The sequence below is a fragment of the Macaca fascicularis genome, chromosome 15, assembly GCF_037993035.2.
Source record: "Macaca fascicularis isolate 582-1 chromosome 15, T2T-MFA8v1.1".
Lineage (NCBI taxonomy): Eukaryota > Metazoa > Chordata > Mammalia > Primates > Cercopithecidae > Macaca > Macaca fascicularis.
This window is the reverse complement of record NC_088389.1, coordinates 122,457,113-122,529,201: the sequence shown is the minus strand read 5'-3', so window position 1 is coordinate 122,529,201 and position 72,089 is coordinate 122,457,113. Positions and strand designations below refer to the sequence as shown.

The following is a 72,089-nucleotide window of genomic DNA, read 5'->3' as shown; positions in this document are numbered from 1 at the left end:
ATTATTGATTCTAAAGCCTTTAACTTAGGGTTATAAAGAAAATTATCATTTTAAAAATTCCTCCAAGGGAAAGATTACATCACAAAAGCTTTGGAGGAAAGAATGACAATATGATTTGGAACTGTGAATGCTCCCTTCTGTATCTCACTACGGGGAAGTCTCCTAATAGACTCATTTGAAGGGAATTAATGTGTGATGATTTGTTTTACCGTAACAACAATAAGAAAAGCAAACACTTAATTCTCACAGCAACTCTATTAGTTGTATTATTTTTCCCATTACACAGATGAGAAAACTTAGGCTTAGGGAAGTTGACAGATGTCCCAAGATGAGAGGCCTGGTTCCCGATCCGGCCCTCAGTAACCTAAAGGAGGACACCGAACCGACGTGATTATGAGCAGAGGGGACAGAGGCGGGACCATGGGCCATGGCTATCTGGGAGACTCTTACAGGAGCAGAGCCGGGGCGAGGCTGGGAAAGGGAGCAGGCTCCTGTTACATAGTTCATGCAGTTAATCCGCAGTTGCCCTCAACCAGCTGTGTGGCTTTGAAGAAATTGATTCTGCTCCTGGGACCTCCTTCCCTACAAGGAGAAGAATGCAGCTTGCCTTGCCCGGCATGCTGGTGCCCATGAGAAGTCGCCATGTTCACCCTCCAGTTAGCACTGGCTGTGCCTCAAGATAACCCCAGTCTTCTGGAATTTCCTGAAATGCTCTTAATGCCCCGGTCATAACTTAACAACTCCATACTTCCAGTGCACATGCCTGCTGTGGGAGCTTCTTAACCCTTCTTTGTGCCCCCATCCCTTTCAGAGTTTACTGAAGCCTGTGAGCGCCTTCTCAGAGTAATGCTTATAAATCCATAAAATACGTACATAGGATTACAAAGAAAAGCAATTATATTGAAATGCGTATATCAATATATTAGAAATTATAATAGGCATCCTTAGTTATTAGTACATTAAATAACAAAACACAGGGATGTTTCATAACTACTATTATTTTGAAGTAAATGAGGAACAGAAATAATATTTTGAGGTTGTCAGCCTGTCAGCCTAAATAACAGAGTCTCTCTAAAAGATATTTATTTGGGGATAGAACATTGCAGTGGGAATACATGTGCCATAGTAAACTATGTGTGTAGTCAGGGTGGTAAAAGAAGACAAAAGATTTTAAAGAAAAAAATAAGGAGGATTACATAATTGTTTCAAATAATTACCACTGGCTACAAAGATTAGTAACAAGGGCGATGCCAGTCCAAGGTTAGGCAGTTGCTGGGCAGATGTCCTTGCAGAAGTGTTTGTGTGTGTGCATAGGTTGTGATGGCCTTTGTGAAAGGTTGTGGTTTCTGTAAAGTCTTTTTCATCATTAGGCACACAAACATGAGAATCCTCTGTTCATGGCCTTCCCTGCTCTGTCTGTCACGGTGTTCTTTACATTAATGACTCCACTGTGATCTGATGACTTTCATATTTCCTCTTTGATCAAGATATTTCTCTGAAAGCGTCATTATCAATCATCCTGTGGTTTGATTTTGATGCTCCTTGATGCCAGGACAGACTCATTTCGGTTGCTGATCTTGCGCCACAGTAGGGGGCATGATTGATGAGCAGGAGTCAATGTCAAACCCTTGAAGAGAGTGGCTCTTCGGCTAAGTCTACTTGGAGTTCATTATTAAGCTCAATTTTGTCTGCTCTGTAGTCTTTTGTGGTCATCTTAAAGTTCTGGGCCAGCGTTATTTTGTAGGAGCTGTACTTCCATGAAAATTTAACAAATAACATATAAAGTTTCAGAAGGGAAAATACAAAGTAAACTTAATGGGAATATGACAGTTCTAGTTTACTAATGGTTTTGAGCCATGAACCTACACTTAGAGATAACCAATTAAGTAAATCATTTGCTACAGGTAATTAGGTGAGACCCGTCGTAACCATGTGGCTTGTTTGCTTATTTTGTGTATGTGACTTCAACTTTCCCAGAGGAATTATCCAGGTACAGCATGTAGTATTAGCAGTAGCACAGACACTTTTATTTAACCAATGGAAACTAAAGGATCTTTTTAGGTTAGGTTCTGTGAAGTAACCAACAGGAAGTGATTGATTGTGAAATTTTAATTACACCATTATCCTACTAAGTGAAAAAGGCAGCAATAAAGGGGGTAAGTCTCATTAAGGAGTTTTGTTCTGACATCTTGGGAAAAGCTGTCTACAGTGTGGAAACATTAATTTCTCCTGGTTTGTAGCCATGACATTGGGTGGTTTGGTGAACTTTTTTATGTGGTCTATACACCAGGCATGAAGCTCATTGCTTAAAATGTATGTGGTTTCAGCTTATAGGGCTTTAGAAATAGTGTAGCCTTTGAGTTGGAGAGTTACAGGCAAATATTGGAGGAAGTTAGGAAAATTTAGGATCTAGTGTAGTCAACAGGAAGATAATAAGAACTTGAAAACCACACACAGGCTTACAATCAATGACAGGTGTATTAAAATTTTCTTTAGAAACATAACTTTTTCTCTCTGTATTGGTCATGGAAGAATCACAGATTTAATGTGATTGATGCTAGGAAGCCAAACCAAGGTACATTTTAGATTTTACATACAGTTTTAAGGTTCTTGGGCCTGCCAAGAAGTGACAACTTTTATTCACTCATCGTAAGACTGGGAACTCTTGAGGCCAGACATTCTGCTCACTTTCTTAAATATGACATCCCAGTCAAAAACTTGGTAATGTAACCAGTATTTCCAGTTGCACCCTGCTTATAAAGGCAAAGGAGACTGTTATTGAACTTACATAAACAAAAGTAAGACTTTTCAAAAATAGTTTTAGAACTTGGGAGGAATCAGTAGGAAGAAAAAGCACAGGCTTCCGTCTTCACAAAAGTATACTTTATCACATTGTGGGGAACTACAGATAGTTAACAAGAAAGAATTTTCTTAAATATGGAAAACAAAACATTTAAGTAAAAATCCGACAATGTTTTAAATAAAAGTCATAAAAATTTTATCTTCATCATGTAATTTCTTGCAACTAATGTTTTTGTTTTGCTTGGTCTGGATTAGCAGTTTTATGAACCTGGTAGTTTCTTTAGTAGAGTTCTAGAAAGTTTTATTTAGTTCATTAATCTTTAAGTTATCATGAGTCTGTGTTTTAGAGTGTTTGCTAGTCATTTCCATAAAAAGCAATTTTGGAACTAGACCTGATTGCAAATGTTTTTAGAAAAGTATTCAAAACAGTATCTGTGGATGACAAAAACAGAATAACCGTGGTTAAAATCTGATGAAAGTTCCCAATCAACAAGAAAATTCTATTACATGCATCATTTTAACATAGCAAAAATTATGACTGACAACATCACATGATGACCATCAGACTTTTATACATTTTACATAATCTTTAGGATGTTGACATTAATAATATATCCATACAGATATTACTTGAGAAAATATTTAACATAGCAATCAAAATGGTGACTGATCACATAGATTTTTATGAATTTGTATAATGTGTGGAACATTTATATCAATAACATACCCATAACAAGGATCACGCCAGTCTGAGGTTGAACAGGCAGTTGCTGGGCAGATGTCCTAGCAGAAGTGTTTTTTGTGTAAGGTTGCGATAACCTTTGGGCAAAGTTGTGGTTTTGTAGTCTTTTTCATTATCAGAAATACAAGGTGAGAACCCTTTGTTCATGGCCTTCCCAGCTGTCGGAGATTTCTTTACATTAGTGACTCTGCTTTGGCTCTGACACACTGAACACTAGTTCACAAGCCACGGCAGTGATTGCTTTGAAAATGTCCGTGACTTATATTGGTGCACAGTGCACAGGCACTGCCGACGCGTGTGTGGTTTGTCTACAGTCATAATTGAAGAAAGGGAGAAGTTAGTGAAAATAAAGATGTAGTTTTTAAATTTTTGTTTACAGACTTCCTAAATGATATTTGTACCCCATGTTAAGGACTTCTGAGCTACCTATGTAGGGCACTTCTTCGCGTTCTATAGAAAAAATCCTTGTAGGCTTTTCCTTGGGCCTTCAGTGAATCTTTAGATCAAATTAGGGAATACTGATACCTTCAAAATATTGAGCCTTCCTATTTGTGATTCTTGTAGGCTGCATTTATGTAGTTTCTTTTTTATTATTATTATTTTTTTTAGTAGAGACAAGGTCTAGCTATATTGCCCAGGCTGGTTTCAAACTCCTGAGCTCAAGCAATCCTTCCACCTCAGCCTCCCAAAATGCTGGGATTACAGGCATAAGCCACTGCACCCAGCCAGTTTCTTCTTTGTGTCTTTTAGGACAATTTTAATAATCTTCATAAATGTCTGGCAGAGTTTTATAAGATTCATTCTTAGATACTTCATATGTTCTGTTACTGTTGGCTATTGTATTTAATTTACTTTTAAGTATGGATAGAGTTTAGGAGTACAGTGATTTTGTACGTTGAACTGATAGTTAGTCAGTTATTTTTGGATTTTCTACCTACACAATCACATCACATGGAAATGATGACTGTTGCTCTTTTGTTTTCATTCAATTATTGTACTTTTATTTTTAAATGTTCTCCTATGTACGGATAGGACTTTGAATGCAGTGTTCAGTGAAGCAATGATGCCTATTAAAGTCCTCTTCCTGATCTTAAAGGAAAAATATCACTAATATTTCTCCATTGTGTAGTGATGTGCTGCAATTTTTAGCTGCAATTTTTAGCAGCAATTTTTAGTAACTAGCCAGAGCCAATTATTAGCCTTTCATAAATTTTGCAAGCCAGTTGTTAAAACACAGCCATTGTTAAAAGCTAAAGTACAAACTTACAGTTAAGTAAGTCATATTAAAAACAAAGGGAATGAACTCTCAAAACCCATCACCTACTACTTACTTTATGACATCTTCCATCTGTACTCTTTCCGTCGTTTACATATCTTGTATTTGCATGGAAGAATTACTGTATAATGGGATGGTGTGGTGTATCTTTTTCCAAGTTTACGTTCAGTGACTTCAAATTGATAGCTTTAATTGGCCATGATGGGAGTATTTACACCACAGAAAATGACAAATGTTGCAAATCAAGAGTTTTATTTTCCTTAGGAGCCTGTTGTTAAACATTTACTAGCACATCTCTGATCAAGACTGATTTTACAACAAGTTCTAGCATTTTCCTAGCTTGTTAACTAATTAAGAGAGAGAAATAAAGAGGAGAAGAAAGAGATGCTTTAATCAGTGTGTGAACCTGAATGTGATGTTCTTCTCTGCAGGTCACTGTGAAGTTCCAGTGACCTCTGCCTTGCCTCACTCCTCTTTCTGCATCCTCTCGAAGCTGTCCAGCAGCCATGGACCTGGGTTTGCCTTTTTTTTTTTTTTTGACGGAGTCTCGCTCTATTGCCCAGGCTGGAGTACAGTGGCATGATCTCGGCTCACTGCAATCTCCACTTCCCAGGTTCAAGTGATTCTTCTGCTTCAGCCTCCCAAGTGGCGGGGACTGCAGGTGCACACCACCACACCCAGCTAATTTTTGTATTTTTAGTAGAAATGAGGTTTTACCATATTGGATGGGCTGGTCTCGTCTCGAACCCCTGACCTCATGATCCACTCACCTCAGCCTCCCATGCCTGGGATTACAGGCATGAGCCACCGTGCCTGGCCTCCAGTCTTAATTGAAGACACGGCAAGTCTTCTATTGTCTTCTGGTTAATCTATCATGATTTTCTCTCAGAGAGAATTATTTTCATTCTTAATCTTCATTCCTATAGCTCAAAATTAATTATATAGCATTTTAATGGAACTGAAGAAAGCGGGTTCATCATATTATTGTTTGCTAGCTTTCTTCTTTTTTACTATAAATCATTTTTTAATATCTTCCTTTTCTATTGATTGCAAGTAAATGCTCATAATGGAGATCTAAGTCAGAAGGGAGTTATTATTGGAGGCTATAGATGATTTTCAATTATACCATCCCTTTTCCATTTTAGAACAGGCTGTGGAAGGGTGGCTAGTCATGTGAGCTGATGATGAATTGCTAAAACAACCATTAGATGAGCCAGTGTCATCGCCACTTGGGAGAACTAAAGAAGCCACCATGTAGCATCTACGGATGTGAAGATGCCATGGCAGACCCTGGGAAAATGACACCTGTCCCAAGACTTTACCTGGAGAACAGGAGAAGGCTACTGCTGAAAATAAGGATGTCCATCCTTCACTGAGTGAGAAGGAAGATGATGGCTTACTTTTTGGAGACGTATTAACCATTTCATGCTGCTCAAGTGTCATTGAGTAAATTACTTTTTCTACTGCATAAATAATAGTTCAGTGGATTAAATAAGTTAATACACTTAAAAATCACTACTTAAAGGGGTAGATTCATTTTTCTGTTAAAGATTGACCAATTCAGGAAATATCATTTAAAATTAACTGTGCCCCGAGGCTCTGCCTCAAAAGGAAAAAAATTTTAAAAAGTCAGACATGGTGGCATGTGCTTGTAATCCTAGCTACTCAGGAGGTTGAGACACAAGAATTGTTTGAACCCAGGAGGCAGAGGTTGCAGTGAGCTGAGATCCCGCCATTGTACTCCAGCCTGGGCAACACAATGAGACTCTGTCTCAAAAAATAAAATAAAAATAAATAAATTAATTAATTAAATTAACTGTGCCCCATGTGAATACATTGTTGTAAATAACAGAGATATCACGGTGGAATTGTTTTTCTTTCTTTATATACTATTTCAAAGATAAGAGTTTCAGCATAGCTTGAATTTTACTGTGTTACTTAAAAATCAAATGCACATACCGAGTCAATGATGAAATAGATTAGTAGGGAAGAGACAGATTGAGTTAGGATGGAGATCATGCCCATATTGTCCACTGACAAGGTCTTTTATCATAAAGAAGCAATCTGTGGCCTGAGATTTCTGCTCAAGGCATTGCTCAAATCATTTCTAATATCCCAGTAAAAATATAGTGTCATTGAAGTCATATTTCCACTATAGTTACATTATCAAATTAACTATTTTGGTCTGGTAGTTACTCTAATATCAGCTTCACATCCACATTTTCCAGTGGTTGTTAAAAGATTGTGAAAATTAAGTAAGCACTGCACTTCATTAGTTTAAACAAGCCCGAGGGACTTGCCTGTTCCTGATTTGCAGGGAGAGGATCCCCTTGTGATTCAGGCTCTACTGCAGTCAGCACTGTGGCACTGCGAAGTTTACACATATTAAGAACAAAACATATCCCAAAGTATAAGATCATCTGATTCTCATTATATTTAATTTTAAAAATTAATAACTCTGAATATGATAAGAAGTAATTATAAAAGGTAGTTCAAAGTTTTTCTTCTGTATCAGGCTGCACAGACCAATAAATTTTTAACCTATAAATACTCTTTTCATATTTAAATTTAAATTAGCTTTTGTAAGAGAATGGCAGTCAGTTGATGACATTTATTTTTTATATGTGTTGCTGCTCTGATGAAATATAATGTGCATTTCATTAAATATTCCTTGATATTACTATCAGACTCCATACCCATTTCTAAAAAATGATTTAGATGGCATACTTTATCAGTATCTTTTCTGAAGGATTATCTGTGTGTGTTTCCTATTAGAAACCATTGGCATTTCTTTTGGCTTTGTAATCAAAGGTTAACATTAATTTTCTTCAGTTTAGATTATTATAGAGTAAAATATGGAGGGTATAAAATGTGGATGATTATAATAATGATGATGACTCCTCAGATATAGTAGTTTCAGCCTTTTTGAAAATTCTGAGCGTGATATAGTGCTGAAAATAATATTAGAATGCATGATTATATGGTTAAAATGTTTTGGTCTACGCTATAGTATTTGTAGGTTGTTTTAAGAAGGTGATCTCTCTTATCACCTTAATTTCTTATTTATTCAGAAAGTCTTTGAGGTTCTAGAATTTTTATTAAGAATTAGAATTGTTCTGGATATCACAACTTTTGCTAAGAATTTTAGCTGATCACACATTATACTTGTCACAGAAAACTGACAAAAGTCTGTATATGATTTTAGATTACATACATATAGAAATTTAGCCACTTTATAACCCCCTCAAACTCAAAATAACTTAATATTTAAGGTATTTTATGGTTTTAAAGTATGTCGCTGATTTAACACACATCAAATATTAATCAAGTAGAATGTGTTCCACATTTTATGTTTTCTATTTTATATTTTTACCTATGCACTTTATTTATGTATTTACATTTTTATGTTTTTTTCTATGATTTATGAAGCATAATAAAATATTTATTAGAAAAACAATAGCAGACTGGGCGCAGTGGCTCACGCCTGTAATCCCAGCACTCTGGGAGGCCGAGTCAGGTGGATCACAAGGTCAGGAGATTGAGACCATCCTGGCTAACATGGTGAAACCCCGTCTCTACTAAAAAATACAAAAAATTAGCTGGGCGCAGTGGTGGGCGCAGTGGTGGGCGCCTGTAGTCCCAGCTACTCGGGAGGCTGAGGCAGGAGAATGGGGTGAACTCTGGAGGTGGAGCTTGCAGTGAGCCGAGATCACACAACTGCACTCCAGCCTGGGCAACAGAGCGAGACTCCATCTCAAAAAAAAAAAAAAAAAAAAAAAAGAAAGAAAGAAAGAAAGAAAGAAAAAGAAAAAGAAAAAGAAAAACAATAGCAATACACTAGGCATCCCTTTACTATGGAGGTAAGTTCCAAGACCCACAGTAGATGCCTGAAACATGGAATAGTACCAAGTCCTGTATACACTATGTTTTCTCATATACATACATACCTATGATAAAGTTTAATTTATAAATTAGGCACAGTAGCAGACTAACAATAATAACTAATAATAAAACAGAGCAACTGTAATAGTACTCTGTAAGGTGAATGTGGTCTCTCTCTAAATATCTCATACTGTACTTAGGTAAGGGAAACCACAGAAAACTGCAGATAGTGGGAACTACTGTAAATAGAAGAAAGAAACAGGTGGAGGGCAGCGATAGGGATGAAGTCTGGGCAGGTTCAGGCATTTCCAGGGACCAAGAGCAGAGAGGCAGGGCCGGAGGGGCTCTGGACACTACGACTCCTGGTCTCCTCACTGTTCTTTATGAGCTTCCTAATGACAGAGCTGGTGATTGTAGAGATAATAATGGGTTGCCTTCATCACTCAACATAGGGTTAAATGAACACAGAGTTTATTTTTGAAATCTCTATCTATGATTCCTCCAGAGTCCCCCCTTGAAGTCTGAAGTTAGGTTCCAGATAACATGTGTAAGAAAACATCCACCCTGGTGTAATATGTCTTACGTTTTTATACAAAGGAACATAAATTGCTCAAAATATAGCATCTGAAAATGCCTGAACATATATTTTAACAAGTAAAACATATAAGCTACTTGAAAAAATCGATGCCATTAGATATAAATATAAAGTTCTTGAAAATTGGGTTTCATTGTTATGCAGGGTGTTTTCATCAGTATTTTAAATTATCCTCAGTATTTCCTCAGATTAAAGATACTTAATATTTATCTTACAAAAGTAAGATTATTGAAATCCATGCATTCTAAATAAGGACATGCTATATAATATTGATCTTCATTTTTTTCTTATCAAATATCTCCTTAAGAAACTTTGTATGCCAAGTACAATTAAAAAGATCTTTAAAACAAAAAGATCTTTTAAAAAGTAAAGTAAAAACACAGACATAAAAATAAAAAAGTAAAACCACAACAAACTATTTTGGAGTAAGCCATGCTGAGCTTTTATTCTACATTTTGCTTGTGAAGATAGTCTTTTGTTTTTACAACTATTTTTACTCTTGGTAATCCTTGATCCTGCTTGCTCAGCAGCATTTCAGATGATGCTGTTTTCCAGCTCTCAGTACCACATTCTCTTTAGTCACATGATCTGTAAGTGCAGGCTTCGTGGTGAGATGCTTGGTCTTACCAGAAGCTGCTAGAAATTGACTAGGAAAAAGCATATAGAATTTTTTTTTCCCCAAAAATGCTTGCAGAAGCACTCATTTCCAGACACAGGGGCTACTCTGTTCATAAGTCAGATGCCGAAAATCATGGGTTCTAATGCCCAAAAATGCCAAAAATGCCCAAATGGATGGAAGACTCCATTGGAGACAGTGGAAATAAGATTGCTTTTAATTTAATTTTATCAAATGTTACATTTTAGAATACTATATCATTTATTGCACAACAGAAGGTGGATGCAGACAAATGGAACTGATTGGATTTTTTCTATTCACCTTGTAATTCTCAGCCTTTCTAATATTGAGCCATTGAGCATGTTTCCCCAAAATATGGACTGTGTTCATCTGTTATCAACAAATATGAGCAAAGAGCAAATAATAATTTAAAATATCTGGAAGCATATATACTCCTGATATAAGTCAGAATGTCACAAAAACATTTGATGCAAATCTTGTGATAATAGTAAACTTTTTCTTCATTTTTTAAAAAACAAAATCATAGTTCTTGTGTATTCCTAACTTTCATTCACAGGCCAGGAGCCTGATGGAGTTGGCCTGTGTTCCCAAGTAATAGACCATGAAATTCAAATCACAATGAAGTGGCTTCAAAACCACATTTTTATAAAGGTGCATGAAGTCCAGGGAAATGTTTGCATCTGCACATCAGATCCTGAATTGTTTACTTGTACTCCCTAAAAGGCTCTAGATCTTTTAGGGCCAATAGATGTTCTATTTTTAAGCCACCATTGTTTTCTGATTGTTTTAATTCAAATGACCCTGCAGATGCACTGTGAGTGTTCAGTGCTATGGGACATACCAATCATAATAGTATCTATGCAAAATATGCCCATGTAATAATGCACAAAACACTGTCTTGGTGGCCATGTAACTTTTTAAAATCAAAGTTTGTCTGAAATACAGGATGGTTGCATGTGAGAGGAGAAGCTCTGAAACCAGATTTGTGCAGATGCTGCCATAGAGTCATCATGTAGAATCAAAGCACTCCTCTGCTCTGACTCCCTCATGGTCCTCTCCAGCTTCAGAAGTCTCCAGGCCCCTGTATAGATCCCAAGTTACTAGGTGAAACAAACTAGAATCAACCAGATGTGTTTTCAGTGTTATCAACAGCCTTCAGGGAGGTGGAGTCATCAGTGAGTTTAATCTACCAAGTACACCAAATTATAGAATCACCCCCAGACAAGGTAGTTCCTTTTCTCTGTCAGATTTGGTAGCCCCCATTGGATGGGCAAGCACCTTCTAGGAGTGCTCAGATTTCTTTGTGTTTTTCCTGCTTCTTTCCAAGATGGATCTGGATTTACATAAGCGGCTCCTGCCCTTGAGGACCTCGATGATGAGAGGAGACCTCCTGCTGTATGCTGTATGCTGTATGCTGGCCCCTCGTGCGGGTCCTCAGCTTGCTGCTGTCTGCTGACGGGTGCTTTATCTAGCCTTAGCCCTGAAGGTGAGTTGGCTCCTGCTCCTGAAGCCTGTGGTGGACGTGTCTCACTGGTGTTTTCTTGGTCAGGCAGTGTTCCCAGGGAATGGGTCATCATCTCTTGCAGACTGTGTCCCATGTCACTTCTTGCTAATGTTATACCCTTCCTGAAGTCTGACTGATAGTGAGTGAGTTATCACTAGAACTGATGGTTTTTAAATTGTGACACTTCCCCGCTTCCACTCTTTCTCTCTCCTGCCACCTGTGAAGAAGCTGCTTGCTTGCCCTTCGCCTTCTGCCACAATTGTTAAGTTTCTTGAGGTCTCCTTAGCCATGCAGAACTGTGAGTCAGTTATACCTTTTTTCTTCATAAATTATCCAGTCTTGGATATGTCTTTATAGCAGTGTGAGAACGGACTAATACGGGGAATTAGTACCAGGATAATGGGGTACTGCTACAGAGATAACCTGAAAATGTGGAAACAATTAGCAGGCAGAGGGTAACAGGCAGAGGTTGGAACAGTTTGGATGGCACAGAAGAAAACAGGAGGATGTGGGAAAGTAAAGAATATAAGTGGGCAAGTATAGATTTCAGTGTGAAAAATCATAAATTTATCCTTTATAGCTGTGAATTTTATAATATAATGCACCTGAAGGCATTAGTTAATAAAAGGGGATTTAGAGAGGAAATGTTATTGATTTATGGAGTTGGATACTTCATGAAATACAGTTTTATAATAAAGCCATAGAAAATTATAAGACTTCTGAAAGAACCTTTACTATGTGTATGCAGGCCCCTTTTGGGGTTTGGTTTATTCATCCAAAGAATCACAGAGTCAGACAAACTATTTCTAAATTCCTTCCTAGAGACACCATCTGGAGACGTTTTCCACACTTAATATTCCTAGTCACTATGATTTTAAAATTAAGATGCATTTCTTTTTCTTTCTTTTATCCTTTTAAAATATTGATGATGATTTTTAAACTTAATACTTTTTTATTAAGAAACAATTGACAAATTCCCCTAATGCTCTCACTATATTTTTCATAATGCATCAATTCTACTGCCATAATTAGTCCTAAAAAGTTGGTTTCCATTTTGGAGTTGTACTGGAATTTCGATTTCTTTATAAACCCAATTCATTTTCCTCTCCCATGATACATATATTGATAATCATCTCAATATTATGTTAGCTGTGATGGATCTAGGCAACTGGTGTTTGATGTTTACTTTCCACTTCTGTTCACCTTCCGAAGAGGGCAGGAGCTGTGGGTTCCGTAAGTTCTGTTGGATGCTCGATGGAAGGGTTTACATTTTGTCATTATTGCTGCCATGCTTGTCATTTCTTCAACCTCTTCTAAAGAATGATATTGACACAGGAGCTAAAAAGAAATTATTTGGGCAGTTAGTGAGGGAAAAGGAGTCCTCGGCAAGGTTTCCCTTTTAATAAAAAGTAGCCCCAAAGTCATTTCTTCTCTAACAAAGAGATTTTACAGGCTTCTCTGCAGCCTGTAAAATCCAGCTGCAGACATAGATAAGCAAGCTGGATGCTTACACAAGTGAATACCGGCAGCTGTGCCAATAGGAAAGGGCTACCTGGGGGCTAGGTATGTTCTACATGGCAGCTCCCTTTTCCCTTGTCTTTGCAACCACGTGTGCAGTAAAGAAGCAGGTAACATGGTGCCAGCCAGGTAGAGAACCATTTGCATAATAAAAGATAGGGTTGGGCAGCCAGCTTCTTCGTGTACTATTTAAATGGCACACCTGGTTCAACAAATCTCTAGTGCCCTATGTAAATCAGACACTGCCTCTTCTAGCTAGTCTATAAAACCCTGTGAATTTCACCACAAAAAACTGGAAGAACCATTTCACCACAAAATCAGAAGACCTACTAGGGGGTCCCTCCCTCTTTGCAGGAGAGAGAGCTATTCTCCCGTCTCTTCCTTTCACCTATTAAACTTCCACTCTTAAACTCATTTCTTGGGTGTCTGTGCCCTTGATTTTCCACAGCGTGAGACAACGAGCCTTGAGTATTTACCCCAGACAATGATACCACTTCAATGTCTGGAGGAACTTTTACATAATTCCAATTTTGAATTTTGCTTATCATCCCAGAATGTTTACTTTTAAGGAAAGGAGAGATGAATAAATGTCTATTCCTTGCCATCTTCTTCTTTTTCCACTTTTCTCCTTTCATCCCAACATAAAAACATTGCTGTGGAATTGAATTGGAGACACAGAACAACTTCTTATCCTTTTGTGAATGCAAAATTGAATCTTAATAGTGTTTGACTCTGGTTTAAAAACAAAGTCAAAACAAACAAACAAAAAGATTTACTAATGACAATGCTCAGAATACCAGTAGAGCTGAACAAAAAATTATAAGCTTCAAATGTGTGAGTGTGCATTCATAATGAGTCATATTAGTGATATTATCACAAGAAAATATATAATAGCTCAACTCAAATGTACTACACAACTATTTCCATAGTAGCCAACTACGTAGCCTACTACTATATGTGAGTTACCATTAGTTTTTTCTAATGTTCTGTAGACATCTGGAGGCTTGCTTGACTGCACTTCCCTTCAGATGGTAATACAGAAACAGCCAAAATTACATATTGGTAGTATATTAATTTGCAATCTTAAGTTGTTGTTTTGAAATCACAATGAGATTACACCTGACCTTTTGAGATTATAATAACTGACATCACAAAATGATAAAGGGGTCAATTCTCTAAGAAGACATAACAATCTAATGTACCTCACAAAAGATCTTTAAAACGTACCAGGTAAAAACTAATCAATCTGGAAGCGAATTAGACAAATACAGTTATAAGAGACTAAATACTTCTCATTTGATAAATGATCGGACAAGTAGGCAGAAAAGCAATAAGAAATATATAAGAAACATATAAGATTTCTTATATGTTTCTTATATTATATATAAGATTTCTTATATATTTCTCAAATATATACTCAAATAAGATTATTTGAGTAACAAGATAGAAAAAAGATACCTAAAAAAATGCCCAGAACACTCTACAGAACAGCAGAACACATGATAGTCAATAAACATGAAATATCCAGCAAAAGGACAAACCACATTTTAGGGCATTATGTAAACAATAATAAATTTTAAAAATAGGAACCATGATATTCTTGGAGCATAATAAACTAGAGATCAATAACAAATATTTCTGGGAAATTCTCAAATTCTGGAAATACAGTGACATACTTGTAAATAACCGACAGGACAATGAGGAAGTCTCAAAGGAAATTAAAAAGTATTCTGAACATAAGGAAAATTAAAATAATTCCTATGAAAATTTGTGAGTTGCTGTATAAAAGTGCCTAGATGGAAATGCAGAGTATTAAATGTGGATATTAGAAAAGAATAAAAATCTCACCGCAGTAGCCTAAGATTCTTCTTTAGGAACATAGAGAAAGAAGAACAACTTAAATCTAAGAAACTAAAGAAAGGAGCTAATAACAATTTGGGCAGAAATAAGTGAAATTGAAAACCAAAGAGAGAGAAAGGGAAAGGGAAGAGAGAGAGTACAGATTACTAACAGCAGAACTGAAAGACAAGCTATCAATACACACTATGCCATAAATAAATAATGCTACAAACAATTTTACACACACAAATCTAACAGATGAGATTAAAAAAAAATTCCTCTAGAGACACAACACATACTACCAAACCTCACTGAAGAAGAAACAGGTAACAATAGTCCTGTATTAATTAAGAAATTGCATTTGTAAATAAAATCTACCAAAAAATCTAGTCACATGTTGTTTCACTGCTGATTTCTATCAAATATTTGAAGAATAAAAAATTTTGACTGTACACAATCTTTTAGAGAAAATAAATGAGATGAGAGGACTCCTAATTCATTTTATAAGGCCAGCATTACACTAACACCAAAACAAAAAAATGATATTGAGAGAAAAGAAAACTATAGACAAATATCAGTCATGGACATATATGAAAAAATATCAACAAAATATTGTGACATCAAATTGAACATCTACCCATGTAGGATGATTCATTATGTCCAATAAAAATAAGACTGATTCACTATTAAAATCCAATCCAAGTAATCTGCTATAGAAAGACTATTTTTACAATGTCCATCTCGAGAGATGCAGAAAGAGCACTCAATAAAATCCAACATCTATTTCTGACCAAAACTTTCATAAAATTAGGAATAAAAGAACTTAGGATATATGTTTAAATCTGTATACTAAATGGTGATGACTGAATGACTGTTTCCTTAAGACTTGGGACAAGTCCTATTCGGTATTGTATTAGAGGATTTGCAAAGTGCAGTAAGACAGGAATAAGAAACAAATAACATACATATTGCAAAGGAAGAAGTAAAACTGCCTCTATTTGCTGATAAAACAAATGTTAATATACACAATCCTACAGTATTTACAAAAAGCTTCTATAACAAATACATGAAATTGACAATGTTTCATTTTCAAAGGTGAATAAAGAATGTCAATAATTTTCCGATGTGTCGGGAATTAACAGTTGAAAAAATTAAATTACTATTTCAAATAGAAGCAAAAATTAAGTACTTCGAAGTGCAGGATCTGTATGCCGAAAACTACAAAATATAAATGTAATAAATAAGAGAAAATTTAAGTAAAAAGAGGGGAATGAAATATTTATGAATTCAGAGTCTCCATATAGTTAAGATGCCAGTCTTTTCCATTTCTATCTGTAGAGTTCCTGTATTAACAATGAAAATTCCTGTACTTTTTTTTTCTTTTCTTTTTTTGTAGCTATCACCAAGTAGATTCTAAAATTTACATGGAAAACAAAATAACTAGAATAGTCAAAGCACTTCTGAAAAAAGCAAAGTTAGAGACATAAACTACTGATTACAAGGCTTACTATTGTGCTACAGTTCTCAAAATATTGTGGTTTTGTTAAAATATTGTTAAAACACTGGACACATAGACCAACAGAATGAATGGAGACCCCAGAAATAGACTCACACAAATATATTCAACTGCATTTTGAAAAAGGTGCAGAGGAAAAGGAGAAAGTATAACCTATTCTATAAATAGGGATGTAATAATGGGATCTCTCCATGTTTAAGAAAAAAGGAACCTTTAATGCATATTTTACACCTTTTACAAAAGTGGACTGAAATAGACCATATAAAAGTGTAAAGTATACAGTAATAAAATACTATCATTAAACAGGGGAAATTAGGTATGACTTTGGGGTCATTGATGAGTTTTTAGATAAAACACCATACACAAGATCCATAAAAGAAAAAATAAAAAGTAGACTTTATCATATTTAAAAATGCTCATTCCATGAAAGAACCATTACAAGAGCAAAAAACTAAAACAAACAGGGAAGAATATTATTAAGTCACTGTATTAGTCTGTTCTCACCCTACTATAAAGAGCTACATGAGACTGGGTAATTTATAAAGGAAAGAGGTTTAATTGACTCACAGTTCCACATGGCTTGGGGGGGCCTCAGGAAATTTACAATCATGACAGAAGGTGAGCAAACACGTTGTTCTTCACATGGTGGCAGGAGAGAGAAGTGCTGAGCAAAGGAAGAAAAGCCCTATATAAAACCATCAGATTTTATGAGAACTCACTCACTATCATGAGAACAGTAGCATGGGGGTAACCTGCCTCCATGATTCTATTACCTTCTGCCAGGTCCCTCCCACAACACATAGGGATCATAGGAACTACATTTCAAAATGAGATTTGAGTGGAGACACAGCCAAACCATATCAGTCACGTATCTTACACAAGCTTTTATCCAGAATGTATAAAGAACTCTTAAAACTCAACAATACAAAACAAACAATCCAATTTAAAATGAGCAAAAATCTTGAGCACATACATCTCAAGACAGACATATGGCAAATAAACATATGAAAACATGTTTATTGTTATAAATTAATAGGGAAATGCAAATCATAACTATAATGGGATACTACTACTTGCCTTTAGAACGGAAATAAAAAATTAAAATATCAAGTATTCCTGAAGATGTGCAGCAACAAAAATTCTCTTTCATTATTGTTGGGAATGTAAAATGACACGGTCACTTTAGGAAATAATTTGGCAGCTTTTTATAAAGAAAAACAGATGTCTAGTGTGAGGTTCAGCCATTCCATTCCTATACATGTATTAATGTATAATGAAAACAAGTTCACATAAGAGCCTATAGGCTAGGCAAATGTTTTAGCTGCTCTAATTATAATCTCTAAATCCTGGAAACAATGGAAACATCTTTCTTTTTTTTTTCTTTTTTGAGATGGAGTCTCACACTGTCACCCGGGCTGGAGTGCAATGTCAGGATCTTGGCTTACTGCAACCTCGGCCTCCTGGGTTCAAGCAATTATCCTGCCTCGGCCTCCCAAGTAGCTGGTATTATAGGCGCCCACCACCACGCCTGGCTAATTTTTTGTATTTTTAGTAGAGATGGGGTTTTACTATGTTGGCCAGGCTGGTCTCGATCTCCTGACCTCGTGATCCACCTGCCTTGGCCTTCCAAAGTGCTGGGATTACAGGCCTGAGCCACTGCGCCTGGCCTAACCAAGACATTTTCAACAGGTGAACAGATAGACTATTGTGTCAATACCGTCAACTGCTATTCAGTAATAAAAAGGAACAGACTATTCACTTACACAGCAGTACAGATGAATTTACATGTATTTTGCTATGTGAAAGAAGTCAGCCCCAAATGTCTACATATTGTATGACTTCATTTGTATACCATTCCGGAGAAGGCAAAATTATAGGTCGAGAAAACAGATCAGAGGTTGCCCACAATTAGGAGAAAGGGAAGAGTGGATCACAAACGCATCACACAGAGAATTTTAGGGTGATGCAGCTGTTGTGTGTAGCGCTGGATGGTGGACACCTGTCTCTATGGGTTTCTCAAAACCTACCAAATGCTACACCACAAAACCTCACCTTATTTTTTGCAAATTTAAAAAAAAAAAAAAAATCCACCAGGAAGTCAGAGGGTTCCAGGAGGAAAAAGAAACTGATCAAAGACACTTTGGAAAATGGTATTTTGATTGGATTCTCTAAGGTTAAGACCAAACAAGCTGCATAGAAACACTCCACTTTGGTTGGTAATTTTATCACAGGGACAAATGATAATTCTGACACTAGGTGAGAACAAATGAGTAAGTCAGTTGTAGATTATGTGAGCTGGAGTTGTCACTGCTGTGGAATGAGTTTTTCTTGCAGTGTTGTGAAATGTTTCTTTCCCAGTGGTGTGTTAATTCTCCCCAGAATTCTCACCAACCTATTCAAGTATTTTAAAAAATACTTGCTCTTATGATTTTAAGACAAAAACACATCTGTTTTCAGCCCAGCTGGAGAAGCCTCATTACTATCACATCCTTTGTGTTCTAACTGAAACCCTGCACAGAAAACAACAAATGAGCACGGGAAATGTTGGAAAAGTATACTAAGCAAGACAGACTCCCTGGGGAATGACACAGTGGTACATTCCTTGGGTTTCCTATTCTTCTCATCTGCCCTGGGGAGAATGCTGCAGAAGCCTCCAACAAGAAACCACACACAACAAAACCAAACCTAACAAAAACCCAGTTGTCTCAGCCAAAGAACCTGGAAAATAATGGCCTAGCAAGGAATACCCACCTGACTGTAGCCAAACATCTATGGAAACCCCCCAAACACCAGAGTTCAGTGGAGTCCAGTGTGGGGCTGATGATCCACTTCACTTCCACGGAGTGGAAGGCGGCAGCAGTGCTCTGATTCCCTTGCCTGATGGTGTCCGGGGGGCCAAGCAGGGAGGTAAATCTTCTCTCTCCCACATTGCAAAAGAAGGTGGCATTCCGGTATTTCTATCAAGGTGGTGTCAACAGACCAAGAAAGAAGCTGTTCTTCCATTTCCTGTCTGGCAAAAGCAGACAGTTCTACAATTCCCTTGCCAAGGTGGTGTCTGGAGGTGCCAGAGGTAAGCTTAGCCTCAAACTCATGCAGCAACAATGAGACTGAGGCAGGGTGAGGCAGGCTAGTGTCGCCTTCCTAACCGGGTGTCACTGAAGTCCATCAGGAAGCTGAGCCTCTGCTGCCACCCAAATCAACCACACTGACAAGGTGGCATCATCTCTAATTCCTGCCCCCTCACTTCTGGTGTCAGTAGAACCGGGGGTGAACCAAACCTCCACACTGACACAGCTGCAATGAGACTGAGTGAGGTGGTACCAGCAGGCAATTAGGAATTCTTTTGAAACACATGTAAATCTTGAAAATCTCCACCAAAAAAAAAAAATGGAAGTTATAAGAATTAACCAAATGGAAATTAAAGAATTAAAAAATAAGACAACTGAAATAAAACTTCACTGGGTAAGCTTAATAGTAAAGGGGAGAAGACAGAAGATAGAATCAGTACACTTGAGGACAAATCAGTAGGATTTACTGATTCTATTCTGAACAAAAGAGAAAAAATAGATACGAAACGAAACAACAGAGAACACCATTGGAGACCTGTCAGGCAGCATCACAATATTGAGTCTATGTATCATCAGAGACCAAGAAAGAGAGTAGAAAGAAATAGCGGGACTGGAAAAATAGTAAACTGATATCTGAAAACATCTTAATTTTGACAAAGACAGAAACCTATAGAATCAAGTAGCTGAGTAAATACTAAATAAGATAAACCTAAAGGAATGCATATTAAAATGTGTTATATAAAAACTTCTGAAAACAGAAGACAAAGAAAAATTCTTGAAAGCCTACCTGCCAAAAAACAATACGGACTTATAAAAATACAAATTCAAATGGCAATAGAGTTCTCATCTGAAACAGTGTAGGATACAAGGAAGTGTCCCAACATTTATGTCCTGAAAGAAAAGAACTGTCAAATGCAAATTCTATGTCCAGCAAAAATAACATTCAAAAAGGAAGGAGAAATAAAGGCATCCTTATGTGAAGGAAAACTGACACAATTTGTGTTTTACCAAAACTTTTCGTAAAAAGGTGAAAAGTAAGTCCTCTAAACAGAAGCTAAATGATATCAGAAGAATGATTGGAACTTCAGAAAGAAAACAATAAGAGAATGGGAAAAATATAAAAGGATGTCATAGGTTATGCATCATCTCAGAAGTTTTAAAAATCATATTTGATGTTTGCACAAAAATTATAACACCGCCTGTTGCAGCATCCAGTGTATTAGATGTGTTACTCAGTGCAATTCTATTTTTAAAAACAAGGCAGGTAAAAGGACCTAAATGGAAATAAGGTTTCTACACTTCATTTACAGTGGTAAAACATCAATACCAGTTCACTGTGGTCAGTTACACATGAATAATGATAATAAGGTAAAGATAGAAAATTATTTAGAGATGTACTAAAAGAATTATATAAGGAAATCATTATGTAATACTAAAACTATTTGAGTAACTCACAGAAGGTAAGGAAAGACAGCAGAGGAAAGAAAAAGAGAATGAACAAGCAGAAAATAAAGTAGAACATCTAGGCATTAACATATATATTACAGTTATCTTAAATATAAATTATGTACACGTGTCAATTAAAACACAAGGAATATCAACTGGGACAAAGAAACATGATTCAAAAATATGTATGCTACCTATCTCAATTAATGCAGAAAAAACATCTACCAAAATAAAGCACAGTTTTATGATTAAAAACTTCCAGAAACATAGAAATAGAAGGAAACTTCCTGAACTTTATCAAGAATATTTATCAAAAACAAACAGCTATGTCATACTTAATGGTGAAAGACTGAATGGTTTTCCCCTGAGGGTGGAAACAAGGCAGAGACGTCTGCTCTCACCACTGCTGTTTGACAGAGCACCGAAAGTTCTAGTCAGCACAATTGAGCAACAAACAAGTAAGGCATACTGACTGAAAAAAAAAAGAAGGAAAGCGGCTTCTATTACAGATGACACGATTGTCTTCGTAATGTCTCAGAGAAACTAAAAAAGTCTTGTAGAAATAATAATATTGAGCAAGTTCACAGGATAAATGATCCATCCTCCAAAATTCATCATATTTCTATGAACTAACAATGAGTGTGTGGAAACTGAAAATACCTTTACAATTGCTCTAAAGAAAACACTTAGGCATAAATCTGACAAGACATGCAGAATCAAGATGGCAAAAATTACAAAATGTACATGAAAGAATTGAGAGAAGAACTAAATAAATTCACACATACCTTATTAATGGTTTGGAAGACTCAAGATAGCAAAGATGTCAACTGTCTTCAGATGGATGGGTAGACTTAATGACATTCATATCAAAACCCCAGCCACATATTTTTTACGCATATAGATAAACCTATTTTAAGTTTATATGAAAAGGCACATGATATTGGTGGAGAGATGGACACATAAGTCAGCTGAACAGAATAAAGAACTCAGAAACTGATCCAAGCAAATATGCCCAACTCATTTTGACAATGGTACAAAAGCAATTGAAGGAGGAAGGATAGTCATTTTAATAAATGTTACTGGAGCAAATAAACATTTATAAGCTCAAAATCTCAGTATAAACCTCACACTTTATACACTAATTAACTTGAAATGGTTTGCAAACTTAAATATAAAAGATTTTACTATAAACCTTTTAGGAAAAGACAGTTCTAAAAAATTATTGGGATCTAGGGCTAGATAAAAGTACTTTGTTCTTATTTATATGTACTTTTTAATGATTTTTTTTAATTTTCAGTAAAAGACCAATGTGTACCTGTACTTATTCTAAAAAAGAAAAATATTCAATATGCTTTTCCAGGTTAATAGACAAATGAAATAGATTAACCTTTCTTTATGAATCAGTGATCGAGCCATTATTGTTTTCCTGAGAGGAAAACCCTATGCTCATCACATTTTCGGAGCATTAGGAGTGGAACCAGGGGGCCTTAGGTGAGATAGACATGCTGCCAGTGGAGGTGAGCAGGGAGGAAATTTCTAAACCCAAGAACTGGCAGAAACTGCTGGAGAGAGAATAGTTACTCGGGCTTCAAGTCTAGAGATTAATTGTGATGTGCCCTGCTCTGTAGAATAATAAAAACAGTGTATTCCAGCAAAAGATAGAATGGATGATATTAATTGAATGATGTTACAACACACACATATGTATGTATGGGGATACAGACATGTGCACACATATACACACATAGATATGTGTAATACGTGTGTATTTATAACTGAGGTTAAACCATTAGGCAATAAGAATGCAGTCCTATTTTTCTACCCTCTCTTTTCTAACACCTTTCAAACAGATGATGTTTTGGATGATTTTCATTTCTTTTCAATAATTTTTAAAAATGATCAAACAGAACAAATACGCATGCAGAATTATTTATCAATACCCTATTTTACATGTGGTTGTAAATAAGCAACCCATTGTATAGATTCAGCATTTTGGATGTTAAGGTAAACATATAGCTGCTCCTCATTTGCAGAAGAGTGGATTTACAGTATGTGTGTCTGTTGCAAGTTGTATATTTAAATTACTTAAAAAATATCCTCTTTGGTAATAGTTTTTTAAAATGAATTTGTGGCACATTAGAAAGAATGTTTTAAAGCAAAATTGCTTTTTAGTTTGTATTCTCTAAACGTCAGAAGTTTACTTTGAAGAATTAAAAAACTTACTAGAACATTCATATTTGACCTATAAAATAAGTAACTTAGATGGAATAATTTGAATCTGGAAATTTCTTTATACCACTAAATTAGAACTATCAATGCCATTTTATTTTTACAGATTTTCCTTGACACATTATATTAGCTACTGAAAAGAGTTAAGACCCTTTATGAAAATATGATTTTAGTGATGCAACTTATGTATGAGGCAGATAAGGAAGCATGGATCCCTGTGCCCGTTAACTAAGATGTTATGAAATAATTTATAACAGAGGACAGTAGCGGGAGTGTGGTCAGGCGCGCCCCCTCCTCACCGGGCCCACCAGAAGCTTTCAGGGTTCTGGGAGAAACATGTCCAGGCCTGCAGAGGCTGTCACAGGGGAAAGGGCCAGGGCGGGGAACCCAGCACAGGCAGCCTGGCCTCGCAGGGAGTCGAAGGGTTTCGGAGGAAGCTGTGTCCAAGCCGAGATCCTTCCTGTTCCACGTGCTCCAGCACAAGGCCCGCAGGAGGAGTCCATGAGCAAGACCGACCCAGACAAGCGGGCGGATTCCCTTGGCAGTGAGGGGAGCCCGGCCTGAGGGGCTGAGGGCGGCCTCGGAGGCACAGCGTCAGAGAAACTCCCACCGCTCTGTCAGGAGCGCTTGCACCTTTATATCAGCACGGGGGTTGGGCCTGGGTGATCTGGGGAAGGGTCTGCCGGCGGGTCGGGGGTCGCTGTGAGTCGGACGCCCTCTGACAGAGGAGGCTGTTCTGTTGTTGGGTTTCTCTCGGAATCTTCTCTAGAAGAGGGCAGAGGGCGGCCAGGAGAAGACGCTGCTGGAATGAGGTAGATGCCGCTCGTTTTCACCAAGTGCAGTGCTTGGGATTTGAAGGGGTGGCAAAGTGACCTTGATATATTTCTCTGTGCAGCTCTCTGTTAGAGTCACCGTGGGGGTCTCCGTGGGGGTCTCCGTGGAGGTTTTGAAGGGCCTCTGTGTGAATCTGTCAGGGGTTTCTGTGGGGAGGTCCCTCTGGGGGGTCTTCATGGGGGGATCTCTGTCAGATTCTCTGTTGGGGTCTCTGGGGGTCACTATGGGGAATCTCTGAAATCTCTATGAATGTGGGAATCTTTGAGTGTGGGGTGTACATGGGGGTCTCTCTGGGGCTCCTCTGCTGCAGGTCCCAGGATCCGGGGTCCCATAGATCTTGGGCCCACACTGGGGCTGCCCAGGTCACCACCCCAGACAGGACTTGGCTCCAGCAGTAGCCTGGGCGCCCAGAGTGACACCAGGGCCTTTTCCAAACAGGTCTCCAGCATGGGTCCCGCCACGCCTGGGTACAGGCCTGTCCCCTTGTCCTCAGCCTCCACAACCCCTGCAGGTGCAGACCTCTCCCTGGGCAGAGCCCTCTGGGGAACCAGCTCCTGCCTTTGCTCCTGCCTTCCCTGGGGATGGCCAGGAGGGACCCAGCACCAGGACGGAGGAGCCCAGGACCGTGCCCTGTGGGGACTCTCCCTGTGAACCATGTGACCAGATCCTCTGAGGCCCAGTGTGTCCCCTGCCAGCAGCTGGGCTTGGAGCTATAGATGTGCTGTGTCACCCAGGCCAGCCCTTGCCTTCTGGGTCCCTCTGCCCTGGGAGTGGCACTGACCACTTTTACTTGTAATGATCACCGGACTGTGAGGACCCTGGTTACAGCTGTGGGCAGCTTGTGGATCCTGCACTTGCGAACTTATGTTCGTCTTCCCGGATTCTTCTCCCACCTCCCACCCTGGGCCTAGGTCCCCTCCTGTGGTTCCTGACCGCAGAGTCCCGCCAGGGGGCCAGGCAGCAGCCCTGGGTGCCTCCTGAAACAGACACCCCACACTAGTGGCCGGGAGACTGCTCTGGAGAGTGATACAGGGGACACCAGACGCAAACCCAGCGGTGTTATCAAGGCTGAGCCAAGTGCTGGCGGGGCCCAGGTCCGTCCCGGAACTCAGCAGGCAGGGAAGGGTCTGGGGAGGGTGTCACCTCTTCCCGACCAGGACATCTGGGAAGGAGCTGTCCCGCCTCTGACCCAGGGCCAGTACAGGACACCCCCACATTCCCAGGCTACCACAGGGCAGGGAGGCTGCTGGGATCCATCACTCCTCCAGCCTCAGGGGAGCCTACCAGCCCCTCAGGCCGTGAGGCCCCTGCAGACCCAGCCCCTACAGCAGTACAGAAGTTACCTTAGTGAGAACGGGGATGCAGTGAGCCAGACCCGGTGGGGTCGCCATAGGGTTTGCTGTCCTTACACGTCCTGAAGACTCTGGGTCGTGATCCAGCTTGGAAACCAGACACGGTTTCTCCCTGGACAGGGAGAAGAGGGGGTCCTCCACGTCCCTGCCAGCCTCCTCCAGGTACAGCCATTCTGGAAGCTGCACTCAGAAGGAGCGGACGCTGAGCCCTTTCCTGTGCCCTAGCATGGCACAGACAGAAGCCACCACCTCTGCAGGGAAACCAAGTGTATTGGGAACTTCTCTGTCAAAGTCGGGAACACATGGCTGTGATCACCCAGGCAGGACAGGCTTAACGTGTAGGTGTCAGTTTTATTTGAGTAGAACCCTGACGCCCCCAGGAGACGTGCAAGAAGCCTTCTCTGGTTCAGGAGGCAAGACCCCTGTGTAGACCTCAGTTCCAGCGGCCGCAGATGGGGCCACCCGAGGCACTTGCCACTCGTGGCCTGTGGTGGTGGGGGCCAGCTGGGGACACAGGCTCCCGGGGAGGTGGGGCCCATCTGCTGTCTCTGTCCCTGATGTTCCTGTTTTTGACAGGACAGTGGTGGCCCCTGGGGGTGGCTTTGGGGCTGCAGGCCGGAGCTCTCATCTCTCTGCTATGTTCCTGGTGGCAGTGACCCCTGTGGCCGCAGGAAGGCACATTCTCCTGGGCGTGGAGGTCACCTTTGTGGTGACTGACGTCTGAGGGACCACGTCCCCACGGAAGCCCCAGTTTGTCCACCAGGATTTGCCCCACAACTCTGCTGATGGTCCAGGCTTCATCAACCATGCAGTCCATAAACAGCCTTGCTGGGCCAGACCCCCAGCTCTGGACAGCATCTGCCCCAGGCTTGCCTTTCTCCAGGACGTCTTCCCACCCTGCGCCTGTTTTCCTGGGGTGTAGACCCCGTGGATGGTGACCAATCTTTCTTCGGAAGTGGCTTTCAGGTGGCGTCTCTCGTTTCTCCGGCTGAGGCTGGTTGTATTTCCTTTCTTGTTTGTCTCCTATTTCCCTGGTGTGAGCAGAGTGGCTCCTCCCACTGGCTTCAGAGGTCCTTGGTCCCTTGGAGCCGTGTCCCTGCTCCCCTGGTCTGGGTCTCCTGCGGGTCTCGCCCTTGTCCGCAGAGCCCAGCGTCTTCTGACTCTTCTGTGGGGCCTTTGCTTTCGGGCTCCCAGGCTCCCGCTGCCCTGAGCTGTCCCCTCCCTTCCATAGGAGGGCCCATGGCCCCTGGGAAACTGTCGTGTTCTTACTGGACACACTCTGGGGGCTGGACAGAGGGGTCTGAGCGGGCAGCCTGTCTGTGGCGGGGAGCATGTCCATGTGGCGGCCTGGAAGGCACAGATCTATGGCGCCATCCTGGAGGAGGACGCCCGAGGCATGGCCTGGTGGCTGCTCCTCTGAATCCACCTGAACTAGGAGCGCAATCTCATTGACCACCTGCGCTTTCAGGCGCAGCTGCTCTGGATCCTGAGCAACACAGATTGTAGACCCTGAGGGGTTATCAGTGGTCCCCAGAGCCCCTGTGCTCCTCAGATCCACCTGAATGCTTCCTGAACTTGTCCTCACACTGGCTCCCACGGTGACGTCCCAAGCGGGGGGCTTCTCCTCCCCCACCTTCAGTGCCTCCAGGGCATCTTCGGCCCTTGCCCACTGGGACCCTATGCTGAGCTCTTGCAGGGCTCTGCTACTACACACGTCTCCTGGGGACATGCTCTCACTCTCAAACCTTGCCTCGTTCCCAGGCATTTCTGAACCCATACTCCCCTCTAGTCTGGGTTTGGGTTTCCCGGATGCCAGGACAGTCCTGCTCTGCCAGGTTCTGCCCACAAGGCTGCATGTGGGGGGCTGAGAAAACCCCCTGTCCTCATGTCGACTTGGAAAGGCCTCTGATCGCCCATGGGTGTCAGCTGACTGGGACCCTCTCAGGGGCCTCTGGGCTTCCTCCTGCTCAGGTGCTGCGGAAGCGAGAGCGCCACTCACCATCAGGACTGACTTGCTTGTTGTTCTGTTGTCTCCTGGACCGTTCTGAGGACGTTTTCCCAGGAAAATGGGAACGTTGGCTGCAGACTCGTCCCGAGATTCCCAGGAGGCCCAGGGGGGAAAGGTGGATTGTGGGAAGGGCGGGGCCTGAGCCTCACCTGACCAGACATTTATGGGCTCCAGGGACTGGAGGTCTGGACCCCACCTGTGTCTCACACGGAACCTTAGAAGATGCACTTCCAGCATCTGCTGGGTGCAGGGCTGGAGGAAGGAAAGCTCGCGGGAGGTGTTCGCGTGGGCTTTCCCACCCCTCCAGGATGCCAGCTTCCCAGGTTTCCTGTGGGCGTCAGACTGGGGAACAGCACATTTGACCATGAGCCAGGAGCGACGCACAGGCACAGGGATCCAGCCCTCTTTGATCTCCCCCACCTTCCTGGCCAGATGGATTTGCAGCTTGTTTTCCAGATGCTTCTTGTCTGGGTCCTTGGGTGCAGAATTTACTGATTGGTACTTCCAGGGCCTCCACATGTCACCTTCCGCCTCCTCCTTGTCTTCCTCCAGAAACTTCACTGAGGTCCTTCCTGAGCCTCGATCCCGGCTTGGGTCTGGCCCTAGTTTGGACCGTAAGCACCCTTTCCCAGAGAACCTTCCGGAGCTCCTGAACCCGGCCTTCTGCACATCCTTCCTGCCCTTCCCTGCAAATCCAGAAGCCTGGGAGGGCAAGAGGGCCTCCTGCGTGTCTGCTGCCCGACTCTGGGGCCTCCCTGGGAATTCCCCCTCAGGCGGCGGCAGGTCCCCAGATGCCCGGAATCCGCTGGGAGGGCCACAGGACTGCTCCTGGTGGATGGCACTCCTTCCTTGCCACCGGTGCTCTGGGAGCTCAGGGCTGGTGGCAACCCCGGGAAGGATGGGGGCTGACTTGGGGCTCCAGGAGGCTGGCCTCTCCTGGGGAAGGTGGGCTGTGGGCTGGCTCAGGACAGTCGGAGACTTTTGGAGGAGAGAGGGCAAAACCCTCTTCCACTTTGGTCGCTTCTTCAAGGTCCATTCAAGATTCTCCTTTCCAGCGGGGATGACAGACTCTGTCTTCTCCTGGGTTGTCGGGTAAGATGCCCCACAGTCCCTAATCTGGGGTGGAGAAGAGCACGGTAGGCTTGGGACAGGGGGTGAGAGGTGGGCCTGGGTCTGGATCCCAGCCAAAGGCGGGGGCTGGGACTGGGGCCAGGCTGGAGTGAAAGGTTGGGGCTGGGCCATGTGGTGGGGCTGGGGCGGTGCCTGGGAAAGCTCTGAGGATGCCTCAACCTCAGGTTCACCTGGAAGAGAAGTGGAGGCTTCATCCAATGATACAGAGTGTGCATTCTGTGAGGAAGATGGTGTTTGGGAAAGCTCTGAGGATACCTCGACCTCAGGTCCACCTGGAAGAGAAGTGGAGGCTTTATCCAATGATACAGAGTGTGCATTCTGTGAGGAAGGCGGTGCCTGGGAAAGCTCTGAGGATACCTCGACCTCAGGTCCACCTGGAAGAGAAGTGGAGGCTTTATCCAGTGATACAGAGTGTGCATTCTGTGAGGAAGGCGGTGCCTGGGAAAGCTGTGCGGATGCCTCAACCTCAGGTTCACCTGGAAGAGAAGTGGAGGCTTTATCCAATGATACAGAGTGTGCATTCTGTGAGGAAGGCGGTGCCTGGGAAAGCTGTGAGGATGCCTCAACCTCAGGTTCACCTGGAAGAGAAGTGGAGGCTTTATCCAATGATACAGAGTGTGCATTCTGTGAGGAAGGCAGTGCCTGGGAAAGCTCTGAGGATACCTCGACCTCAGGTTCACCTGGAAGAGAAGTGGAGGCTTTATCCAATGATACAGAGTGTGCATTCTGTGAGGAAGACGGTGTTTGGGAAAGCTGTGAGGATACCTCGACCTCAGGTTCACCTGGAAGAGAAGTGGAGGCTTTATCCAATGATACAGAGTGTGCATTCTGTGAGGAAGGCGGTGCTTGGGAAAGCTCTGAGGATACCTCGACCTCAGGTTCACCTGGAAGAGAAGTGGAGGCTTCATCCAATGATACGGAGTGCGCATTCTGTGAGGAAGGCTTGCTAGAAACCCAGGCTGTGGCTACCAGGGACTCGCTGTTGAAAGATGGGAGGTTCCAGAAAAGCTGGCTGCATTTCTGCTGCAAGTGGTCCCCCACAGCTGTGGCGTCAGAGACTTGCTGAGGATGGGGCAGCTGTTGTGGTTCAGTTGACACGTTCCAGAAGGGATCTAAAGTCGTGATGTCCCACTCCTTCCCCAGCGATGTCATCTGCGGGTGGTCGGCCCATTCCCTTTCTTTCCCCTGCCACATCTTCATCAGTGCTCTCTTGGCGATGAGAGTCTCCAGCAGCTTCTGCACGTCAGGGTGGATGAATGTGCACACACCTACCTCCACGTGCCTGGGTGTGGGGTCTCCCCAGAAGGAAGCCTCTAGGGGCTGGTCGGGAAGATGCTGTGGCTGGGATTTGCCATGTGAACAGGTGGAGAGGCCCCAGGTGGTGGCAGCCTCCCTCCAGCAATAGAGGTCCCAGATGGGATCGCTGGAGCGCCCAAGGCCAGAGATCACCCTGGTTGGAGAAGGCGGCCCCTGGCTGTGTAGAGGGGAGCTCTTGGGGACGGGGCGTGTTGTGGAGCCACACTGAAGTCCAGCCAGGCTGGAGTCGGGTGGAGGTAGAGAGGTCAGGGGACCATGCGGCTGTGTTGAAAGAGGAAAAACCACATGTGGCCGGGATGCAGGGTGTTTTAGGGGAAGCAAGGGCTCTGGAGGCCCGGAGGCACTCAGGGTTGAGTGTGGTCCAAAAGGCTCTGAGAAGGTCATCGGACCTGGTGACTGGGTGGAGGCCAGAGGAGCTGGGGGAGCTGCTGGGGACAAGCTGGTGGGAGACAGATCTGGCATGCATTTCCCATGCAGCTGGTGGGCCTTAGCAGGCGCTGGTTTGCACACGTCACCCGGGGGGTCTCCACCTAATGGCAGATGGGAGCCGCCCTCGCCAGCGAGCTTCCTCAGGTGGCTGCAGGAGACAAGAGGCACAAGCTGCAGCCAGGGGCAGGTGGGGCCAGGAAGCCAGGAGGGGTGGGCACCTGGGGCCTACAGCTCCTCCACCTCCCCCGCTGCTGACTTCACAAAGCTCTGCCTAAGCCTGCCCCAGGGCTTCAGTCCTCTCCTCTCCTCTTCCCAGGACCTCTCCCTCCCAGATCACCAGCAGGCCCTAGGGTTGCATCAGAGGCCCTGGTAGGAAGGAGGACATGGAGAGAAGGGGGAAGCTCCTCACCTTTCCAGAAGGTTGTTCAGGTCCCGAGTCTCCTCCAGCTCCCTCAGGAGGTTTCTGCAAGCTGGAAGTCAGGAGACAGGGTTATGGTGGAGAGGGCGGTGCCTGGGAACCTCACGGAGGCTGAGTGGATGTCTCTTTAAGGGACACCACAGGGAAGTAGACCCTGAAGCCCACACATCTGTGTCCAAGGACACATGGCCCTGATGTTGACAGGAAGGTGTCCACTGTGCAGCATTTTGTCATTTGCAAAAAGCGCTTCCACGTCCACCCCTTCATGGGTGTCACAACCATCTTGTTGGGAGAGCAAACGGGTGGTCTCAAAGAGGAGTCAGCCATGGCCGAGGTACACAGCTGTCCACATGGACCTGGAGCCTCCCTGACCTCCGCCCATATCCCCGCAGGCCTTGGTCCCTTCCCCACACCGCCCCCTTATGGGCAATCCCGTTCCCAGGCCCCCAGCTTCATTCCCACAGGGAATCTGAGGCCCCAGGTTCCGATTTCCCTCCCAGGAGTTTCCCTCTCAGGCCTCTGCAAATGACTTCCTCGGGCACAGGCGATGCTGTCACCTCTGGGGAGTCCCGGGGAGCAGCAGAGCCTCACCTTTCAGAGCTGAGATCTTCTTTCTGCTCCTGGACCTCCCCCTTCTCTCCCTTTGAGGCTGAGAGGCAAGAAAGGATGAGGGGCTGGGACCAGTTCTCAGTCTCCTCTCCCCAGACCAGCTGCACACATGCAGTGCTCATGAAGGACACGGCGCCCTGCCTCTAGCTCAGGGAGCTCTGTGTGCGCTTTTTACTCATGTTTATCGTGAATGAAATGTTTTCCGTTTTCCTTCTTAGGAAAATGCAAGGAGGGGTTTTCTGTGTGGCTCCGCCCCGGCTGTTCCCAGTCCCTGCTCCTCCCCTGAAGGCACACCCAGGCTCAGGTCTGCAGGCGCCTCTGAGCTGCCGGTAGGATTCTGCTTGGGAAGAGAATGGAGAGGAGGCCGGGACCATGGGGTTGTGGTGAAGGAGGAAGCAGCAGCTGTGGCCGGGGTGCAGCCACAGGCGAATCCAGGCTCTTGTGGGAGGCTCTCGGGGGCTCAGCACAGCTCCCAGATCACACCCAGATCACACAGAGGAGGCTGGGCCCCCAGGCACCTGGCCCAGGAAGGGGGTGATGAGGCAGGGCTGGGGCCTCTCCTCCCACAGAGACCTCACTCCTCTCCTGACCCGGTCGTCGCCACTGAGTCTGGTGTTGGTTTTTGCCCTGACGCCCCCTGCGCACCCCACAGATGGTCTGGGAGCTGGGGGTGGAATCCTCCGCCCACTCTCGCCCCTGCCTGCCCTGCCCTGCCCTAGAGGGATGACGAGATTTCCCATCGTGGGAGCGTCTCTCGTTGTTTGGGAAAAGTGGAAATGAGGGGAGGAAAAGAAGAGAGAATCTTTCTCTGTGGGGCTGGGCTGAGGGCTCCTTACCTCCCTGCTGCTCCTCTTCCTCCCGGGCGGGGGTGAGGGCGGGTCACTGTGGAGGTAGGAGAGTACCAGGTAGAGGAGCACCAGGCCACACACACTGGTGAGGATGAAATCCATCATCCAGGGAGTGGAGCTCGGGCTCAGCCATGTGGCACTAGGGCTCTTCAGAGGAAAGAGCATTTTCTCCATCTGAAGTGCAATGTCGCCTTCAAGCAACTGAGGGCTGGGCATCCCCTTTGGGTCTAGGGAGTGGGGCCCAGGCCTGCATCACAGAGCTGGGGCCTCTTCCTCACAAAGGGCTCCTGGGGGCAGGGGGAGGGGCAGTGGGAGGAGGAGGCTGAAGCACAGCCCCGCCCTCAGCTCCCAGCCCTGGGTCCCTCCACCCTCCTGGGTCCCCCGGATCCCTCCCTCCCACTCTAGCTGCTCACCTGTCAGAGACAGCCCTGAGTCCCTTTTCTATTCTGTTTCCTGGAACACAAGTGTCACCTGGTTTTGTGGAGATCTCTGTGCCAGTCCTTCAGTTTCTCGCTTCTTTAAGATCTAGGCTTCTCCCTGGAGTTTCTGTTATTTCTCCGGTTTCTTGCTCTCAGGATGTTGTTTGTTTGCAGTTCTTTCTCTCTTAATACATTCTTGCCCTGCATCAACTCAGACATAGAATGTACATTTTTTATATTTATTGATCGTTGTGAATTATGATGACGATTTTCATAATTTTTTAAAAGTTTAATATTTATTTTTGTGGGCACACGGTAGGTGTATATGTTAATGGGGTATGTGAGATCCATACAAGCCTGCAGTGCATGATAATTACAGCATGGTAAATGGGGTGTCCATCACCTCCAACCTTTTTCCTTTGTGCTACAACCCATCCAATTATACTCTTTATTTTTTTAATGTACAATTAAATTATTATTGACTATAGGCATTCTGTTGCTGTCAAATACTACAAATACTCGGTTTTATTCATTCTTTCTAATTACCTTTTTTATCCATTAACCATCCCCACCTCTCTCGCCCTGTGCCTTCCCAGCCTCCAGTAACCATCCTTCCACTCTGTATCTCCATGAGTTTGACTGTTTACTTTTTAGCTCCCACAAATAAGAGAGAACATGTCATGGTTGTTTGTTTTTCTTTACCTAATTTCACTTAATGACCGCCAGTTCCATCCATGCTATTGCAAATGATAGGCTCTCACTGTCTTTTATGGCTGAAGAGTGCTCCACCGCGTATGTGCACCACCTTTTCTTTATCCATTCGTTTGTTGATGGACACTAACTAGGTTGCTTTCCAATCTTGGCTATTGTGAACAGTGCTAGAAGGAACATGGGAGTGCAGGTATCCCTTCAATATACTGATTTGCTTTCTTCTGGGTATGTACCCAGCATTGGGGTTGCTGGATCTTATGGTAGCTCTAGTTTTACTTTTTGAGGAACCTCCAAGCAGTTCTCCATAGAAGTTGTACTGACTCACATTTCCACCAACAGTGTGTGAGGGTTCCCATCACGTCCTCGCCAGCATTTGTTACTGCCTGTCTTTTGGATAAAAGCCATTTTAACTGGGTTGAGATAATATCTCATTGTAGTTTTGATTGCCTTTCTCTGATGTCAGTGATGTTAAGCACCTTTTTGTATACCTGTTTGCCATTCATATGTCTTTTTTTGAGAGATGTCTATTCAGATCTTTCGTGTATTTTTAATTTTTTTATTATTTTATTTTAACTTTCAGGATACATGTGCAGGATGTGCAGATTTGTTACACAGGTAAGTGTGTACCATGGTGGTTTGCTGCACCTATCCACCCATCATCCAGGTATTAAGCCCGGCATGCATTATCTATTTTTTCTGATGCTCTCTCCTGCTTCTGAGTGGCCCCAGAGTGTGTTGTTCCCCTACCTGTGTGCATGTGTTCCTTTGGTCAGCTCTCACTTATAAGTGAGAACATGTGGTGTTTGGCTTTCTGTTCCTGTGTTAGCTTGCTGAGGATAATGGCTTCCAGCTTCATCCATGTCCCTGCAAAGGAGATGATCTCATTCTTTTTTATGGGTGTATAGCATTCCATGGTGTATATGTACCACATTTTCTTTATCCAGTCTATCATTGATGGGCATTTGGGTTGGTTCCATGTCTTTGCTACAGTGAACAGTGCTGCAGTGAATATATACATGCATTTATCTTTATAACAGAATGATTTATATTCCTTTGGGTATATACCCAGTAATGGGATTGCTGGGTCAAATGGTATTTTCTGTTCTAAATCTTTGAGGAATCGCCACAATGTCTCCCACAATGGTTGAACTAATTTACATTCCTGCCAACAGCGTAAAAGTGTTTCTATTTCTCCCCAACCTCACCAGCATCAGTTTTTCTTGACTTTTTAATAATTGCCATTCTGACTAGCATGTGATGGTATCTCATTCTGGTTTTGATTCCCATTTTTCTAACGATCAGTGATGTTGAGCTATTTTCCATATGTTTGTTGGCCACATCTATGTCTTCTTTTGAGAAGTGTTTGTTCATGTCCTTTGCCCACTTTTTAATGGGGTTGTTTGTTTTCTTCTTGTAAACTTCCTTAAGTTCCTTACAGATTATGGATATTGGACCTTTGTCAGATGGATAGATTGCAAAATTTTTCTCCCATTCTGTAGGTTGCCTGTTCACTCTGATGATAGTTTCCTTTGCTGTGCAGAAGCTCTTTAGTTTAATTAGGTCCCATTTGTCAATTTTTGCTTTTGTTACAATTGCTTTTGACGATTTCAACATAAAATATTTTCCCATGTCTATGACCTGAATGGTATTGCCTAGATTTTTTTCTAGCGTTTTTATAGTTTTGGCCTTTACATTTAAGACTTTAATTTATCTTGAGTTAGTTTTTTTATAGGGTGTAAGGAAAAGATCCAGTTTCAATTTTCTGTGTATAACTAGCCAGTTCTCACAACACCATGTATTAAATAGGAAATCCTTTCCCCATTGCTTGTTTTTGTCAGGTTTGTTGTCTTGCTCAGAGATTACACATTGAATTACCATTTGAAAGTCATCCCTCCCCACCTGGAGTGGATCAAAGATAACAGGGGCCAACAGGAGAAAGTTTGAGCCTTGCCAGGTCAAAATTGGTGCTGAACAAGGTAACTTGTGTCGTTTTGTTATACGTATTTTGCTTTGGCTGGGATGGAAAATATTGATTTGATTCCCTATGCAGCCTGTTGGGCAGTATCTTGCAAAATTGAGAAGCTTTTGCCTATGGTTCCATCAAACAGAAAAGGATGATTTTATTTTGTAATGGGGCTTGGCTCCCATAGCTGTAATACAGTGAGCAGGGTCATCAAAGCTGCTCTGTTCTTCTGAAAGCTGCAGAGAAAGGGAATCCAGAAACCTGGTATGCTGGCAAACAAAAAGGGTAAGAAATTCTTAGCAATTCTCTCTCTCTCTTTCTCTCTCTCTCTCTCTCTTTCTCTCTCTCTCTTTCTCTTCCTCTCTCTCTCTCTCTCTCCTTCTCCCTCTGTGTGTTTGTTGGGGGGGTGGTGAATGCAAATGGTAAACATCACTGTTTGTCTCCTCTGCAAAGGTTTGATTAATAGAAAAAAGGATTTGTGAGACTAGTCTTAGGCTGTAGCAAATCTGGAGCACTTTGTGCTAAGAATTTGTCTTTCTGTTTTGTTCTTTAATGGAGAGAGAGGTATCACAGGAGAGAAGGTGGGCTTAGGACCCCTTTAAGCCTGCTTTTTAAGCCAGCCTAGCAGCTGGTAATTTATAAACTTTGCTGGGGGTCCCTGAGATCAGTGCCATATGATGTTTCTCTCTTTTTGCTTTATGTGCTTGAGACCTTAACCTTGTGACCATGTGGGGATACTTTCTCTTGGTCTCTGCCATCCAACAGACAGGAATTTGGGGATTCATGTCATAGCCCTAAAAATTATCTTGAGCAGTTTAAAGTCTTTGCAAGCTCGAAATTGGCTACTCTAGGCTACTTCTAGAAAGAGCAACAGAACCTGCTGAATGCTCTAATGCAGTAACCAAGGCTTTTGTCTTTTGACAGTGGCTGCCCCTGGTTCAGTTCTTGGCTTTGGAAATGATTCCTTTCTGGTTTGTTATTTGTGTAACTTTGCCATTTTTTGAGGATTCTCCCCCACCCCCCGCCCATGGATAGCATCTGATTTCCTGTCTTGAATTTTCCTTTCTCTGAACTACCCTGGGGAAATTCTAAATCTTGTTTAAAAAAAAACAAAAAACTGCTTACCATCTCTTTGAAACACTTTGTGAGTTCATGGTTAAGTATAACCTTAGTTAAAACTTATTAGTTTCATGTGAGAGGTTACCTGGTATAGAATTCAAAAGCCAGAAATGTTGGCTGTCCTCACTAGAGTCTGGTAATAAGAGATTTTTAAAGATTTTTTTTTAAACAAAAGAGTTCAATGGTTAAAAGCCGCTTAGTTAAAAATAGACATCCAGGGTTGGGTGGCGTAACCCTGGATATCTGTTTTCATGCCTATAATCCCAGTACTTCAGGAGGCCAAAGCAGGAGGATTGCTTGAGTTCAGGAGTTTGAGAAAAGCCTGGAAAACATAGACCAGATCACAAAAATAAATAAATAAATAAAGTATCCAAACAATATCTATGTAAAAAGCCTTTATATTTTCCTCTTCTTGATTCATGTCTTTCTGGAAAAAGTTTTTTTTCTTCTGAATTGTTTTTCTCCATTTTTTTCTTCTTGCCACTCTTGAAGCCCACATGAGAGAACCTAGATAAATTCTAACAGCCTGGGATTCATAAGGAAAAACAGAGGAGGCACCACAGACCCCCATTCTGGGAAAACCCTCCGTTTTCCTCATGGAACCCCAGGAACTGAAAGTTGATAGATCTCCCTCGAAATCTAAGTCTCGGTTCAATTTTACATCATGTTAACTGACTTTTTTTCTTAACTTTTGGGTATATCAAAAATTGCTTCACATTATGGGAGAGCTTTCAGCCATGGTTTGTAATAGCCATATAGGAAATATACTATAAGGGACTGCTAATGGCAATTAGGAGGGATACTTGGCTCCTTGAATGCTTGGGTCAGAGAAGTGTGCTCTTGTCCACCTAGAAGGTATGAAAACATCCTTACACTGACTGAGAGATGAGAATTCCATGGGGGATGGGCTGACTACAAAATGGGCTGATTGGCTTTGGATTGTCTTACAATAGAATACAGGGTAGAGCCGGGTGCAGTGACTCAAGCCTGTAATCCCAGCACTTTGGGAGGCCGAGACGGGCAGATCACGAGGTCAGGAGATTGAGACCATCCTGGCTAACACAGTGAAACCCTGTCTGTACTAAAAAATACAAAAAACTAGCCGGGTGAAGTGGCGGGCGCCTGTAGTCCCAGCTACTCGGGAGGCTGAGGCAGGAGAATGGCATGAACCCAGGAGGCGGAGCTTGCAGTGAGATGAGCTCTGGCCACTGCACTCCAGCCTGGGCAACAGAGTGAGACTCCATCTCAAAAAAAAAAAAAAAAAAAGAATGCAGGGTAGAAGTACTACACTAGCTTCTTCTGTAGTATTTCCCTCTTTTGGGGGGAATCCTGGATCCCGTATAAAGTGGTACCCTTAATTTGGGGGATCTGTTTTGCTTTCCAGCTGTGCCAGCTTATTAGGCCCTAGCAATTGCATGCTTTCCCAGCCCTGTTTTTCACAGGGCTCTAGCCTGAATCCAGTAATCCCATTAGGAAACTTAAGAACTGGCAAATGAAAAACCTTACAACTAGTGGATCCTGTTTGTCTATGTATTTATATATGTTGTGTGTGTGATGTTTACATAAAAGAGCTATAATTAATTGGTTTAAAGAAAAGTAAGCACTTATCAAATATTTTGCCAGATAAATTAAAACTAATGCCCTTTAGTTCACCTAACTTTTGGTGATAAAGACAGATTTAAAAATTATTGGTAAAATAAAAATGTCTTCAAAATTTAGACATGTAGTCTAAATTGGGTCTGATATTAGGTTTGCTAAATGCTTTAAGATCATAAACTACTTCTTTAACTTTTGAAAATTGTTCAATTTACCTAGCTTGGAGTCATTAAATTCTAGATAAGGCCTGGTGACATGTGAAATTAGCCCCCTAGCTATGCAAAGAAGGTTATAAAGGAAAGATATTTTGTATAAGAAAGGATCTTGTATGGTAAATTTTCATCCTAAAGTGAAATGACTGGTTGTTTAAAAAGAGAGATGTTTAGAACAAGTCAGAAAGTCCAAGCATGTAATAAATGGTCTAAGTCATGAAAGGATTCATGAAAGGGAATTTATGCAAGAAATGTACAATTTAAAGATTATTAGGCTGCCTAAATGCTTCATAAAAATGCCACTATGACTCATAACTATACACTTACCTGCTTTACTGCTAGGTAAGTGCTGGGTACATGTGGAGTTAGCCACACCTCGTAGCTATGCTGGAAAAAGTCAGACTTTACCTGCACTTCTGTCCTGGGTCTGTCATAAGCTCCACACCTGGTACATAATTAAAATGGCTTACTAACCAGGTTTTTCGCCAAAAATAGAAGTTGCACAGAGTTAACAGTGTAATAGGTATTTGAGGCTGCTGAAGGAAGTTCTACATGCAAGGTGTGTAAGAAAAGGAGAATGTACTTTTGGTAAAAGATTATAAGAAGGCATGGGAATATGGATTTCTTGCCCAAGTTCAGAGGGTTAAGGTATTGTTTTAAATGAGATTGGAAAAATCTAAAGGTTTAAGCAAGTTGTGAAAGGTTTATAAAAAATTAATTGTAAAAGAGATTCTGTGTGTAAACATATTGGCTAAAGTTAAAGGGGTATTTGTTAGTTTTACCATAAGTTGAACATTGGAATAAAAGCACAACAGAGTTTTCTTAAAATATGGTTCTGCTCTGTAACAACAACAACAACTAAATTGTAAAGGGTTATAAAAGGCCGGGCATGGTGGCTCATGCCTTTAATCCTAGCACTTTGGGAGGCCGAGGCAGGTGGGTCATGAGGTCAGGAGATCGAGACCATCCTGGATAACATGGTGAAATGCTGTCTCTACTAAATATACAAAAATTAGCCAGGTGTGGTGGCAGGTGCCTGTAGTCCCAGCTACTCGGGAGGCTGAGGCAGGAGAATGGCATGAACCTGGGAGGTAGAGCTTGCAGTGAGCCAAGATTGCACCACTGCACTCCAGCCTGGGCCACAGAGTGAGACTCTGTCTCAAAAAAAAGGTTTATAAAAACATTAACTTATGGTCAAACTAATTAAAACTGGATAGATTTTTAAAATTTTACTAAAAACTAGCTTTAGCATTAAAGATGCACTAATGCAAACATGAAATTTTGTTTTTTCTTTTGAAAAAGATTCTTATGTAATATTGAGAGACAATGAAAAAATTTTGTTTGCCTTTAAGTAAACCCCAAAAAAGGGAGGGGAGAGAGAAGGGACCGATTCAACTGGCCTCATGCTGTCTTCACTGGGTCTTGTAGTTTGAGAAGCTGAGTCTCTTTTCTATCAAACTAAGGGTTTTTTCCTTTTTAAAACTTTGTGAGTTATCATTTTGGCTAAATAAATGACTTATGGTGACCTAGGATTCTATTTTGTGACATCCAGTGTTTTAAACCCTTGATATTTGACAAAGCTGCCAAGATCAAATTCAAAGTTAAAAAACAATAGGTCCCCTACAGTCCAAAAAGACATAGTCTGCTTATTTAATATATTAAAATCATGCAGGAAATACAGCCAATTATAAGATGCTGTTTAACTTTCTTTGGGTTATATTCATATTAATATGTTATTAGCATGTGTTTCAAAATTGTGTAAGATTCCTATAATTCTGATATGCCTTAGCATACGTTATCAGTAATAATTACAACTGCTATTTTAAATTATTGTGTGCCACAGAGGTTACAAATTTTCTTGTCAATTGTGTTTGACTGTGGCTGCCCTAAAATGTTTTCTCATCCACAGACAATTGTTGTCTTGTTTTGATCCTCTTTAGAAGATGGTTTTATAATCAGCTATAAAACTTTGACAGGTGTTCTTGAATGCAAGTTTCTGCTAGCTTTGGAGATTGCAACATTAGAATAAAGGAAAAAATGTTTAGGACTCTCATAGAAAGCTGAAATGTTCATGAATATTAAGCAGAACAGGAGTTTACTGAATGGAATGAGCTAATAGAAAACTGAACTAATCTTTTCCTTTGCTTTTTTTTCTTTTTTTTTTTTTTGTTTAAAACGTGGCTGATTCTTTTCATTTTTCAGAGCCAAGAAAACATTTCTTTTGAGCTACTTACAGCTTTTAACAATTGAGTAAAATATACTCCTGTGAACAAAATTTTAGAGCATATTTGTTTCTCTGTACCTGATTTCTCCAGAATCTGGAAGTTATTTGCAAGTATTCTTAATTTATGGCAACATAATTGTTTGCATAAGTGCACTAAGAATGTTTTCTTTTGCAACAGGACACAACTGGAGAAAATGGTTATTTTACAAAGGCTTTGACTGGAATGGCATGCTTTTGTTTAAGGAATCAAACTTGACTTATAGAGCCAATAAAAACCCCTAGGGAAAACTGGCCTCATACTTTGTCTACACAATCCCTGTACAGGGTTCCTAACCTACGGTAAGTAAAGAATGTCACTTTCCAACAGGCCCAGGAATCTTAAGTTATCTTGGGATCTCAAAAAGAGAGGAATTTACCCAACTCATAGGCATTTGAGGGTACAAACCCATGGCTGGGATGGGCTTTAAAGTCTTATCTGAGACTCTTTATACAGAGTTACATCAAAGCCAATTTAAAAGGCCTATGTGAAAAATACTTATTCTTGCTGTGCTTTTAAATAATCATGCCAAGTATAATAAAACTAAAGTTTATTTCACAAACAAATTGGTCCTTATTTAATAAAAATAAGGACTGAAGAGAGAAAAATTATGTTTCAAAAACTACAGTACATCTGTTGTTAGTTGTTTTTTTTTTTTTCTGCAATTTAGACTGAATCCTAAATTTTGGGAGGCTAAAAGTGCCCAAACTAATGCTTTTAAATCTTTACTTTTAAAGCTGGTAATTGCACTCTTTGTTTTAGAACTCACTATTTACCTTATTGTACACTGTTTGCTTAAATGTCATACTAAAACTGTACATGAGAATATGAGTGCCTTTGTCATGAAAGCCTTGGAACCTCAGCCTGGCCTGTGTGAGTACGCTTAAACAGCTCAGATAGCTGCGAAGCAGTTCCACTCCTCTCACCTTGGGGTCAACACCTAGCCTACTATGTCCCTGTCAGTGGGAAGAAGCCAGAGCGATCAATGGCCTTTTCCCATCTTCACAGCCCACACCTTAAAAATGAGGTGCTATGAAACCCTAAGGGAGGGATTGAAACAGTCTTTCCAAAAATTATAACTGAGGAAATTATGACAGTGAAAGATCAGACCTAACCGACTCCATCTTGCTTCTAACCTTTAAGCTGTCCTTGTTCATTCCTGGGCATAGGCCTAGCTAACCTCGGGAAGGAATTTGCAGACCCTGCACTAGATGAATCAGCTGACACCACCTAGACTGGTAATCAGTTCTGAGATCCCACCCAGGAACAGAAGATGGCAAGGAAACCTCACTTCAACCCCCTATGATTCCATCTCCAACTTGATCAATCAGCACTCCCCACTTCCCTAGCCCCTTCCCACCAAATTATCTTTAAAAACTTAGGCCAGGCACGGTGGCTCACACCTGTAATTCCAGCACTTTGGGAGGCCGAGGGATGCAGATCACAAGGTCAGGAGATCGAGACCAACCTGGCCAACATAGTGAAATCCTGTTTCTACTAAAAATACAAAAAATTAGCTGAGAGTGGTGGCAGGCACCTGTAATCCCAGACACTCAGGAGGCTGAAGCAGGAGAATTGCTTGAATCCAGGAGGCAGAGGTTGCAGTGAGCCAAGATGGCACCATTGCACTCCAGCCCAGGTAACAGTGTGAGACTCCATCTCAAAAACAAAAAAACAAAAAAACAAAAAAAACCACTTAGATCCCCAAATGCTCAGGAAGTCTGATTTGAATAATAATAAAACTCTGGTCTTCAGCAAAAATAAAGTAAAAATGCAGGTAAATTAATTCTAATAGTCTGTTGTTACAAAGGCTTTTTGAATTTACACAACAGCAGAACAATATTACAAGACAGAACCTTCAAAAGTCATCTCATTGCAACTCTGCGTCCCTAAGGAAGAGAAAAACATATGTGGAAAAATCCAGTGCTTTTTTAATGGCACCGAGGTCATTGTTTTCTTCTATAATTACAACAGCAAAATCTATATATCTGTGTATGTATACATGTATATGTGTTTTTTACACTTTAGATAGTATGTCATTCTCCATTTTATACAAATTTTATATAGAATACATATACATGAAAGGTGAATTGGAAAATATTAAGCATTAATAAAACAATGAATAAATCCTACTGAAATAACTTAGAATTATTGTTTTTATATTTATCAACAGCTCTAGAACTTTAACATGGACATATGTAAAAGTGCCTGCTTCCTTAAAATTCCATTTTGATTTCTCATTTTGTTGTGTTTTGTTTCTGTTTTTGTTTTTTGTTTCGAGACAGAGTCTCGCTCTGTCGCCCAGGCTGGAGTGCAGTGGCACGATCTCAGCTCACTGCAACCTCTGCCTCCCCGGTTCAAGCGATTGTCCTGCCTCAGCCTCCTGAGTAGCTGGGATTACAGGCGACCGCCACCACGCCCGGCAAATTTTTGTATTTATTTATTTATTTATTTTTAATTTTTTTTTTTTTTTTTGGTAGAGACTGGGTTTCACCATGTTGGCCAGGCTGGTGTATGTTCCCATTTTGAAAAGTAAAGGTTTCAGCTGAACCAAGACCTACTTTGTGCTGTGTCACATTGCCCTCTAGTGGCTAAATAGCTTTCTTACACAGTAACCCAAAATAATCACTGTTACATTAAAGATCTTTTGAAAAAATCGTGATAACCATTAAAACGAATAGAAATATACAACTCATAAGCAAAGACACAACACTCTGATATTTACATGTTTATCAGGCATCAAATACATTGAAATATTTTGTGATGTGTGAATCTTTACATTCCTGAACCATCTATGAAGTTCCATTTCCTAAGATTAAATTCAGACAGGGTTTTTGAAGACTTTTAACCAGCTAGCAGAGAAAAGTGTGCAATTTCCGCTAACCTCCCCAGTGACAAGCTTTCCCAAGACTCAGGGGAGGTTGTATGTGTGTTTGTGTTCTACTATGGTTTTTCTGTGTGTAAAAGCTATACATGTTCATCTTAGAAAATTTAGAAATGTGATTTTTCTGATTCTAAATCCCTTGGGAGTATTTCCGGTATTGATGGCAGTGAGGAAGGAATCATTTCAGGACACTGGCTTTCCTCTTCCACAAAACCCCAGCCAGGCAAAGGGAACTGGAGGGCCTTGGGGACCCTCCTCCGGGGCCTGTACCTGGCTCTGGATAGTGATTCCCACTGCAGAAAGGAAGAGGCTGCTCCCACATCAGCCAATGAGCCCAGACGCCAGAAACCTGGGTCTGCACGATACTCAGGAAGGAAAGTACCGACCACCCAGACCAGAACTGGCAAGAAGGCGAAATAGGATTGATTCACTCACTCAACAAATACTCGCTGAGCTCCAGCCAGTGCTAGGCACCGTGTGCAGGATATAGATGGCTGAGGTAGTCCCTGGTCTCAGCAGTTTGGAGTTGAGAGCTATCATCACGACTGACTTCATGACAATCACATGCCATCAGAGATAAAGTGAACACCCACTTCTAACAAAGCAAAAAGAAGAAGAAAAAGAAATGTACACTCCCAATTTCTTTGTGCAAAGTGGTATTACTGGGTGATTTGTGACCTTCCCCTTTGTAGGTCTGATTGCCACAAAGCATGGCAATTACCTCACACACGTTTACTCATTCCAGACTAACTGTGCTGAGAACACCACACAATGGAGATTTTCTTTACGCCTGCTCAGACCTAACTGTTCCGTATTTACGGGCATGGTGGTCTTCTCCAAGCTGAAAGACGCAGAACCATCACTCGTATTTTTATTGGAAGGGCAGGAAGTAAAAACACATCTGAGTAACACTCAAGAAAATATTTTTTATGTCCAAGATGATGAATTAACCTTTATTCTTTCTTTTCTTTTTTTTTTTTTTTTTTTTTTGAGACAGAGTCTTGCTCTATCACCCAGGTTGGAGTGCAGTGGCGCGATCACAGCTCACAACATCCTTGATCTCCCAAGCTCAAGCTGTCCTCCCGCCTCAGTCTCCCGAGTCACCGGGACTACAGGTGCAGCATGCCTGGCTAAATTTTTTACTTTTTGTAGAGATGGGGTTCACTATGTTGCCCAGGCTGCATCTTTATTCTTTCATCCCGTCCTCAAGCAAAGCCATGTTACTGTAACAGAAGTGAGATACCGTAGCCGCGTGCGCCTCAGCAGGCAGCGGCTGCCAGCACTCTTCACATGGCTGAGCGTTTCAAAACCATGTTGACAGCTGCTCCACAGTCGGCCTCAGGGTCCCTGAGACTGGCTCTTGGAGATGATCCAGCAGGGTTCTGGTAGGTGAGCTAATCCAGCAAGTCCACACTGGCAGTGAAAATGACTTCTGGGCTTGGGGCTTCCTGGGCCCAGCCCCAGGGTAGGCTGAGCCAACATGCAAAGGACAGCCTTCTGCAACCACAGCTGACCTGGCTGTGCCGCGGGAGGGGCAAGGGGAGACGCGCAGTCCAGATGGAGCAGGGAGGCTAGAACACGGCCACACTGTTTGTGAGCCACAAACATTTTTGCTGAGCAGAAAATTCCCTCCAGTTGGGCAGACAGAGGAAAAGCAAAATGAATCGGTAGAGTACATGGCACATCAGCAGGGAGTTCTATGGAGGAAAATGGAGCAGGAGAAAGGCGGGATGAGGGACATGGAGTGCCAGCTGGGGGCTGGAGAGAGTGATGGCAAAAGCTGTGGAAAGGCTGATGTTGGGATATGGCTGTGAAGGGAGTGAGGATGGTGACGTGGCTATGTGTGGAAAGGGCATGTCAGGTCGGGGGGACAGCAGGGATAAATGCCTGCTATTTCCCAGGAGGAAGGAACTGTGGCTCAAGTGTCAGTGAAGGTGAGCGCAGAGGGTTGAAGTGGAGGTAACAGGGCCAGGCTGTGTGCGGCCCTATGGATGTGGGCGAGGGAGGTGTTTCTGCTGGGTGAGAGGAATGGCCACTGGAGGATTTTCGGGAGAGCACGTGCTGTGAAGTTTATCAGGCTCTCTGTGGCTGCTGAGGGAAGAGTGTTTCAGGTGCCTCCCCTTTACCCCATTGGGGCAGGAGGATTCCTGCCCTAGGCCTAGGAGGATGGCTGCACACATATGCCTGACACTGCATGGAGGAGGTGAGCACCCGTTTATTAGCCACATAGATAGACTCACACCCCAGGGAGGAGAATCCCACACCATGCAGGGGGAAGCTGCAGGGTTGAACAGCCCTGAGCTTAGAAATGGGTCTACATGCATTGCAATTAAAAAGGAAATGCAGCCAGGTATGAGCTCATGCCTGTAATCCCAGCACTTTGGAAGGCCGAGGTGGATGGATCACCTGAGGTTAGGAGCTCGAGACCAGCCTGGCCAACATGGCGAAACCTTGTCTCTACTAAAAATACAAAAAAAAAAAAAAAAAAAAAAAGCCAGGTGTGGTGGTGCACGCCTGTAGTCCCAGCTACTCAGGAAGCTGAGGCACAAGAATCACTTGAACCCGGGAGGCAGAGATTGCAGTGAGCTAAGATCACACCACTGCACTCCAGCCTGGGTGACAGAGTAAGACTCTGTCTCAAAAAAAAAAAAAAAAGGAAATGCACGCCGTCAAGTCCCCTCATGCCGAGATGAGGTGGCTGCAGTTGTCCACCATCACATGGTGGTACAGGGTCCTCTGAACAGGGCCCAAGTGCTGCCACTCCTCCTGGGGGACCCCAGCCACGTCCCTGAATGACACTGATGCCTATAACTGTGCATTTCTCAGCACTCACGGGGTTCAGAAACAGGACATGGAAAACACATTTAGGATGTGATTCTTACTATGTTTATTGTTGCAAATTTAAACAAGTTGCTGTAAGGTATGCCTATTTTAGTTCTAGTTTTGCCTTATACTTTGGGGATAACTCAAGCAGTAAACATATTTTGGACATCATAGCTCATTTGTACATGTGCATGCATTAGACACATATACTATCGTGTACTAATATAACACTAGTAATTTTTTAAAAATGCTTATTGTTTAGGTGACAATCAATGTAATTAGAGTTCCCACAATTTCCTCTCCACACCTTAATAGATAATCCCGGGCATTCCCTGGGCTGTTCACACCCTCCTTGAAGATCCCTGCTGTGCTAATGGGGAGTCTGTACAGCGATCTGTGTAAGGCCTGAATGTGCCGTATCAGACTTAGGTCAAAGAAACAATGCTTCAGAATAGTGGACAGTGGCTGAAAGGGAAGCCAGAACCGGAGACCTGAAAAAGAGATGACTGCCTTCACTAAAGCAACAGCAATGGGGAAAGGAATCGGGGACTAGTCCCACAGCAGAAGCTGCAACAGAATTTGTCATCCATTTCTTGAGTGGCTTCCCTGAATGAATAGCTGGGCCGATGCTCGCACCATCTATAGTATTAAGATTTGCAAAGTGGGAAACATGGCAAAGGCAGAGTCTATAAATGAAGATTCTAGGGTAGTTCTGGATCTTGGAGAACTTTATGTCTAACTGGAAAGATCCAGAAATGGTAGTTTTCACTAATTGGTGAAATGCAGAGGCAGGGGCAGCACGGGCTCTGAGGACTGAGATGAGGAAGGACAAGTGGAAAGAGAAAAGGATCGGTTTTGTGGATGAGGCCATCAGATTTGACTCACGACAGGTCAGGAGGAATGGAGAAGCTGACGGGGCAGGGTTCAAGGTCCATGTAGCCCCAGTGAGAGCATGAAGTGAAGCTGTGTCAGAACAGCAGGATGTGTCCAGGACTTAGTTGCACCTGAGAATAAAGTTACATGGTGAACTCTTCTCATCACTGTCCCCAGTGGACAGTAAACCCCACTGTAGGAAACTCTTTTCAGCTGTAACTGTGCAGATGTCACACCCCTAGGCAGTCCTCACTCTGCAGGATCCCAATTCTCCCAGCACCCAGTGACGCCAGCAAAACACGTTATCAGGAGTGCCCAATCTTTTGGCTTTCCAGGGCCACATTGGAAGAAGAAGAACTGTCTTGGACTGCACATAAAATACATTAACACTAACAAAAGCTGATGAGCTAAAGGAAAAAAAATGGCAAAAAAAAGAAACCCACAAAAAAACCTCATAATGTTTTAAGAAAGTTTACAAATTTGTGTTGGGCCACATTCAAAGCTGTCCTGGGCCGCTTGCAGCCCGGGGGCTGTTGGTTGGACGTGAAGGGGGTTCTTGGAGAGATTTCACTGCCCTGAATGCTCACAGTTTAGTTTAGTAACAGTTCAAACTCCAGTTATCACCGTGCCTTCAAAGTGCACACATTGGTGCTGGCGCCTCTGCCCGCCAACCTCTACATGAACACCAGGAGCACATGGCGGTCGGTGACCAACCACATCACTCCCTTCAGAACCCCTCCCCAAGCACAGTTTGGCTTCTGTAGGGGAAACACCACGTGTAGTCGTCTTGCTTCGTAGGTTCCCAGTAATAAACCCACTCGGAAAGTTACAAAAATAAACAACTGGAAGAGCAGATTGGCCAACAAAGATGAAAGTGCAGGAAAGAAAGGAAGAGTGACAGCCCCGGAAGTACCGTTCAGACCTCAGGGAAAGGGCACTGTGGCGCTGCCTCTGGGGGTGCTGACACTGCTGGTCAGGAGGCGGTGGCTGGGGCCACCAAGCCTGGCTTTCGATACTTTTTTTTTTTTTTTGAGACGGAGTCTCACTCTGTCGCCCAGGCTGGAGTGCAGTGGCGTGATCTTGGCTCACTGCAAGCTCCGCCTCCCGGGTTCACGCCATTCTCCTGCCTCAGCCTCCCGAGTAGCTGGGACTACAGGCGCCTGCCACCACGCCCGGCTAATTTTTTTGTATTTTTTTTTTTTTTTTTTTTTTTTTTTTTTTTTTTTTGAGACGGAGTCCCGCTGTGTCGCCCAGGGTGAAGAAGACAGGGTTTCACCGTGTTAGCCAGGATGGTCTCGACCTCCTGACCTCGTGATCTGCCCGCCTCGGCCTCCCAAAGTGCTGGGATTATACCTTTTTATAAAGAAATAAAACACTTTAATTCTCAATGTGTCTAATGCTTTTAAATTACAACATACGAAATGAATATCCGTTTTCCTGAGTTTTGTTTTCATGTGTGCGTATGAAAACAATATGCAATGGTAAGAGACTTGTTAATGCTGGGACAAAAAAATTCAAAGGTTGCAGAACACTCATAATTTTTTCCACTGATTATTAAGATCACTTTATAGTTTTGACTTGCATGGTCAATCTTCTGCTCACAGACTACTATGCAAAGTGAGGACTGTGTTGCTATCAGGAAATCTTTGCTGGATAGAAGCACGCTAGGAGTTTCAAAAGGAGACATGGGAAGAAGTCATGTCCCCAAAGTCCTCTATTTGGTGCTAAGAAGATACTCCTTAGGTATAGGGAGGAGGCGACAGCTTTCCAGAAGGAGCAGCATTCAGGTGAAAGATGTGCTGAGCAGGGCAAGAGGCAGCTGAACTGGTTCGGGAGAGAAAACAAAACTTTGAAACATATTTAAGAATGTTAAAAACTGGTAGTTTTGACCTAAAAAGAGCAAAACTAGAAAGACCTGATGCCCAACTGGACGTGGCAGGAGCTGAGAGGGCGGGAGGGGGGGTTAGGGTGACATCGTCCTACAGGGAGCAGGGGGATGGATGTGATATGGGAGCCACCACCCCAAGCAGTCCGGTGCCTGGCCGTGGGGTGACCAGGTGAGGGAATATTGGCCTGCAGGATAACATCCACATAAAGAAGGTAGTTGAAGGAGGAGCCTATAGGAGCAGTTAATTTGCTTGTGAAAGGCATGTTTATCACCTCTAAGAATTGGCTGGCCCTGGGAGGAGCAGTCTGTCCCCAGCCAGAGAGGCCCCAGATACGACAGCACCAAGAACACAGAAATAAATAAAAACATGGGTAATACACTTGTCTGTAGTCAAGCCACTGGTGGGTGGAAGCCATAGGCAAATGGTTTCCATTTGTGAGAATGGAATTTCCACGAGAGAAAATGCACCACCATACAGGGATTTGGAACATGAACGATAAGCGTGGAAACATTTTGCAGAGAACACGATCGTAAGCTGTCGAGAGACTTGCAGATCACAAGTATTGCTACCTTAATGGACATCTATTCTCCCTGCAGGTGGTCTAGACTTTATCCCCGCCAGAGGCAAGAACATCATAAAGACATCGACCTCCACCTCTGGAAGCCAGTACTGAGCTCTGGCCTGCCACACTGCCTTCCCCTTCCATTGAAGAGCCGGCAGGGACAGCAGCCTGTGTGAGCTCAGGGTCGTCACTGCAAGGCGGTCGCTACATGACTTACACAAAGACGTTTTTCAGATTTCACTTTTCTTTTTCTCCCACGAGGAATCAGTCAGGTTTATGCTTCTCATCAAGGCACATCTTTAAACACATAGTATCCCTCACGGCCTTGGCTATCATCATGCTCACAAATAGCTTGGTACCAAGAGGACCTGTGTATGTCTACGTGGCAACTTTGCCTTGCGATTGATCAGTTCTATGTTTTCTCTGGTTAATTCCCATCAATTTCTGTGTCTACATTTGGACGTACAGACCTTGAAATCCCTTATAAAAGCCATTGTAAAGCAAGGTGGTTCCTAAACAGCTCACCTGAGACCTTCTCCTGTTCTGTTGTTCTCAAAGGAGTGTGGAAGACTGGAAGGTGGCACAGAGCGGGGAGCAAGAAGTGGAGTTGAGTGAGACCTCAACGGTCTTACCGCTCCTACATCCACACACTTGAAACCCCGGGCCCCGGGCCAGGTGAAGGCTTCCCTGGGGTGCACTGTTCCTTGGCCCTTGAGCAGAAGCAGGAGGGCCCCGCAGAGGCAGCACAGCCTGTCCACGCACAAGCCTCATGAGTATGTGAGCTCACATTTGCAGTTTTGCAGAGGATTAATGCCAACTTCATTGTCCATCGACTTATTAACTATTTCTCCTTTGCACGGAAAAAAATCAGAGAATTGATGATACAGATTAGAGTAGCCAAAGAATAAAACACGGTGGTATAGAAAAAATAGCCTTATTGTTTGGCCGCATTCCCACTAGTGCTGTCGAGACTTTGGGAGCACCCAGGCAAGACTCCGAAAAGGGGATGAGGAAGCCGAAAGCAAGCTACGTTTGGATGCTGGGCTCTAACTTCCTCTGGATTTTCCCAGTGAATCTTTTGTTACGAAGTTTCTGGTCACTTACTGCGAGAGAGAGAACAACAGAGCCCTGAGTTTTCCTCCTGGCCCTGTCGTCCACACACGGGCGACCTTAGACACGTTATTCATTCTCAAGATGTGTTTCACCTTCCAAAGCTCAGCACCTTCCGCCAGAAGCCTGCTCCTCTGTGCGGTGTTGCTGGCCTCAGTGCATGGGGACAGTCACCCAGCCGTCACGCTAGGAACCCAGCAGCCATCCGTGACTTCATCTTTCTTGCAGTCAGAGGGTCACCAAGTCTCACGGCTCTTCTTTAAAACCCTCCCCATCTCTGCCCTGAATTACCGCAGCTGCCTCCGTGCTCTGCCATCCATCTGGGCATTACTGTCAGGGCAACCTTGCCATGTGTGAGTGCTGCTGATGTTGGTTCTCCAAAAGCACTGCGGTGACTCCTGTCTCCTTCGGGGTGAGATCCGAGCCGAGGAGCAGCAGCTGCAGCACCCAGTCCATTTGCTGGGTCTCAGGTCCTCCCGTTTTCCTTGGACTCTCCTTCCTCACCAATCCACCGCACACTTCAACCACACAAAACACAGTTTTCAGAACAAGCCACAGTGCTTCATGCCTCCCATCAGGGTCTCTCAGTCTCTGCGTTATTTACGCTCGGGGCTGGAGAGCTGTGTTGTAGGGGCCTGGACTGTGCGCTGTAGGATGTTAGCAGCAGACCCGGCCTCTACCCACCACGTGCCAATAGCATACCCACCCCCCAGTTTTGATAACCAAAACACCTTTAGACTTTACCAAATGTGCCCCAGAAAAATCATCCCCAGTTGAAAGCAGCTGCTGTTTGCTTTTACAAATGCTGGTCATTTTACCTGGAATAACCTTCCCTTTATACCAAACTCCTACCCTACCTTCAAAACTCAACCCAATCATCTCTTCTCTGGCGACCTCCTTGCTCAGGCACAGGCAGAGCTAAGCCTTATTTTCCTTGTGAAGCCAGGGTTCCTTGTACTACCTCTAAAATCAAGCTCATCTCACTATATTGGAGTCTTTTGCTTGGAAGTATCTTTCTTTTCCCTAGCCTATTAGTGCCCAGGAGAAATGGCACTAATTGTGCCCTCCTTGTCTGGGATAGATCCTAGCAAGGCACACGCCTGGGGAAAGTTTGTTCAAAGAATGAACTGAATTCATCTTATTCTCTCATGTTAACAGCAATTAAAACATGTTCCTTTATGGAGATGTTGACACCAATATTTTGTGTTTACTAAGATAAACTCTAAACCAAAGCTGGAGCCTAATTTTGCTTCTGAGGTTCTGATTTCGAATGCCAAAAGGAAATAGGTGTGAAAGCCAAGGACCTATTCTACCAGTGGGAATGTCAGGGACGGGGAATGAAATCAAAATTCCTTATGGGGCCCTACCAAGCCATCGTTTCTTCTCATCGTAAAACTGACCTCAGGAGCATTTATTTAGCATCTAATATGTGCCATGCTGATACTAAGATTTAATGAGATCACTATCTGATTTCACAAATCTTTCTGAAACAAATGTATTAGCAAATTCTAGCATAAATTTATACAAATGGGTATCAGCTTTTGAAAAGCTGGCATTTGCATATAAATAACTATTTCATGACGACTGTATATACAATAGATGTCTGATATATTCTCCCAGCTCTAGAATATTCAACAGAGGAAGAAGAACATAACAATCATTAAACAAATCCAGAAAGTGAAATTTTTCCCAAGGCAACTTATCTTATCCCTTCAAAAATCAATGTACATCACTAGATAAAACAAACAAAACACGTTACCAAACACCAAAGAATTAAGAGTGACAGAAAAGGCAAATATACAGATAAAAATAAAATATTTTTGTCTTGCTTTTCATAATTTTTTTTATGAAATAATTTACTGTTTAAGCAAAAATAATAACAAAGTATGATGGTGTTTAGAACATATGTAGAAACAACTGAATGAATAAAGTATGGCTGTGACATGTCATTGAAACGCACACATACATGTTTTCATCCACAGTTCCTGGTTCATAACTCTTATAGCACTTGTGACAGTAAACAGAATCTCTCTCTCACACCTTCTCCTGCCCTTCCTTCCCCCGCCCACGGCAGGACTCTGACTGTGGGTCATGAGACCCTCATTCCAAAGAGGGTTTTGTCCCATGCCCTGGAGGAAGGAAGGCTGCAGAGAGGCCAAGAAGAATCTGAACACACCGGCCTTACTGGGTTTAGGACCATTTTGTCCAATCATATTTCCACACAGTCGCCCGTGCTTCAATCAGGCCTATCCAACAAAGTCCCCATATAAAGACCCAAGAAGACAGGGTTTGGAAGCTTCTGGAGAGCTGAACACATGATGGGTAACTAAAAATGAAGAACTCATTCACGTGCGGAGAGGGGGCCCTCCCTGACTCCACATGGGCGGAAGCTCCCGCACTTGGGACCCTTCCAGACCTCATCCCGTGTGTATCTCTTCATCTAGCTGCCCATCTGCGTCCTTTAAAATGTCCTTCATAATAAACTGGTAACATAAGCCTTTCTCTGAGTTCTGTGAGCCACTCCAGCAAATTAATCAAACCCATAGAGGGGCTGTGGGAAGCCCAGCTTGAAGCCAGTTGATTAGAAATTCCAGAGGCGTGGACTTACAACTGGTGTCTGGGGGTGGGGAAGTGGCAGCCTTGCAGGCTGGGCCCTGTTTGTGGGATCTGATGCCATCTCCAGATAGATAGAGTTGGAATTGAACTGGAGGATGTCCAGCTGGTGCCCGCTGCAGAGGTGACTGCTCGCTTGCTGGTGAGGAGAAAGCCCCACATACTTGGGGTCTCAGAACTCTTCTGTGAGGATTGTTGTGTTGGTGTGAATGCAGAGGAGACACAGTTCGGGGTTTTCCTAAGAATGGCAGTAGCACAAAATATGGGAGGAGGAAATGGAAATATATTGTTACAAAGTTTTTACAATATACTTGAATTGGCATCATATTACATGAAATTAAATGGTGATAAATTTAAAATGCAAAATGTAAATCCAGTGAATTCTTCTGGCTCTTACCCAAGACCATCAAGGCAGTGCTTCTATGAGTCTGCAAGAATCACAGTTACTGGGCTTGGGGTGCCCCCTAATACAGATATGGCTTAGACCACAACACCCAAGTCCCTTGGAATACCTGAAAAGCTTTCTCAGAAAGGATGGATACAAACAAGCCCAACGGCAAAGATGACACTTCCTAACTCTTCAATGCGCAGACACTACCAAACATCCACAAGCGTCAAGACTCTCCAGGAAAACATGGCTTCACCAGATAAATACGTCACCAGGAGCCAATTCCAGAAAGACGGAGATACGTGATCTTTCAGAGAATTCAAAATAGCTGTTTTGAGGAAACTCAAGGAAATTCAAGATAACACAGAGAAGCAATTCAGAATCCTATCAACACATTTAACAAAGAGATTGAAATGATTTTTTGAAATCAAGCAGAAATTCTGGAGTTGAAAGATGCAACTGACATACTGAAGAACGCATCTGAATCTCTTAATAGCAGAATTGATCATGAAGGAGAAAGAATTAGTGAGCTTGGGGCCAGGCCCAGTGCCTCACGCATGTAATCCCAGCACTTTGGGGGGCTGAGGCAGGCAGATCACCTGAGATCAGGAGTTCAAGACCTCCCTGGCCAACATGGTGAAACCCCATCTCTCCTAGAAATGCAAAAATTAGCCAGGTGTGGTGACAGGCGCCTGTAATCCCAGGTACTAGGGAGGCTGAGGCACCAGAATTGCTTGAACCTGGAAGGCGGAGGTTGCAGTGAGCCGAGATTGGGCCACTGTACTCTAGTCTGGTCGACAGAGCAAGACTCTGTCTCAAAAAAAAAAAAAAAAGAGATTTAGTGAGCTTGAAGACAGGCTAATTGAAAATACACAGAGGAGACAAAAGGGAAAAAAATGAAAAAGAATGAAGTAGGCCTAGAAGATCTAGAAAATACCCTTCAAGTGGCAAATCCAAGAGTTACTGAGGTAGAGAGAGAGAGAGAGGGGTGGAAAGTTTATTCGAAGGGATATTTCTTACAACTGCATGTGATATAAATCTATAATTATCCACACAATTTTAGTTGTAAAAGACTAGGTAAAATTGTCTTTTTGAACAGATATTTTACAAAAGAAGATAAAAAAGACCAATAAGCATATGAAAAGATTCTCAGCATCATTAGTTCTCTGGAAATGCAAATTAAAATCATAATGGGATACTACTACATACCCATTAACATAGCAAAAATTACCAAAATAAACCACCAGAAAAACACCAAATATTGACAAGCATACATTTCTGTATGAGAAAGCAAGGATGTCATATATTTAATGGAAACTATCACACATTCCTGGTAGAAATATAAATTGGTAGTCATTTGAACGTTTCTCATGTAATTAAGCAAATATATAGTAAATATAAGACCTGAAATTCTATTCATCAGTAATTACCCTTGAGAAGTGGAAACATATGTCTCTATAAATACTTGTAACACAGATGTTCATAGCATCTTTACTCATAACATCCAATAACTGGAAACAGCTCAAATGTCCATCAGTAGGTAAAAATAAAAACAAAATTTTGGTGTTTCCATACAACAGAATAGTACTCAGTAGTCAAAGGAAACTACTGCCACATAGCAAGATGAATGAAACTCAGAAACATTATTCCAAGCAAAATGAGGCAGACACAACACAATACATACTGATGACTCCAGTCATGTTAAATTCCGGAACAGGCAAGGTAATCTGTGGTGACAGGATCAGTATTATCTGGGGCCAGTGGGGGGAGAATGACCACAGAGGGGTGAGAAGGACCCTTTCGGGCAATGGAAATGCCGCGTGTCTTCAACACAGTCCCACTTCCATAGGATGTATGTATTTCTCAAAACTCAACTGAGTGTACATTTAAAATAGATGCATTTTAAAGTTTAGATACAACCTCAATAAAGTTTATTAAAAATTATAATGCCAGCTGGACACAGTGGCCCACTCTTGTAATCCCAGCACTTTGGGAGGCCGAGGCGGGCGGATTACTTGAGGTCAGGAGTTCGAGACCAGGCCGGCCAACATGGTGAAGCCCCGTCTCCACTAAAAACACAAAAATTATCTGGGCACGGTGGCGGGTGCCTGTAATCCCAGCTACTCGGGAGGCTGAGGCACAAGAATCACTTGAACCCAGGGGACAGAAGTTCCAGTGAGCTGAGATCATGTCATTGCACTCCAGCCTGGGCAACAGAGTAAAACTCTGTCTCAAAAAAAAAAAAAAAAAAAATTATAATGTCACAGTTTTATGTCATACGAATCCCAAAATAGCTAAAATGGTAGCTCTTTCATATGAATTATTTTCAGTAAATATTTGCAAGAAATAAACGTACTTTAAAATGACTGGGTGTTACTATTATTCTGACTTAAATTGTCCCATAAAACATTAGGAATTTATATAAGCAATGTTCAAACTTTTGTTATCATCTTTGCCTTTCACTAAATCCTTCACAATAAGGTGCTTGCCTAGAAACAGACATAACCCTTTCATGCAATGAGTTTTATTATCATTGTATTTGTAAATATTTTTTAAAAGGGAGCAAGAGTAGGTCATTTACTTATAAAAGTCTCAAAGTTACTTTACCGATGACGTCCTTTCATAAATAACCACTCTCTATAAAACACTTCCCAAGAAACACATGGATCCTACAAGGGTTGGTGTTACTCTTATCAGTCATTATTGATAAACAATTATGATGAGGAGACACAAAGAAGGCAATGCACCTGCTGTGGCACCGGTGGCCACAAGGTGGCGTGAATGTCCAGCAGCCGCCCCAGCCACCTAGAAAGAGGTTGGAGCAGCCGGGCTTCCGGAAGCAGAGGCCTCACCGAGGGCACTGGGACTAGACAGGAACCTCTCACCTTGTGAATTTCCCTAAAGAGGGGTCTCCCTAGATAAGCTTCGAAGGAAGGCCCAGTGCCCAGAGTAAGGCACAAAGTACTATAAAGAAAAACTATGTCAAACTAGATGAGGCCTATGTCACCCTAACTACAGCCTCATTTCCCCTATATAGGAGCTGATGGGGCTTAAATTATCCTGGGCCCACATTATTCTAGATCAGGATTTCTCAGCCCTCTCATTATTGACAGTTTGGGCTGGAGAATTATTTGACTCCTCGGTTTGGGGAGCCTCTGCCCACCTGCCCAACTGTGGCAACCAAACTCGTCTCCAGACCTTGCCCATGACCCTCACTGGCCAAAATCGCTCACAGTGGAGAGCCACTGCCCCAAACAAGGCTTAAATTACTAGCAAGGCTGATACTACACCAAAACCAATCTCCATTTTCTTAGATCAGTGGTTCTCAAACGGCAGCCTGCACGGAATCCCCTAAGGAGCTTGTGAAGTCGCAGACACCTGAGCCTTCCCCCGGAGTTCCTAGTTTCTGTGTCTAACCCATTCCCAGGTGATGTAGATGCTACTGATGCAAGGATCTCACTTTGAGAACCACTGCCCCAGACAACGACTACATTCCCCATGCCCACATTTCTCTAGATAAAGCTTCCATTTCCCTAGGACCGCCTCATCCTAATTGAGGCTTACAACAGATTCGAGGTGTTCATGTTACTATTTTTATTATTAAGGTAAAACCAGGAAATTTTCGTAGAAAAAAATTCAAAAGCAACAGAACGAGGTATTATATGCATAGAAATACCTCAGCATAACATAGATGGTGAGAAACAAAGGCATTGTCGTCTTTGGGCATGAGGAAGGGCAGGGTGGAGGCCGGGCACAGGCAGGGCTGCTGGCTCCCGTCCCAGGTCTTCTTTGAAGATGGAAAAGGAAAACAACAGAAGGCACCAGCTGAAACAAACACTTCAGTAATTTTCATGTTTGAAATTAGAAGAGCTTCTGCTGCACTTTGGGAATTGCTACTTTATTATAAATTATGGGCCGGGAGCAATGGCCCACGCCTGTAATCCCAGCACTTTGGGAGGCCGAGGCGAGTGGATCACCTGAGGTAGGGAGTTCGAGACCAGCCTGGCCAACATGGTGAAACCCCGTCTCTACTAAAACATACAGATATTAGCCGGTCGCGGTCGCGGGCACCTGTAGTCCCAGCTACTTGTGAGGCTGAGTAACGAGAATCGCTTGAACCCGGGAGGCGGACGTAGCAGTGAGCCGAGATTGCGCCACTGCACTCCTGTCTGGGCGTCAAGAGCGAGACTCCATCTCAAAAAAAAAAAAAAAAAAGAAAAGAAAAAAAAGAACATTATGACTCTAGATATGAATAAACAAATAGCGTGCTACTGCAATCAACTTTGACAAAGACAAAATTGCACTGGTGACTTTTTCAACAGTAGCTTATGGAAGACGTCTGATTACAAACTTGGTAAATGGCTAAGAATATTCATTCCTCAACGGATTTTTAAAAATTATCTTAGTTTTTAGTAAAAATCATGTTGTCTTTAACAGCCACAGACACCAAAGAAGTTCTTCCCCATTATTTTTTCATATAATTATGGCTCGTTTAAAAGAATTTCTACTATTTCAAAGTGTTTTTATTTATAACTCAAAAGAAGATCAGCCTATTTTTCTGCCTAGTCAGTTGTAGAATACCACCCTCTACTAATGGCTTGTTGACTCAAGGTTATCTCAAAGGATTCCAGACCCAGGGTCAGGAAGGAACCAAGCCCTGTGCATACTCAGTGCTATTCATGTGTTCACAGAATGATTACGGGACATACATTGCATGTGAGCATTTGTTCTACATTTGCATCACATGGAGGCTTACATAGCAAATGTTAATATTCCAGGCCAGGTGTGGTGGCTCATGCCTGTAATCCCAGTACATTGGGAGGTAGAGGCAGGTGGATCACCTGAGGTCAGGAATTTGAGACCAGCCTGGCCAACATGGTGAAACCCCGCCTCTACTAAAAATACAAAATTAGCCAGGTGTGACGCCACATGCTTGTAATCCCAGCTACTTGGGAGGCTGAGGCAGGAGAATCGCTTGAACCCAGGAGGCAGAGATTGCAGTGAGCCGAGATCACGCTACTGCACTCCAGCCTGGGTGACAGAGTGAGACTCCATCTCAAAAAAAAAAAAAAAGAAATTAATTATTCCACATTCACAGAGAAATGAATCAACGTATTACACTTAAATTCAGTCACTACCATAAAAGGAGAACACAGCTCAGTGCAAGGAACAGGTGCTTCTGCCTGAGTTTCAGAGATTTCTCTTTTTCTTCTAAATTACAACAGTTATCATGTGGCCTGTGAGTTGTCCTCTGGCCCCCGAGTGAAGGGACGGTGGTCACAGACCCTTGGACAGAGTCCCTGTCCCTTTGGGAATCAGGCTGACGCCACACCGCCTGCTGTGGACTCGCCAGGCCATTTGCTTTTGGTGATACCAGCTCATCTTCATTTATATAAATTTTAAAACAAAACGGCAATGTTCTTTAAATTGTTAAATGCCTCCCATCTGTTAATCTCCAGTTGTTTGTGAACTGCACAAAAATTAGACTGTTGTGGTTTTTAAAAGTTAAAGTGAATTGTTGTGGAAAATTTAGCAAGAACATAAACACAGCATTAATAGGTGGTTTAATGTTCAACCTAAGGAATACTTAAAAATAAATCTATTGCTGCTTGTACCTACAAAATGACCTCATTCCACTGGAAGCAGAAAGCAATTGCCTTGGGGCTTCCACTTTGATTTGCCCTCACATTTCTAGGCTAACTTTTTTCTCCTACCAGATTTTTGTAGCTTAAGTGTATTAGAGCATTCAGTTATGCTGCAGGGTAATTAAGCATAAAGGGCAAGGCTTTTTACAAATGAAAACAGCTGTCATTCTTTTAAGGCAGCAAAGCGTTTCTGAGACCCAGTGCAGGAAAGGGAGGCGAGCAGGGGCATTAAGGCTGAAGCTTCCTCGCCCCACACCGCCCCCTGCTGGAGGGAAGGCTGAGTCTCCCCTGGCCCCTCTCCTGATTCTGGACTCTTCTCTGGATCCCCGAATCTGGGGCCCACTCTGTTTCAGGTCTTAATTTCTAGACCTAAACAAAACCGTCAACCAGAAACCTCAAAACCATCTTAGACTCCAAAACGAAAGTAAGACAGCTTATTACAGGGTTGCATTCTGTCCCCCAAAAGGGTGTTAAAGTCTTAACTCCCAGCACCTGTGAATGTGACCTTAATTGGAAACAGGGTCGTTGCAGGTGATCGAGGTAAGATGAGGTCGTTAGGGTGGGCTCCAACCCACGATGATTGTGTCCTTATAAAAAGGGAAAATGTGGGGGCACACACACAGAGAACACCGTGTGAAGAATGCAGAGATCGGGGGACGCTTCTGCAAGCCAGGGCAGGCCAGAGACGGCTGCAACCACAGAGGCTGGCAGGGCCTGAGCCGGTCCTCCCTCACAGCCTCGGGAGAACCAGCTCTGCTCTGACACCTGGATCTCGGATTTCTGGCCTCCAGAGCTGTGAGACCACGCGTTTCTGTTGTTTAAACCACCCAGTCTGTGGCCTTTTGTTACAGTAGCCCTAGGACACCAATGCTAGATATTCTATCCTATAAATAAAACCAGAAAAAAAAAAAAAAAAAGAGAAAAGAAATGAGTTTATTGTGGCTTTTTCCCACTCCAGATCTACTAGAGTCTGAACTGTCAGTGGGAGAAATTGGAGCGGGGCGTGGCACGGGCCCGGGCGGGCTCCCTGTGCGCTGTAGCCTGGGGCACTGCTAGACCCAGGTGCTGCTGGGAGAGGAATGAGCGTTGTAAATGGTGAGCGGTGGTTACAGAAGCCTCTGTCCTTCCACGCCGAGAGAAGTCCCACTGAAAAATGACTGCAGTGTGCCACAGGTAAATGCTTTTATCTATACAACTCTGCTAGCTGCAGGAGAACCACATTTGCCCTGAGTGCATGGGGGACTTTGGGTAAAGAGGACAGATATTAAGGCCAGACACTCCTGGGTTGAAATCTTGCGTCTCCACGTGCCGGCTCTGTGACCTTGGATGGTCAGTTAGAAAAACGGTTTCTTAGAACTGGTTCTACTAGGAAGAAGTTGTTTCTTACTTGCCGTCTTGTTATTGAAATACATCGGTCTGATTGTCTCCAAATGTAAAATACTGAGAGATCCTTCACTATTCAAGGGTCCAGCCTAAAATAACAAAAAACAAGACTACCGTTTCAACAAATACTTTAAAAGTTTGTTACAATAATATTTGCTTATATACAATGCTTTATTAAGAGTTCTATTTAAAACACATCCTTCAAATAGTGTAGCCTTAAAAAAAAAAAAAAAAGAAAAATATCAATCCAGTGGAAATACAATCTTATATTGAGTCTTGGGTGTGCTGGCGCACACCTGTAGTCCCAGTTACTCAGAGGGCCGAGGTGGGAGGATTGCTTGAGCCCGAGAGTTTGAGACCAGTCTGGGCAGTGTATCAAGACCCCGTCTCAAAGAAACTCAACCATTTATATTGATGAAATTTAAAAACATAAATATCGTGGGTTTAAAAATCTGAAATTACTGACCTCAATAAAAAGCCATTTAGTTTTTTTAATGGCTTTTAAAAAGCCATTAGTAACTAAAAGGTTCTTCTGAAATAACTCATCTCCTTTTTGAATTCATTGTATCAAGCAATAAATGTGACTGGCTCACGTTAAGAATGCTGGAAAAGCCGGCCAGGTGCGGTGGCTCTGCCTGTAATCCCAGTACTTTGGGAGGCCTAGGCGGGCAGATCACCTGAGGTCAGGAGTTTGAGACCAGCCTGGCCAACATGATGAAACCATCTCTACTAAAAATACAAAAAATTAACTAGGCGTGGTGACAGGTGCCTGTAATCCCAGCTACTCAGGAGGCTGAGGCGGGAGAATTGCTTGAACCCGGGAAACAGAGGTTGCAGTGAGTCGAGATCATGCCACTGCATTCCAGCCTGGGCAACAAGAGGGAAATTCTGTCTTAAAAAAAAAAAGAGCGCTGGAAAAGCGGAAATGTAATGTTTTATGTGGTGGGACAGCCCTTCCGAAAGTATTTCCCACAGCTGATACTGGTGAAGGTAGGAAAAAATCTCACTTATTTTAACTCTTCCTTTAAAAATTCCTTTTTGGTGGCTCATGCTATGCATACTCTACATATCCTGGCCGTTAACTGCTCTTAAATCTTCGGTGGTCGGTGCGCAGTGAAAATGCAGTGGACATCTTTGATGTGAACTCCACGGAGTGGACCCAGACTGTCCCCTTCAACAAGATAATTTGACCTTAAAATTATGTGATTCCATCTACCTACCTATCTTAGGCAGATTTTCCTAGTTTTACTTTCACTGTGTGTGTATTAATGTCTGTATAATTCTATCACCTGTGTGAGTTCCTGTATCCACCACCACAGTCAAAATACTGAATGGTTCCAGGACCATCGGGGAGTCCCTCCCAAGCCCTTTTATAGCCCCCTGCCCCTCCTTCCTACCTCCCCCTGCTTTCCTAACCCCTAATCAGTAACTTCTATTTCTAAAACTTTATCATTTCAAAAAGGTCTAACAAATGGAGTCATATAGTATTCATGATTCTTTTTTTCGGAGACGCAGTCTTGCTCTATAGCCCAGGCTGGAGTACAGTGGTGCCATCTCGGCTCACTCCTGGGTTTACGCCATTCTCCTGCCTCAGCCTCCCGAGTAGCTGGGACTACAGGCACCCACCACCACGCCTGGCTAAATTTTTTATATTTTTAGTAGTGACAGGGTTATACCATGTTAGCCAGGATGGTCTCGATCTCCTGACCTCATGATCCACCTGCCTTGGCCTCCCAAAGTGCTAGGATTACAGGCATGAGCCACTGTGCCCGGCCCACAATTAATTTTATCTGCTAAGCCCAAATTAATTTTTCTAAAAAAAACTTTGGATTAGAAACCCAGGAGAATCCCATTACAATATTCGTATTATCATACAGAAACTACATCAAAAAAAAAATTTGGAATATATACACAGTTCAAATAAATACAGACAAAAACAAGTGATGCCCGTGAGTCAGATGATACAGTATCTTCAATTTGTATGGTCAAAGTCTGACAAAAATGTGTTCTAACACCTTCATCTAACACCAACTTTATTGAGTAATTTCATCACATTTCAAAATCTGTGTCTCCTAGACCAGTTCAGCTCACAACAAAAGAGAATAGTATAGAGTTAGACAAGTATATGAAATTAATGAACAAAGCAGTGAAACCTTCCACCCAGAAACATTTTTGGAACTTTCTACCTTGTTAATAATAGCTCATTCTGGGTTTTAAATATTCAACCCCCTAGCGTGAAGATGTCTCCCATCAAAACAACCACAGAATAAACACAACATCTTTTTTCAACATCCCTCTTCCTATGCTCACGTCTCCCATCTCTCTCCTTTGTCTTACAACCAAATTCTTGACATTGTTATTGATATTCCTTGCCCTATGCTTCCCACCCTTATTCACACCTCCATCCAGGGCAATCTTATACCTGAATCCCTCCATTAAAGCTGCTCTCATATAAGTTATCAGCCATCAATTGTGAAAACCATCTGACCTGTTTCAGTCTCTGTCTTCTTGGCTGCCCAGTGACACTCGACCCTTCTTTCTTCAGCTCCCATGGTGCTGCCCCCTCAATTTTCCCCACTTCCTTGAATTCTTCTTCCCTGTTGTTTGTGCTTGTCTTCCACTGGTCGAAGGCCCCTTCCCTTCTCACTCTGCTTACTCAGCGGTCTGAGGAGTCAGGCTGACATCACCAAAAATGAGTCATCAATTTTAGTGTGACAGGTGGGATGGCTAGAGATTGTGTGCCACACACAGTACTGTTCATGAAGTGTTCCTGTGACCAGGCCTTAGCGCTCCTTTCCCATTATAGAAAATTCAGGACATAGAAGAAGTGAAGAAGCACCATGAGGGAGCACAAAGACAGGTGCAGATTGTGGGACATTGTGAAGGAGAACAAGTCAGTGGCAGGGAAGACTGCTCAGGATGACGGGACCTTTGTGAGAAAGTGGTGTGCAGGGTGGACCTTGTCAGGATTCTGATTCCAACAAACAGACCGCAAAAAGAGACATACTTGTAATAATCAAGTATATATGACTGTGGACTATGTATGGGATGACCAGCAGAATCACTGTGTGTGGGATGATCATCAGAATCACTGAGCATATCTTCAGGAGCGATCACAGCAATGTGATTATGGGAGAAAGTGTCCCTACTTTTAGTGATACATGTTAAAGTGTGTAGAGATGGAACAACACGATGCCAGGGATTTGACTTAAAATATTGCAACAACACAACAACAAACAAAATACTTCAATGATCACATCCCTTCCTCCATACCCACCTAGACCTGCTCCACCTTGTGTTTCACAATCTCAGTATCTATCAGTGACCTCCACTCCTTTGCTCAAGTTGGAAATTTGAGAATCACTGCTCATTCTCTTACATCTCAACTTCCACTTCCAACCAAGTATGAAGTTTTTGCAATTCTATTCCTCATATCCTCTCCTCTCCATCCTAACAGCTTCTATCATACATAATTTTAATCCACAATTTCTTCCATTACCCCCTAACTGGTCTCTTAGCCTCCAGTAAGTAGTAATTGAATTCCCTTACTACTAGTGGTGTTGAGCATCCATTGGTGTGCTTATTTGCCACGTGTATCTTCTTCGTTGAGGGACCTGTTCAAATACTCTGTCCATTTTTAAAATTTAGGTTGAGGCCAGGAGCAGTGGCTCACACCTGTAATTTCACCACTTTGGGAGGCCAAGGTGGGTGGATCACCTGAGGTCAGGAGTTCAAGACCAGCCTGGCCAACATGGTGAAACTCTGTCTCTACAAAAATACAAAATTAGCCGAGCATGATGGCGGGTGCCTGTAATCCCAGCTACTTGAGGAGACTGAGGGGGGAGAATCAATTGAACCTGAGAAGCAGACATTACAGTGAGCCAAGATCGTGCCATTGCACACCAGCCTGGGTGGCAGAGCGAGACTGCATCTCAAAAAAAAAACACAAAGTAAAATTTGGGTTGTTTATTTTCTTATTATTGAGTTTTTAAAATTCTTCATACATTCTGGATACAAGTTTTTTTGTCATATTTGATTTGCAAATATTTTTCCCAAATCTATGGCTTCTGTTTCCTTCTCTGAGTAAATTTCAAAGAATAGAAGTTTTAAATTTTATCTTTTTTTTTTTTTTTTTAAGACAGAGTCTCACTGTGTCGCCAAGCTGGAGCGCAGTGGTGCAATCTCCATTTATTTGGGTTTTCTTTAATTTTTCTCAGTATTCCACAGTTTTCAGTGTACAGGTCATGCATATCTTTTGTCTGGTTTATTCCTGAGAGTTTAATATATTTTGATGCTATTTTAAATGGCATTGCTTTTAAAATTCCAATTTCTGGTTATTTGTTGCTAGTATAAAGAAATGCAATTGTTTTTGTATATTGTTCATGTATCCTGCAACCTTGCTAAACTCATTTATTACTTCTAATAGCTTTTTTGTGTTTTATATTGAATTTTCTATGTAGATGTTCATTTCGTCTGTGTGTAGTTTTTCTTTTTTTCTTTTTTTTTTCTATTTTGGATGTGTTCTGTTTCAGCTTCTTGTCTGGCTAGGATTTCCAGTACACTGTTAAGTAAGCATGCTGAGAGCAAACATCCCGTCTTGTTCCTGATAAGACAAAGGAGAAAGCATTAAGTCTTTCGCTACTAATAATGATATTAACTGTAGGATTTTTCACAGATGGCTTTTATCAGGATGAGGAGGCTCCCTTCTAAATGTTCTAGATGTAATATATGACTTCATCAAATGTGTTTACTGCATCTATTGACATGAGCATATGATTTTCTTTTTTCATTTATTAATATGGTGCAATACATTGACTGATTTGAGGATGTTCAACCAACCATTCTGAGATATATTATATTTGCCCATGGTACAATATAATTTTTTTTTGAGACTGAGTCTCGCTCTGTCACCCAGGCTGGAGTGCAGTGGCGTGATCTTGGCTCACTGCAACCTCTGCCTCCCGGGTTCAAGCAATTCTCCTGCCTCTGCCTCCCAAGTAGCTGGGATTACAGGCGCGTACCACCACGCCCGGCTAATTTTTTGTATTTTTATTAGAGACAGGGTTTCACGTGCTAGCCAGGATGGTCTCAATCTCCTGACCTTGTGATCTGCCTGCCTCGGCCTCCCAAAGTACTGGGATTACAGGCGTGAGCCACCGTGCCCGGCCAGTACAATATAATTTTTATGTATTGTTGGAACTGATTTGCTAACATTTTGTAAAGAACTTTTACATCTAAATTCAAAAAGAATATTCGTTTACAGTTTTTTTAAAATAACATCTTAGTCTAGCTTTGCTAAGTTGGTAACTGGTTCCTGCTCTTCAATTTTCTGAAAGAGTTTATATAGAATTGGTAATATTTCTTCCTTAGAGGTTTGAACAGAAAACCTCAAAGAAGTAATTTGGGGTTAGAGTTTTCTTTGTGGGCTGAGCATTTAATTAAAATTCAATTACTTTAATAAATATAGAGTTACTCAATTATCTAATTCTTCTTGAGTGAGCTATAGCAATTTGTATCTTTCAAAAAATTTGTCATTTCATCTCAATTATAAAATGTATTGGGTAACATTGTACACAGTATTCCCTTACTCCATTTTTAATTTTTACAAAATCTGTGCTGATATAATTTCTTTTATACCTGATATTAGGAATTTATCTCTTTTTTGTTTGGATGATGAGCCTGCTGGAGGTTTATAAATATTTGGTTTCATGGATTTTTCTCTATTTTTTTCTTTCATTGATTTTCACTCTGATCCTTAGTATTTCCAAAACTGTTTTATTTTGTGTTTAATTTGCTCTTCTTTTTCTAATTATTAAGGCAGAAGCTGGGGTAGTTAATTGATCTAAAACTGTCCTCTTTTCTAGTAATACATTTAATCCCATAATTTTACCTATAAATATTGCCTTATCAGAATCTCACACATTTTGAAATACTGTTTTCACTCTCACTTAGCTGAAAATGTATTCTAATTTCTCTTTTGAAATCTTCTTTAGCCCTTGCAATATGCATACATGTGTAATTTATCATTCTAATACTTGATGTTTTTCCAGAAAAGTTTTCATTATTAGCTTCTAATTTATTTCCAGTGTGGTCCGAGAGCATACTTCATACGACCTAAATCACTCCAAATATTTTGAGCCTTGCTTTCTGGTGCAGAATATGTTCCATCTTCAGTTTGCTTGAAAGGAGTTTATATTATGTGATTGTCAGGTGGACTGATTTATAACATCAATCAAATCAAATCAAGTTGTTCGATAGTTTGGTTTGTTTAAGTCTGCTTTATCTACACTGATTTTTTTCTACTTGTTCTACCAATTATTGAGAGTGAGTGTTGTAATCCCCAGTTATAATTGTGGAATTTTCTATTCCTCTTTTGAGTTCTATCAGTGTTTGTTTCATTTGTGTTGAAGCTTGTTATTCTTAGAATTGTTACGTTCTCCTGAGAAACCAACCCTGTTCTCCCTATAAAATAACATTCTTCACCCCGATAATATTCTTTTATCTGATGTCTACATTATCTGACATGAATATAGCCACTCTAGCTTTCATTTGATTCACAATAAATCTTTTTCAATCTTTTAATGTGTTTGTATCTTTATATTTAAAATTTCTTACAGGCAGCATGTACTTGTGTCTTGATTTTTTTCATCAAAGCTGACAATCTCTACCTTTTAATTGGGATGCTTAGAAGATTTAACAAGATTTTTGAAATGGTTAGGTTACACCCGTCATCTTGTTATTCATCTTTTACTCAATCTACCTGTTCTTTGCTCCCCTTTCCTCTTCGATGCCCTCTTTTGGTTTCTTGTTGTTGTTACTCCATCTCAGCTTCTTTGTTGGCTTATATGATGATAACAGAACTTTTTGTTCTGTTATTTTAGTGGTTGCTTTACAACTGTAAGTTATTGCAGCCTACTTTCATGTGTTATCTTATTTCATGTGTGGTATAAGAACCTTCCAGCAACATGCTTTCATTTTCCCTTTCCTGACCTTTTGCTATTGTTGTCCTGCATTTCACTTACACATAAGTTACAAACTACACAGAACACTGTTGTTATTTTTGTACAAAATTCAATTATCATTTCAAGATTTTTTAATGGAGGGGTCGTATACATCTTCCTACACAGTTACTTTCCAGAGCTCTTCATGCCTTATTACAGATCAATATTTCTATCTGGTATCTTCTGCCTGAGGAGTTCCTATTTTATCTCCTATAGAGCAGGTCTGCTGGTGATACATTCTTACAGGTTTTTTTGCTTAGATATATCTTTATGTCACCTTCATTTTGGAAAGTTATTTACACTAGGTACAGAATTCAGAGTTAACAGTATCTCCTCTTTTAATATTTAAAATATTTTTTCCATATCCTCCCAGATTGCAGTATCTGTGATGAGAACTCTGGCAGCATCCTTCACTTTGCTAATCTCTCATAAGGTGTGTCCCATCCCTCTATGCCTGTATCACTAGGGTTCAGTACTTTGATTACTATGTATCTTTGTGGAGTTCTTAATATTTTTTATTGGTGGGCTTTATTGAGTTTCTTGGATAAGAGATTTATAGTTTATATCAAATTTGAAAACATTTTGGCCATTTTTCTCTTGTAATATTTTTTCTGTCCCTCCTTTTTTCAGTCCTTCTGGGACTGAAATTATACATATTATTGGCTACTTGAAGGTGTTCTACAGTTTAGTTTCTTGAAGTCCTTTTTCTCTATTTCCTTTTGAATAGTTTTTATTGCTATGTCTTGTCTCGACTGAAATTACACATATTATTGGCTACTTGAAGGTGTTCTACAGTTTAGTTTCTTAAAGTCCTTTTTCTCTATTTCCTTTTGAATAGTTTTTATTGCTATGTCTTGTCTTTGGCAATGTTTAATCTGCCATTAATCATGTTCCATGTATTTTTCATCTCAAATTAAGTAAGAGTTTTTGGGTCAGCATAGTGGCTCACACCTGTAATCCCAGCACTTTGGGAGACTGAGGTGGGCTGATCACTTGAGCTCAGGAGTTCAAGACCAGCCTGGGCAACATGAAAAAAACCCAAGTCTCCAAAAATTAGCCAGGCATTGTGGCATACGCCTGTAGTCCCAGCTACTCAGGAGGCTGAAATAAGAGGATGGCTTAAGCCTGGGAGGCAGAGGTTGTAGTGAGCCAAGATCACGCCACTACACTCCAGTCTGGGTGACAAAGCCAGACCCTATCTTTAAAAAAAAAAAGAAAAAAAAAAGTTTTTATCTTTAAAAATTTGACATGAATCTTTTTATATTTTCTATATCTCTACTTAACTTTTTGAAAGCATGAAATAGTTATAATAACTGTTCTGATGTTCTTTTCTGCTAATTCAACATCTATGTGAGCTCTGGATTGATTTTGATTGGTTGATTCGTGATGTGTCTCATTTTCCTGTTTCTCTGCATGCTGGGTATGCCTAACACAGTAGATGTTATCTTGTTGAATACTGGATATTTTTACATTTATAGGAATGCAGCAATTTGGAAAGAGTTCATTCCCTCAAGTCTTGATTTCAAAATTTGTAGATGAATACAGACACAGTGGCTTCTACCTGTAATCCCAGCACTTACTTTGGGGGCTTAGGGAAGAGGATTACTGGAGGCCAAGAGTTTGAGAACACCGTGGGCAACATAGAGAGGCCTCATCTCTACAAAAAAAAAAAATTGTTTCATTAGTTGGGCATGATGGCATGCACCTGTAGTCCCAACTACCTGGCAGGCTGTTGCGGGAAGTCAGGGACCCCAAACGGAGGGACCGGCTGAAGCCATGGCAGAAGAACATAAATTGTGAAGATTTCATGGACATTTATCACTTCCCCAATCAATACTCTTGTGATTTCCTATGCCTGTCTTTACTTTAATCTCTTAATCCCATCATCTTCATAAACTGAGGATGAATGTTGGCTCAGGACCCTGTGATGATTGTGTTAACTGCACAAATTGTTTGTAGAGCATGTGTATTTGAACAATATGAAATCTAGCACCTTAGGAACAGGATAACATTGATTTTCAGGGAACAAGGAAGATAACCTTAAAGTCTGGCTGCCTGTGGGCGGGCAGGACAGAGCCATATTTCTCTTATTATCGAAAATGGGTAAGATAAATATTGCTGAATTCTTTCCCCAGTAAGGAATATTAATAATTAACAGCCCTGGGAAAAGAATGCATTCCCAGAGGAAGCCTCTGAAATGGCCACTCTGAGGGTGTCTGCCTTATGCAGATGTAGATAGGGATGAAACATGCCCTAGTCTCCTGCAGTGCCCCCAGGCTTGCTAGGATTAGGAAATTCCAGCCTGGCGAATTCTAGTCAGACCGGTTCTCTGCTTGTGAACCTTGTTTATCAATGACAATGTGTGCACAGCGGGACATGGAAGTTAATTAGTGATTCTAGTTTTGCCCTGACCTTGGGATCCCCCCTGACCTCCTGCCTTGTGATCTTTTGTCACCCCTGGAGCATGTGATCTCTGTGACCCACACCCTATTCATGCACTCCCTCCCCTTTAAAATTGCTAATAAAAACTTGCTGGTTTTATGGCTCAGGGGGCATCACAGAACCTGCCAACATGTGATGTATCTCCCGGACACCCAGCTTTAAAATTTCTCTCTTTTGTACTCTTTCCCATTATTTCTCAGACCAGCCGACACTTAGGGAAAATAGAAAAGGACCCACGTGAAATATCGGGGGCCGAATTTTGCCCAATAGGAGGCTGATGCAGGAGGATTGCATGAGCCCAGGTGGCGGAGGCTGCAGTGAGCTGCAATCATGCCACCGCACTCCAGCCCAGGTGACAGAGCAAGACCCTGTCTCTAATTAATGAATTAATTAAATCATATTTCTTAGGTGGGACCAGAAAACATTTGTGGAAAGCTAATTATTTGCCATCACTGAGGAAGCTCCCTCTGATACTCTACCAAATCTTGAGGTTTTCAGTCTGGCTGGTTGGAACAGGCACAACTCCCTATAATTCTTTCTGGTGGTTCCTTTACTAACCCCTGATAGTTTCCTCACATGACTGTGCTGATGAGTAATGTGTTGACTCCTTGACTGAGATTCTCTGTGGGTTCTGGGCCATCTCACTCATGTGAGCACTCACCCTCACTCACCTCTCCTGCTCTCCCCAGCTCTCCACTTTCATGTACTCTGTCATGTGAATTCTGGCTGCCTTGGTCAGCCCAGACTCCCACCTTCATCTCTCAACTCAGGAGCTCATTTGGTTCTGCTTGGGATTCTACTTCCCACATTTGGCACTGAAAACTCTCTCGATGGAGCAACCTAGAGCAAATACAGAATTCAAGTCACTCGCATCCCATTTTTCAGGAATCACTGCCCTTCATTTATTAATGTCCAGCACCACAAAATTAATTTTTGGTTGTTCCAACTAGAAGGTTAAACATAATCCCTGTTACTCCATCTTGATTGAAAGTAGAAATCTCTTTGATTCAGTTCACTTGACATGTTTCTACTTCTTCAACATCTAAAGTGAAATTCATTTCTTTTCCCTAATACAATCATTCTTTTTTATATCCTTATTACTGTCAATGTTAATTTCAATCTCTCAGTCTCAGTGAATTAAAACCTTAATGTCCTCTACTATTCTTCTTTCCATTTTCTTTTTTTCTGTCACATTCCACATTTCATGAGGTGAATGAGTAATATTTCTCATTGCCATCTCTTCTTTTGTCATTCTCATAGCCACTACATTGGTGCAGACACTCATCCCACTTGAGGAATAGACTACTGAAAGGTGGACCTTGGCCTCAGTATGCCTTCATTTCTCTGATCCCCAACACCTACCCCAAACACACACACACAACCTCCCAAATTATCTTATTACTTGAAAAAAACCACTGCTTCTTTCATCTTTCTAAAGTCACCTTCCAAGATTATCTGGTTTCCTGTGCCAATTATACAAGGCACTGCCAAATTTCTGAGAAGGGTGACATTAGCTGAGATAAAGAATATAGAGTTTATGAGTAGTGGAAGTTAGTTCAAAATTAGGATAAATGTAGAGACTCACATAAGGAGAAAGTTAGGGCTGAGAGGTCCTTGAGCCATCACTGTACAGGTGACACCTGGAGCTTCAGGAAGGGATGAGATCACCCAGGAGTGTGCAGAGGAGGAAGACAAGAAGGTCTAGGACAGATGTTAAGAGACACTGAGAGAAAAGTGTAGAGGGGCCTACAACATTCAGAAAAGCCAGAAGTAACAGGGAACCATACTGCATTTTCCTTACTAGGATATGTACACTACAAGTTCACTGATTCAGTATCCTTTATCAAACACTCCATGGGAGTCTGAAGTGATGTCAGTGAAAATGAGAGTAAAGATTTCTGAAAATTCTCTCCTCCATAAAAGCAATTAGAAAACTAGAAAAATGTGTCAGAATCAATTTCTTCAGCACCCTGTAAGTTAACCAAAAGTTTTTGGCACTCTTGAGGATTTATTCAAGAAAAACAGCTAAATCCGGGTAAGAAGAGTAAGCTTTGTGGTGTTTTACCTTGCCCTAGTCTCATGCTCCACTCTCCAGCTCCTCAATAATCTTAAAATGGCAGCCTGCATTCACAGTGCATGCTAGAAGCCATGGGAACCTGAGGGAACAGAAGGGAGGAAAAGGGAGGGGAAAGGAC

At 42.3% G+C, this 72,089-nt stretch overlaps 1 protein-coding gene across 1 annotated transcript; it reads right to left on the bottom strand.

Annotated features, from left to right (window-relative positions):
* Nucleotides 1-25,571: 25,571 nt before the first annotated feature.
* LOC123569221 (spermatogenesis-associated protein 31E1) lies at nucleotides 25,572-30,273 on the bottom strand. Its single transcript, XM_065530811.1, has one exon. The coding sequence runs from the start codon at nucleotides 30,156-30,158 to the stop codon at nucleotides 25,674-25,676; it is 4,485 nt and encodes a 1,494-aa protein (XP_065386883.1). The 5' UTR covers nucleotides 30,159-30,273; the 3' UTR covers nucleotides 25,572-25,673.
* Nucleotides 30,274-72,089: the final 41,816 nt, after the last annotated feature.

What these genes read in the sequence shown, in the direction of transcription:
- LOC123569221 (XM_065530811.1), bottom strand. Translation starts at nt 30,158, where the DNA reads ATGCCAGATCTGTCTCCCACCAGCTTGTCCCCAGCAGCTCCCCCAGCT.